This window comes from Notolepis coatsorum, assembly GCF_963971535.1.
Source record: "Notolepis coatsorum genome assembly, chromosome: 8".
Lineage (NCBI taxonomy): Eukaryota > Metazoa > Chordata > Actinopteri > Aulopiformes > Paralepididae > Notolepis > Notolepis coatsorum.
Genome location: NC_140172.1, coordinates 26,411,992 through 26,484,080, shown reverse-complemented (window position 1 = coordinate 26,484,080; position 72,089 = coordinate 26,411,992). Strand labels below are relative to the sequence as shown.

The 72,089-nt window shown below is 44.2% G+C and overlaps 1 protein-coding gene across 2 annotated transcripts; it reads left to right on the top strand.

Moving 5' to 3' along the window:
* Nucleotides 1-16,457: 16,457 nt before the first annotated feature.
* myo19 (myosin XIX) lies at nucleotides 16,458-71,813 on the top strand. 2 transcript variants are annotated; one of them, XM_084320215.1, is made up of 24 exons: nucleotides 16,458-16,692; nucleotides 22,109-22,256; nucleotides 24,029-24,177; nucleotides 24,334-24,447; nucleotides 27,779-27,911; nucleotides 31,030-31,099; nucleotides 32,227-32,329; nucleotides 32,539-32,635; nucleotides 33,601-33,674; nucleotides 33,821-33,911; nucleotides 35,980-36,145; nucleotides 36,568-36,641; nucleotides 37,624-37,745; nucleotides 40,897-41,010; nucleotides 43,077-43,253; nucleotides 44,921-45,061; nucleotides 48,812-48,919; nucleotides 51,728-51,798; nucleotides 52,327-52,406; nucleotides 54,376-54,524; nucleotides 56,790-56,919; nucleotides 68,358-68,443; nucleotides 70,059-70,391; nucleotides 71,327-71,813. In XM_084320215.1, exons 1-24 carry the CDS (start codon nucleotides 16,645-16,647, stop codon nucleotides 71,447-71,449), a joined length of 2,901 nt encoding a protein of 966 aa, XP_084176341.1. In that variant the 5' UTR covers nucleotides 16,458-16,644; the 3' UTR covers nucleotides 71,450-71,813. The 2 variants fall into 2 exon arrangements, with proteins under 2 accessions (XP_084176341.1, XP_084176340.1); XM_084320214.1 differs by having other exon boundaries at nucleotides 33,598-33,674.
* The last annotated feature ends 276 nt before the right edge of the window (nucleotides 71,814-72,089 follow it).

Sequence of the window (72,089 nt, the reverse complement as noted above, 5' to 3'; positions counted from 1 at the left end):
GCATTGAAACGGCAGTCCCAAGAGGACCACCCTGGCCTTGCGGCTGGAACAGAGACTGGACAGGGGTTGGGGTCGAAGATGGAGTGGCCAATACTGCCACGGAGACGGGGGACCGACAACAGGTATGGACATAAACATGAGAAATTGTCTCAGCCCTCAAGTGCCCCATGCCCAGATCTTCCCCGGCACCAGAGCCAAGATGAGAGGCGGGGCCCAGAGACGGGAAGTCAGACCGCCAGCGCCGAGATGGAGGAAGGGGGGCAGATCTACAAGCAAAGGAGAGCATTTATAGAAGCGTTCGAACGACATGAGGCGGTTCATCGAGACTTGATGAAGACACAGCGGGCGAATGGTCAAGCCGCACACGAGACGCAGAGACTGGAGCAAGAACTGGCTAAAAAGAATGAACTGCTGAGTGGTACAGTTTGTGAGGTCATGCTTCGGGCGTCAGAACTAGGCCGCCGTGATCAAGGAGTGCCCTGTGCTCCGTTGCCCGGACAGGGAACTGGGCCGCGACAGGGTAAACAGAACCGCAGGAGGGGTGAGTTTCCGGGCAACTCCCCACACCAGGCTCAAAGGACAGCGGCTGAGAGGAACAGGTATGTGTCTTTCTCCTCCAGGCAACAGGACATACAACCCGGGGGCCGGAGAGGGGTGGACCTGGCAGGAGCTGTGGGATGCCAGCCGAGAGACTGCTGGAGTTGGGGTGAACTGGGACCGCCTGGATGGCCGGCATCGGCTGAGTGCTGGTAATGTGGAGAGATCGGCCATCTCGCTCGATCATGTGGCAAAGGGTGGCGGGCTCAGCGAGAGTCCATCAGATGGCGAGAGTCCAACAGACAGCAAGAGTCCATCAGAAAACGGACCTGCTGGACATGCGGAATGTTGGGACATTCTCAGAAGGAGTGTAAAGAGGTTGTGTCTGCAAAGGTCATAGGTTGAATAAGAGCGAAGCGGGAATGCACAAACAAAGCTGAAAGTGCTCGAGAAAATAGAGTTATTAATAAATAAAAATGGAAAATGCGACTGATTAGAATAAAAATAGAAACGAAGATACATAGATAGGTTAAAAGGTTTGATTAGGTGTGCAAGTTACTAAAACGGTTTGGAAGACTAACAAGGGTTAGTTGGGGCTGTAGAGGGAGGAAGTAACTAGGAAATTGCATGGGCTAATCGTACTAACAAAAATGATGGTTTTAAACAGGAACAATGGAACATTTATAATATTGGACAGAGTTAATAACAAAGGACTATTTATAGTAGTGAATATACTTACTTGATCCAAGGGTGGTCAAGGAGACTTAAAAAAAAAATTATTATTTCATTTCTTTATTTTATTTCTTTTTGGATTTTTAATTTTTCTTTCTTAGTTTTTACGGGGGTAATTATGCCTCTAGATGATAGTTTAATTCTGTTGGATGGGTGTGTTGCATGGAGTCACTCACAATTTTTGTTTGTTTGTTTGAAATTTTCTTTGTTTTTGTTTGACACTCGATTTTTAGGTACTGGCTGGCTGGGAGGGATCTCTCGCCGGTCAGGGATAGCAGGTGGTGGTGACACAGCGGGACTGGTAGGAATGTCTGATATAATGGGCTGGAAACTAAGAGTGGACGAGAGCTGGTTCATGATTTGTTTTCCGCTCATTGAGAGTCCAGATGTAGAATCTGGGGGGTTGTGTCACGTTTTGGGGTATGGTAAGAGTTGGGGAAACGTGTTTATCTGTCTGTAGGTAAGCTCTGTAGGTTTTGGTCGCCATTGGCCAAATAGTTTTCATGTAGGGTGCAGACATGTGGAATTGATAATTGGCTTATGGGAGACTCTGCACCGGCTTGTTGAAGGCTGGCGGAGTGTGTGGGATGTGTGTTTAAAGGGACTGTGGTTTGTTGCCATGCACATAGGTTCTGTTGGTGATTGGCCTCGTCTAGAGCTGGCTGTCCAGACCGAGGAGGCTGTCTGGAAACAAGGTATTGATAGTGTAATAAAATGGTTATTGCACTTTCAAGGGTGGAAGTAGTAGTTGTGTTGAACTTGAGATATTTGATCTAGTAAAATAGTACAGCACAAAAATAAATGAGACAAAGGTGATTTGATTGAATATTAACCTAAGAAGCCGTGAAATATATAGATAACTAATTTGGAGAAAAAATGTATTGTCAAATGCAGAACAGTAAAGATGTATCTGTGCGAAAATGAGACCTTCCAATCCATTGTGTGTTTGTAAATAACAATCCAAAATGCAAAAAGGACAGAGGGAAAATCGTTTCCTTCTGTGGAAAATCGTAGCAGTACCAATAACTGCCCACAACAAAGAAGAGGCTGTGGTTAGCACAAAATACAACAAGAAGAAACGGTCAAAACGAGTTAGCAGTAAAGACCTCAGGAGGTTTGAACAGGGATAACTGACAGGGATGAAAGCGAAGAATAATTGAGGCCTCAGTGGTCTTTTCAAGGAGAAGAGATGATTTATGTTTGCTTGTTTGAATTTCCCTCGATGTTTAGAGTGTTAATCTTTTGGGTGTGATGTAGTAATCTTTTCTTGCAGAGTCAATTACACAAAATAGACACATTTGGTTAATTACATGGATAATGTATAGTCATAATTAGAAAAGCTGATAAATGGTACGATGTTCTTTTTGTATAAAGAAACGGACCTAGACTGGATGTCATAGTAATAACTGATATTGTGTGTGACTAGGAAAGAAGCCAACGGAAAGAGTGAATGATGATTTTGTAACTGTATAGACGGAAATGGGTTTGGTAGTTCGATTTGTGTAAATTTTGGATTTTTTGAATTTTTAGAAAATATTAACAAAAATGGTAATTATGGTTTTAACATGTTTAATTTAGAACATATTGGTGCTATATAGTGGGTTATGAAACCCACTAAGGGTGGAATGTCGTATATTATCTAGATCAAACATGTAAAAATATCAATGAAAAATTTACAAAATGATATGGAAATACTGGTGGTAAACAGTAAATTAATTGAATCAAAATGCACGGTCCAGTACTACAGAATGAATTTAAGATCAGTTTCTCCAAGAAAGTAAGCCACAGCTGTTAGCAGTATACCCTCGCTCGTCAAAATAGGTTTTACAAGTAAGGGCAGGAGTCAGCCTGTAGAGAATAGACCCTTTGATGGTTAGCTGACAATCTCCCCTCACCCAACCAAGTAGATTGACTTAAGGTCATAAACTGACCCCTCAAGACTATATTGAGGTAAGCAGGAAGGAGTTTTGTTTATTTTAGTGTAAGAGACCAACCGGCCACTGTGAGAAAACCCCCCCCTGTCAAAACCTTCTGCCAGGAAGAGATAGTATCTTTGAAGAACAGAAACCTTGGTGAGATTAAATTTTTTGCGTATTTCTTTATCACTACAAAAACCCTGTTTGTTAAAAACATCCCCTAATGAGTGTATGCCTTGCTCTTCCCATATAGGGAATCTTATAGGTCGTTTTCCAATTAAGAGTGCATTGTTATTGAATAAGGGAGTATGATTGTGCCATTTTTGTGGGTTAGGATTTTTTTTTGTGATTCACGCCATATCCGGATCGCATGAGTAATTATGGGTCCAAATTTTCGTTCACAGTACTTGATTGGTAGTTTAGTGTATGCTATGTCCTTCAGTCTATGTGGGGCTACTATGTTTTCTTCTAATTTTCTCCAGGATACTAATGCTTGGGGGTCAAACCATGTTGTCAATGGACTTAATGTGTACGCCTTAAAATATAGGAACAAATCTGGAAATGCCATGCCACCATCTGCTTTATTTCTCTGTGCGGTGGGTCTTTTTATACGTGGTGGTTTGTTATTCCAAATAAATTTGTATGTGGAGGAGTGTAATCTTTTCCAGTAACCCTCTGGAGGGGGTAACGGTAGCATTGAACTGAAGAAGTTGATTCTAGGTAGTACATCCATCTTAACTATTGATATCCGTGCTTGTACTGTGTTTTTAAGTTTTGCCCATCTATCAAGGTCGTCTTTGATTTTGTTTTGGATTTTTGTGTAGTTGTGCTTCACCGTTTGTCTTATGGTGGGGAATATTTCCACTCCCAAGCATCTGAAATGTTTTACCATCGGTATCTCTCCTGGGCAGTGATGCCACAGATTACTTGTAAAAGTAATCCGATTACTGATTACTGATTACTCCTTTAAAAAGTAATCCAAGTTACTTTACTGATTACTTGATTATCAGAGTAACTTAGTTACTTTGAAAGTAACTAGGTTACGAAGTCGTCGTCGTTCCCCCAACAGTTTTTTTTAAACGCTTTATTGAAAGTGCATAAATTGTTTTTAACTTGTTTCTCTGCACATAACGTAAATTGTTAAACTAGTGCTTCAGCTTCTGTACCATCAAGTATGGTAAAGCAACAGTCTATGATGCTCACAGCATTAGAGCAGCCAGCCAGTGGTTTTACAAAACCAGTGTATCCATTCACATTTAACAAATGCAGGCTGAACTATTCAATTATATCAACTGTAACTATTAAATTGTTTTTATAAATGTCTCTCTATAAACATACAATCAGTCTCTCTTTAACATGTAAATTAACTGTAAATCTGGCAAATAAGAGCTTTTGCTCTGCCACCATCAAATATACATTAATCAATAGGGAAAGAAACAATCTCTCTCTTTTGCTGTTTGGCTGGCCTCCGAGTCCTCCTGTACCTAGTCGAAGCGTCGGCTAGTGTTGTGATTCCAGATGCTTTCAATGCAATTGGATGTGCTGTTTTTAGCGGTAGACAGTATTTTGACTGAGGCTACGTTTAGACGAGCGTTTTGGGGTGGAAGTCTGAACAGAAACCGCAAAAGTCTTCTTGCGGTTTCACTTCGTTTAGACAAGCGTTTTGGGGTGGAATTCTCAGACGAATGCAGACGAGGCTGTAACAACGGAGCCCTGCTGTCACACGATTGGCGCATATGTCACATGACGTGCTGTGAAGACCCGCCCTACTCTGCCTCTGATTCGCAGACTGTGGATGGGGAATGTGATTGGGCCAAAGCAGAGTCACTCACAGACAGAAAGTCCAGTCACGCCGCGGGACACATTCTTGTGTAACCCTTTCACTGCCACACCACGTCACTCCCAAATAAGAAAAACAGCTCAAAATGTATTTTTGACTGTCGAAAACGAAATAAAATACTGCATTCCGCCTGCATTATGAATTTATGATGAGATAGTAACGAAATAGTAACGCACAGCCACTTGGACAAGTAACTGCAATCAGATTACTGGCTTTTAAAGATTAACGCGTTAGATTACTATTTTCGGGGAAAAGTAATCAGATTACAATAACGCGTTACTTAGTAACGCGTTACCGGCATCACTGCTCCTGGGAGGGTTGTATCTTTTTTTGCAGGGGTGTTAAGTGGAAGGAAAGCCGACTTCGGCCAATTTATCTTAAATCCCGATAAATCACCAAAGTCCTCAATCAACTTGAGCAGATGAGGCAATGTGGTGTTGGGGTTTTGCATGAACAATATTACATCGTCCGCATATAAACTAATTTTTTGTTGTGTGCCCTTGATTACGATTGGATCTATGGATTGGGATTGTCTTATATATTGTGCTAAAGGCTCTAATGATAGATTGAACAGTCCGGGACTAAGAGGGCAACCCTGTCTGGCAGAGCGTGATACCGGAAAGATTTTGGAGATGATTGTGCCTGTTGTAATCATGGCCGATGGGTCTTTGTATAATACTTTAATCATATCTATGAATCCTTTTCCTAACCCCATCCTTTCTAGTACTGCCCATAGATACGACCATTCCAGCCTGTCAAAGGCTTTCATACCATCCAGGGACAGCATCGCCTTAATCTCACCAAGTCCACATGGCTTTTTTACAAACAGTTAGAGCTATGTTTGAAGTCTCACGGTGTTCCATTAGACAGACCAATTGAACACCACAGATACCACAAATTCTTCTACGAAAGAGAGACATCGAGAGGTTTTGTTTCAGAATTTTATCATCAATTACTAACGTCCTCGTATGAAACCCTCCAACTAGACTCTGTCTGGAGGAGGGATATACCAGACCTGGAAAATGACTTTGATTGGCAAGGAGCCTGGGCAAATGTCCGACTTACATCAAGGAACCCGGATCATCAACAAATCAATCTTAACTATATTCACAGGACATACTTGACTCCTATAAGACTGTGCCGAATGGGGCTTAAACAAGACTCCAAATGCTCCCAATGTACAAATGGGGACGAAGGGACATTTATGCACATGTATTGGGACTGCTCACCAGTTAAGGCATTCTGGAAAGATGTGACCCAACAAATATCAAAACTAGTATCTTGGAATATACCTGTACACCCCTCGGTATTACTATTGAATGATGTTTTTGAGTTTGCAGTGAATCCACAGCTAAAGAGATTGGTTTTATCGGGTATCACAGTAGCTAAAAAGCTGATCGCATCACGCTGGTTTCAACCGGAAAAAATGTGCCGTAAAGTTTGGTTTCTTACATATCTCGATGTCATTTACCAAGAAATATCTACAGCAAGAATTCTGGGTCTCAATGAATCCAAAATGTCAATGTGGTTAGAAGTGGTGGAGAGAATAAAAGCTAGCTTATAATGGTAGTGTCTGGTTAGGTGCGAGGGATAGTGGAGGTACTTCTCAAGGTGGGGTCCGGGAGGGGGGGGGTTCGAGCTGGAGCATATGTGTGTAGGTTTTTTAGATAACAGGTATTAGGGGTATATCTCATATAAGACAACTAACTAAAATGTGATCTCATTGGATGTGCCCTGACAATTAATGCTTGTATATCTTATCGTGTGTTGTCATGTTTGTTTATATGTTTGTTTAAAAAATAATAAAAAAATAAAATACGAAGAACAGAAACCAACAGGGTTTAGAGCCAGGAACACATATCTTAGCATCATAAACTGAAAATACAGTTGAGGTCAGAGTGCTGTTGACTTAGCTGGACCAAATGGGCCCTTCAGGAAGTGCTGGAGGTAAGCAGCTGGGCAGAGAGAGATTAGGCTTAATACTATAAAAAGTTAAACAATAAAGTATTATAGATATCGATTAAAGGTTAGACTAAAAGCAAGTGGACGTTATTAACAAACAGTTTAGTACCAAAAATGACACATATTGGTCACTGGAAAAGCTAAATGCAGTTCTATACATTATAGAATAAATACTAGAGTATTTGACCAACAGTAAACTGTTAAACAAAATCATATTAGCAAATTGGCTATGTAAACAGAAACAGTAAGAGCTATGGATGCAAAAACAAGTAAACTCAACAAGCTACTTAATTAGTTTCTATGTGAAAATGAGTACTCCCTTTTCTTGACTCTGACTGTATCACAGAAACAGTAATGTGTCTGCAACTCTGGTAAGTCATAAAATGAAAGTAAGTAATACTGAATATAGTTATGTCACATGTCCTGATGAAATGGCTGCATCCTTTTGACAGGTATGATAAGTGGCTGTGTGGTGCTCATTCTGCGGTCTGTGGGTAAGAGTTTCTAATCAATCAATTCGATTTAATCCGTATCGCCATGAGACGGCCAAAAACCTAGTCTCTACCACCACCTTACATGGAGTTGACTGATCAACTGTAAGATGACGTGACAGACAGCAGAAAAGAGCGTTAGCCAATAGGAAACGCCCGAGCCCTCGAGAACGTGACATCACGTCTCAGGGGCTCGAAAGGGGGGGAAGGGTTTTTTCCTCTTTTTAAGCAGGGATGCAGAACGGAGAAAGAAAAACGCTCAGACGAAACCGAGACAGAAGGAGACCTGGAGCTGGAGACTGGAGAACTGGAGCGCTGGAGACTGGAGAAACGGAGACTCGAGAGCCGAGCCGGACACGTACAGAGCTATGGACACAGACGATGATAGACGATCGCCTCACAGCAGGGGAGCCAGACTCCACCGAGCCTAGACGAAATCAAGCGCTCCCAAACCGCCGAGGATCCGAAACCAAGGTTGCCTTGGCAACTAGCCACCACTAAGAGAGTGCCTCGTGTTGTCTGGACAACTCGAGACCAACACCACCACCGGAGAAACGAGTCTGACGGCATCCGCCGATCAGAACGGGACCAACTGCCCCACCACCAAAGAAATGATTAGATAGAAGAAGCAGATCCTGTACTTGTTTGATGCATAGCTGTGTTTTATTAAGAATGGAAATAAACACACCAGTTTGTTTTGATTCAGACCACCTCGTCTGCGTTTTTCCTTAATAGAACCGAACACCTGAAATACAAACAATGCAGAGAGAAGGGTAAAGACTATACGATCACAGAACTTAGATAAATGGAGATAAGACACTTCAGAAGAAAAAAAACTCTGAGTTGTCTTTGACTGTTCCTCGTCGTACAAAGGCCGATCTCAATACAGAACTTCTCCAAGGTCTAGAAGTGGCAAGCACTTTGGACACAGACTCCTGCATCAACGCCATACGGCGATTTTTATGTCGGAGAGGATCGGTATTGCCCATTCAAACAGATCGTGGTACCAACTTTGAGTGCTCAGAAAGAACTGGAAGCTGCTTTGATTCAGCTAAATCACCAAATAATTCAGGATGCACTCCTGACCAGTCAAGACAAAGGTGGTTCAAGACAAGAAAAAACTTCAATGTCAATGATGTAGTCGTCATAGTAGACGAAACTGCACCAAGGAAAATGGCACCTAGCCCATGTGGTCAAGACCTTGCCGGACTCTAAAGGACATGTTCGGAGTGTGTTAGTTTGAACCAAGACAAACACACTCCAAAGGCCCATCGATAAGCTCTGCTTGCTGCTGGAAGCCGAAGATTGAGCTGAAAATGTTAAACGACGACTGACCAATACCGGCGGTGGTCAGTCAGGCACGCGTGATTTGGGTGGTAGTAAAATCACTGCATGGCTACGGTGTGTAGGAACCCACCCTATCGGGCAGTGTGGGGACCACACGCCTTGCATGTCCAGCTGCAGAACCGATCCTCAGCAGTCCATGCCGGGGAGATGTTCAGTGGGTGGGGGAGCTTATGTCACCCAGTGTGATGTCAGCTTCCCCCGTATCAAACCGGCCCTTTCTGTCGGGGTCCCCCCTTGGGTGCGATTGCCTCGTTGGTAGTGTCAGGGTGCGATATCCCGGCTCCGCGAGACGCCCTGCTTGCGCGGTTGGCGAGTCCAGGGTTGGCAACGCACAGCGGGTGGGACCGGGCCGCCTATCTACGGTTCCTGGCAGACCAGCGCCAAGTGGCGGCTGGTGCGCTTGGGATTATCATCACATATGGCTACAACAGTGCCATATGTCGAGGTGGATGGAGAGAACGCTGAGGCGGGGACTTGTGTTGCAGTTTGCACAACCCCACCCTCCGTTTTCAGGTTTGGTACAGACCCTATTGTCAGGGTCAACAGCAGTGACAGCTCTGGCCGACGAGATCCAATCTCTGTTGGCGAAGCAAACCATCGTCGTGGTCCCAAAGGAGGACACGATGCGTGGCGTTTCCTCCCGGTATTCTCTGGTGCCCGAGATATCGGGGGGGGGGTTTGCTGTGGACTGGAAGTAGAGTTCTCCTCTTCCCAGTCAACGGGTGGAGTACTTGGGCATTTTCTAAGCTCAAGGTCTATATGGGCATCCCTCTCAGAGCGGCGGCGAGTGGATGGTTCTCGGCGCGCTCGGGAGGTTCCGTCCTAGGACGGTTATGGTGCTGTCCGTGATGCGCCTGCTGCTGTGGTCCCTCTTGGCCTCCTCTTCATGAGGATGATACAGAGGTGATTTTTTCCAGTATGGAAATGGACCAGGTGAGAGACATGTGGAAGCGGCTGAAGGTTCCCATGTCAGTACTGGGGGACCTCGTCCTCTGGGGAGGGCCCTCACCAGCGGGGTCCCTGTGGGCAGCAGGCTGTCACACGTCACGGTCAGGTGATCACAAGGCCGACAGTCTCGGCGGCCGAGGGATCGGCTACATTAGATGGGCACGCCCTAAAAAACCGTTGCCATCTAGCTGTGTCTAGCACGCTCTCCGGTTACTCCCCCCCCACTACACTACGGGACTCAGGGCTCTGATTTGTCCCCTTTGGCTGCGGGCCGCGTTCTTCCAGTGAAGCGCAAGCGGCCCCACATTTCGCTTCTCATGGAGACAGGGGCTGACACCCAGTTGCTAGCTAGGCCTGGGTCTGTCTATGAGAATGCTGTGCTGTCGCTCGCCACGAAATCTGGAGACGCTGGGCTCGCCTGTTCGAGCCCAGCGCTCCACATTTGCTTTCAGTTTAGCTGGTCGTCCGTACTAATACACATTGGCCGTATTAGGGGGTGGGAAACTGATGGGTGGGGATCGGGCGTTGTGGACAGCGACTCCTACAGGTCGGTTGGTGCGCCTGCGCAGTAAAATCAGGAAGTGTCGGGGGCAGCGTGAGCCTCCCACGCGTTACTCCTCGCCACTGAGAGATCGAGCTGCGCAGGTGAAAAGATGCGACTGCTGTTACCTCAAGTACCGGAGGGGACTTGTGCTATGTATGACTTAGTCCACATTGCAGCCGGCTTGTGGGAGGCAAGAAACAGCGTTCGTGACAGGGGAGGGTTGAATTGGATGATACGAAATTGGGATGGGAGAAAATACAGAAAAATGGGAGAAAAAGTGGATAAAAAAAAAAGAGAATGCTGTGCTGTCAAGCGGCTCCCACACCACAGGTCCTGCGTCTGTGTTTGGTGAGCCTGGTGTTGTGTCTGTCGATGGAGCAGGGTTCCCTGTATCTAAAATTTTTTGTCAGATGGGGAACTCTAGGCCCAGGAGGTCGCAGCGTGGTTTCCCGCAGCCCCGCCCTTGCCAGGCCGGGTTTTACGTTAGTGCCTCCCCCGACCGGAAGACCGGCGGTGGTCAGTCAGGCACGCGTGATTTGGGTGGTAGTAATATCACGACAGGGCTACGGTGTGTAGGGACTCACCCTATCGGGCAGCGTGGGGACCACACACCTTGCATGTCCAGCTGCAGAGCAGGCTGTCCTCAGCAGTCTATGCCGGGAAGATGCTCAGCGGGGGAGCCTATGTCACCAGGGGTGATGGCCGCTCTCCCCGTATCAGGCCGGCCCTTTCTGTCGGGGTCCCCCCTTGGGTGCGATTGCCTCGTTGGTAGAGTCAGGGTGCGATATCCCGGCTCCGCGAGACACCCTGCTTGCGCGGTTGGCGAGTCCAGGGTTGGCAACACACAGCGGGAGGGACCGGGCCTCCTATCTATGGTTCCTGGCGGACCAGCGCCATTTGGCTGCGGGTGCGCTTTGGGATTATCATCACGTATGGTTACAGGAGTGCCATATGTCGAGGTGGATGGAGAGAACGCTGAGGGACGCTGGGTTTTGCTGTGAACTGGGAGAAGAGTACTCCTCTTCCCAGTCAACAGGTGGAGTACTTGGGCTTGGTTCTAAGCCAAGGCCCATGAGGGCAACCCTCTCAGAGCAGCGGCGGGAGGATATTCTCGGCGTGCTCAGGAGGTTCCGTCCTGGCAGGAAGGTTACGGTGCTGTCCGTGATGCGCCTGCTCGGTATGATGGCATCTGCTCACTCTGTGGTCCCTCTTGGCTTCCTCTTCATGAGGAGGATACAGAGGTGGTTTTCCAGGATGAAAATAGACCCGGTGAGAGACAAGTGGAAGCGGCTGAAGGTTCCCGTGTCAGTACTGGGGGATGTCAACCACTGGGGGAGGCCTGGGGCCCTCACCAGCGGGGTCCCCATGGGCAGCAGGCTATCACACATCACGGTCTTCACCGACGCCTCCCTCACGGGATGGGGGGGACATGTCGGGCCCACGAAGTAGGGGGCAGATGGCAGTACCATGCTGCCCGGTCTGCTCTACATATCAATGTGTTGGAATTGAAGGCAGTCCTTCTGGTCCTCAAGCGGCTTGGCCACCTTGTGGTGGACAAGCATGTTTTGATCAGGACGGACAACACGACGTCAGCGTCGTATATCAACAGACAGGGTGGAGTACGCTCCCCCGTCTGCACCGGGCGGCGGTCGAGCTCTGGCTATGGGCGTCTCTCAATCTGCACAGCCTGAGGGCTCTCCACATCCCCGGCAGGGAGAATGTGGATGCAGATGTGATGTCGCGGGGCGGTCCTCACCCCGACGAGTGGGGACTACGTCCAGACATAGTCAGACAGGTCTGGGACCGATTCGGGGAGGCCGTGGTGGACCTGTTTGCGAGCAGACAGTCCCACCAGTGCCCCTTGTGGTTCTCGGTCAGTCGGAAGGACAACTCCTCCCTGGGGGTGGATGCCTTCTCGATGTATCCGTGGCCACCCGGGATTCTGTACGCGTTCCCCCCATACACCTGATAGCTCAGCTGTTGGAGCGGGTACGTCGGGAGCGCAGGACTTCGATCCTGGTCGCGCCGGACCGGGCCACGGCTGTGTGGTTCCCGGCCCTGATTCAACTCTTGGTGGCCCCGGCGTGGCCTGTTCCGAGGTCATCGCGGGCCCTCTCACAGGCACACGGGACGCTGTTTCTGCGTCCTGTTCTGGGGCAGCCATTGATGGTTTGGCTGCTGAAAGGGTGAATCTGGAGGAGATGTGTCTGAACCCTACTGTGGTTAACACCATCCGGAACGCGCGCGCTCCGTCCACTACCGCGGTTTACGCTGGTAAGTGGCGTATTTTTCAGGAGTGGTGTGAGGTTGGGGGCCTTGTGTCTTGCCCCCAGTGTCTTGCCCCCTAGACTCGGTTCTTTCCTTCCTCCAGTCTATCCTGGATAGGCTGTCGGCCTCGACGGTGAGGGTATAAGCTGCGGCTATATCCTCTTGTCACGTGGGCTTTGAGGGCAGTACGCTGTTCAGCCACCCTCTAGTGAAACGTTTCCTGCTTGGCACTCTGCGTCTCAAGCCTGTGGAGCGTTCTCTGTCTCCGAGTTGGGACCTCCAACTGGTCCTGGGTCAGTTGTCGGAGGCCCCGTTTGAGCCTCTTGAGCAGGCACCGTTGGATCGGCTGTCTTTTAAGACTGCGTTCCTTTTGGCCATCACCTCCGCTAAGCGCGTGGGTGAGCTGTGTGCTCTCTCGTGCGGCCTGAGTGCCTGTCTATTCGGGGCGACTCTGAGGCCTAATCCGGTCTTCGTGCCGAAGAATATCCGGAGCTCTTTTCGCTCCAGGGATATTGTGATTCAGGCGTTTCATCCTCCTCCTCACGCTAGTGGGTTGGAGTCGAGCCTTCACCTGTTGTCCTGTCTGTGCACTGGGAGTTTACCTTAGTCGCACGCAGGATCTGAGGGCTTCCGATCAACTGTTTGTTTGTTACGGTGGCCCTCGCGCGGGTGAGGCGCCTGTCACATCGGTTGTGCGAGGGCATTGCCCTTTGCTACACGTTGGCTGGACAGGTTCCCCCCGGGGGCGTCAGGGCGCACTCCACTCGTGGTGTGGCGGCCTCTGCTGCCCTGTTAGGGGGGGCCTCAGTGGAGGACATCTGTGCTGCGGCCTCCTGGTCCTCCCTGAGTCCTTTCGTTAGGTTTTACCTCATGGACATGACTGGGGGTTCTGTCTCCCAGGCGGTCCTGAGGTTCGGAACCTCTCCTGCATCCCGCCATCAGGTGGGCTAGCAGGGGTGTGTGGGTGTGGACTGCAGGGTGCTGTCTCACACGTGGTCCCGCTTGCACTGTGCGTTCGGGGGTGCCTGGTTCCCCTTTTTTCGCACTTTGGTGGAGTTGACTGCCTCCCCCCCTTCGTTAGGACGGGCGGGTGGAAGGGACTCCCCTCCTCCCTGGCTGGGGCTTACGGGCCCTCAGGGGGTGCATTTGTCGGGGCCACGCATCCGCTCTGCCCTTTATCTCAGTAGGCAGAGCGAGACGCGAAGCCAGATGATATATAATGTAAGGTTATCCTATAACCCTAGTTATATGAATACTGGCTGAGCGTCTCGCTCTTTAGTGCCCTGAGGTCCCTTGGATGTTTTCCGCTTATGGAAATCGAACTGGGAAGGGTGAGGCGTGACCACTTCCGGCGTAATATAGAGGATGCATGGGAGTGGCATGGTCACGTGCAAGTGGGTGCATTTGTTTAGTTTCCCAGAGCACACTAGGTGCTGGAGATAATGATATATCTCAATAGGCAGAGCGAGACGCTCAGCCAGTATTCATTTTTTTTTATCCACTTTTTCTCCCATTTTCTATATTTTTCTCCCATCCCAATTTCGTATCATCCAATTCAACCCTCCCCTGTCACGAACGCTGTTTCTTGCCTCCCACAAGCCGGCTGCAATGTGGACTAAGTCATACATAGCACAAGTCCCCTCCGGTACTTGAGGTAACAGCAGTCGCATCTTTTCACCTGCGCAGCTCGATCTCTCAGTGGCAAGGAGTACCGCGTGGGAGGCTCACGCTGCCCCCGACACTTCCTGATTCTACTGCGCAGGCGCACCAACCGACCTGTAGGAGTCGCTGTCCACAACGCCCGATCCCCACCCATCAGTTTCCCACCCCCTAATATGGCCAATGTGTATTAGTACGGACAACCAGCTAAACTGAAAGCAAATGTGGAGCGCTGGGCTCGAACAGGCAAGCCCAGCGTCTCCAGATTTCGTGGCGAGCGCCTTGCCCACTACGCCACGTAGCTGCCCCACTCAGCCAGTATTATAACTAGGTGTAGCAGGGTGGATTATCCCTGCTTTGTGGGAACGGTTGCTGGCAGTCACAAGGTAGCTGGACGCAGTAGAGCTCCGTCTGACTGCACCCTCGTCTTTGGGCCTGGAGCGTCAAACTGTGGCTTTAATTATATGGTAGTGATAATACCTCTCTAAGGCTTTACTTATAATACAACAGGTCTGTACCCTCCCCACAGGGGAAGGGTTAATTAGATGGGAAAATATTATTAAAGAACAAACACGTTATCACACTCAAAGAAAATGAAAAAGGTGGGCCCACTTTACCAAACAAAAGTCCTATACTAATGCCGGCATGTAATGTTTATGGGGTACCCCTATGAACTATAGTTAGCAACATTAGCTTCGCCCGTAGGCCGCATCACACTGTGTACTGTGCAATAGGATCCTGAGCACCGAAGCTCTAATGTACTCAACCAAGATGGCGGCCTCGCCGCACCACCACTGTCCGGGTGGTGAGATGGCGTTGAACGCTCTCGTCACGGGCGCTAGCAAGCGGTGTGGGGCAGAGGGAGCAGTAGCGGGCTGAGAGCGCGTGCTGGGTGATGGCGACCTCTGCTGGACGGGACGAACTCCCGTGCTGGGCTGACGACCGCCGGTGCAGAGCAGATGCAGAACGCCGGCGAAGACAGGCTGCTGACGGCCGGTGCTGGGTTGACGCGCGACAATAATCTGGCCCTACCTTAACTGAAGCTACTCTGTGGGTCCCAGACAGCCCTCCTGCTAGCCGCAACATACGATGACGCAGGGTGCCTCTAACCACCGGTCCTCTTCAAGCCACGCTGGCTGGGCACAACGGGGCTCTGTCAAGACACGACCGACCAGGTCCAAGTCCAATGTCGAAGAGGTTGGCCCTCCTCACTTCCGTTCCAGTTGACTTGCTTCCCTCTCTGCCTCTCTCGTACGCTCCGCCTGCCACCGCCGCCCCCTGCTGGTACGCCAACTAGCCCCACAGGAAGCACTGGGTGGATAGAATATGATTCAGTTTACTGTTTATAATCCATATTCCAGCCGGTGAGAGAAGGAGAAACCCGCGTCATTGTTCGAGGGAATATCAATGGAAACTAGTTAATATGTCTTTGTGCACCAAGGGGAGATAAAAGGCAAGTCAGCACTTCTGAATAATAGTCACATATTCAGGGTGCTACATAGGGTTATAGGATAACCTTACGTTCTACTTATTCCGAAACAGTTCTACTCATTCTGAAACACAGTTCTACTCATTCCGAAACAGTTCTACTCATTCTGAAACAGTTCTACTCATTCTGAAACACAGTTCTACTCATTCCGAAACAGTTCTACTCATTCTGAAACTGACACAGTTCTACTCATTCTGACACAGTTCTACTCATTCTGAAACTGACACAGTTCTACTCATTCTGACACAGTTCTACTCATTCTGAAACAATTTTACTCATTCTGACACAGTTCTACTCATTCCGAAACAGTTCTACTCATTCTGAAACACAGATCTACTAATTCTGAAGACTCCAGTCCAGTTTGGGGACTAGAGCCGCAGGTAAACATTTAAATATGTTACGATGAATTGAAAATGGGGGACCCTGATGTAAACAAGACAAAAGTCTTTCTCTGGTCTGCATCCCCTTAACAATTGTGTGTATTGAGCAGCTGTACTGTATTGTACACATTCTGCAATCTGTTAATAACATTTTCAATCAATCAATCAATCAATCAATCAATCAATCAATCAATCAATCAATCAATCAATATCCAGGCAACCGAATAGGTTCTATGGGCCTGATGGGCGTGGCCTGTGACGCACCAGGAAGAGGGCGGATCTACTACAGTTGTTCTTCAACAGGAGGGCGGGCGGGCGGGCGATTTTGTCCTTGTGGAATTTTATGACAGCAAGGGGGAAAAAATACCATGTCAAATGGCGGCGTTAGAAATAGAATATAGACTAGTATAGGACATATATAAAAAAATAAAAATAAACTAACCTTCTTTTCATTAGTTTCAGTTCTGTTGACTGGTGTGTAAAGAACACATTCTGGACAACAATATCACTTTGTCAAGACTTGGAAAACCCATGAATTCTGAGGAGAGCCGACGACATGGACACATTGGAAGAAGAAAGGTAACGTTAGGGGACTAACTAACTAACAATCTAAGGTTACAATGGAAAGTAGCGTCGATTGTACAATAAATACAGATGCAAGCACTTTAGATATGAACTTACAGTAACAACGTGTAACGTTGTAACAGTGTTATTCATTGTCCGCTGTCAACACGTTGGCTAACTTTGGGTAACGTTCGCTTTATATCATAACTGACGTTATTCTATCCGGTAGCTAACATTAGTTGCTGTAGCTACTACTAGTATCTCACATGTGAGAAACATGATCATGGGAGTTCTAGATGGGAGTTCAGACAACATTTCCACCCGAAAGGGTTAAAGCCGGGGAAAGTTAAATCAATAATATTTCTGAACATAAACTACTCTCTCCCAAAGCCAGAAGAACAATCTTGTGACGCCATCAGGTATACAGTCTGGGGCTGATCCACTGACCATGAATGGGAGACTGATTTTGTGGACACAGAATTTTTATAAAATTATATCCAAATGAGCTTTATTCTTTAGTAAGTTAGTGTTCTCAGTAGTAGTGGTGGGTGGTGGTAGGCCTAAAATTATTTTCCCTTTTACTTAACTGGTTAAGTGAGTGGTCTGCCATGCATGCGCTTCATCATCAAACAACAATGCTTGCTAATGCATAATGTTGGCCAACTATGAAAATACAGTGCGCCTGCATGATAACTGTAATTTACTCATCATTAGTAGCAAGCAACACTAAAAAATATTGTTCTATCTTCTGACATGACAATGGAGACAAGTAAAACACTATAATGATGAATTGAAAATGGGGGACCCTGATGTAAACAAGACGAAAGTCTTTCTCTGGTCTGCATCCCCTTAACAATTGTATGTATTGAGCTGTACTGTACTGTACCCAGTCTGCAATCTGTTAATAAACTTTTCAATCAATCAATCAATCAATCAATAAGCCAACAGCGATGGGACTTATCATCAACACTAAACAGCGATGGGAATTTACCATACTCGTATCACCACGCACAGCACAAATGCCCACTAGCTGTGGGGTTTACATTGATATACTCGTCATCAATCATCAACACTACTCAGACAATGGCAATAAAAAGCGTGCATACTATTTTGTAAACAGCCCACAAAACAGCCATGGACCCATTTGTCTCTTTCTACTTCATAAGGTTATTTGCAGGGTCTTTCTTGGGAAGGATTTTATGTCCTTTGATAATCCATGACCAGCCAGTCCTTTGATAATCATCAGCCTGTTGATTCTTCTGACTTTGGCCTGCAAAGGTCAACCAGTTTCCCACTGTGTTGCCTACTTGATGTGCACTCGGAAGCACCTTTCTTTCGAACTAATTCTTCTTCTTTGATTTAATTGGGAACGGAAGTTCCCTCATCACGCTCACTGCCTTCCATTTCAGAAAGTATTAGTTTGTTTAATGTCAAGGTTTACATTGCACTACTCGCATGTTTTTTTTGTCAAAAATCTACCGTGGCATGGATTTCTACCGGTATACCGGTTCAACTGTTATACAGCCCACCCCTATACTAGTATACTAGTTCTCAGTTCTGAAACAGAAATGTACCCCCATTATATTCGGATCATTTTCCTGGGTGTTCTCAGTGACACATTTACTATATTTCCCAAGTCATTGTCTGTGGAGAAGCTTCAGACTTGATACCTGATGACGTCATACGTTTGAATGTTAGTTTGGGGTTTTTGGAGAGAGTTGTTTATCTTCTTAGACCATAGAAATAATTAATTCTGAAAATGGGCATAGTTCCCCTTTTAAAGGAGAAAGCCACCCATTTTAAGAATTCACATACTCTTCCTGTTCCCCAGGACAGTTCAGTCGGTATTTGTGAACACACAACATCACCAATTGGAGAGAGTGGTGGGTGTGTTTACAAATACTGCCTGACCTGTCCTGGGGCACAGGAAGAACATAGTCGTGAAATCTTAAAATTGGTGACCTTGATTGATTGATTGAAATTTGAAAATGTTATTAACAGATTGCAGAATGGGTACAGTACAGCTCAATAATTGTTAAGGGGATGCAGACCAGAGAAATACTTTCGTCTTGTTTACATCAGGGTCCCCCATTTTCAATTCATAACATTTATGACATACACAACATACAGATAGACAGTACTACTGTTACATCCAGACATTTATGACATACAAGATATACAAATATACAGTACTGTTTATTTACAATCTCAATTTCTAAAAGAGAATATACACATTCCCCTTTAACTCTGTGACAAGTATTCAAATCGTATAACATGAGTTGTGGAAGGAAATCAAATAAAAAAAACAGCATTTTCCTGGTTGCAAACAGGTGAATGTAATCAAATTGCAAGTAATTAGTAATTACCATTATATGATGATGACAGTGACCGATGCCAAACATCATAAGATTAAGAATACTATTATATGGACAGGAACTCAACAGCTGGACCATGTTTCAATCCACACTCCCTTCTCGATAATACCGGCATTAATCATTTATGTGCGTCATTATTATATGAGCGATGTTGTGCCAACTTGTGCCATGTGCTGGATTATAATGTGTACACTGGCTTTGCAAGTTTAAACCTTACAGTCCTCAGGCTGCTGCTGTGTTTTGTCTTACTGTAGCTCCAGGCTCGGTGATCTTGGCAGGACAACACAAGCTTGTAACCTCTAGTCGTTTGTAGGGGTGTAAAGGTACACATGTCCGTACCAAACCGCTTCAGTGTGTACCGTACCGTACCGAACGGCTGTGTACCGAACGAATACAACGGTATGTTAACCAGTGGTGCGTTATTGAAATCATCTGGGGTGACACGCACCACGTGCACGCGCGCTCCCGGCGAATGCGCATTTAATGTCCCCTCGCTTGGGCACAGACTAAAGACAGTGCCTAATTGCCTCTACGAATGGAATGTAACACGTCTTCACAACAAGGTTAGGTGTGAATGTGTCTGAGAACGTATTTAACACACCTGACGACAGGGCGCTATTGATATGCAAATAGCGAGTGAGCTTGCACACCGTGCTACCCCGTCCCATGAACAACGCATGCTTGATGTTAACCACTAACGACCGCCCACCGGGGGCTGTTTTCTTTTCACAATCTAATATAATTATTATTATTTAAAAAAAATTACAAGTCGATTATTCATTTAAATATAGAATATTTGTTGACAGCCCCCTACAAGTACAATTAGTTGTCTGCACACTACATCACCCCTGAGTGGAACATGGAAAGCCAAACTTTCCCCCCACTGTACCGAAAACCCGTACCGAACCTTGACTTCAAAACGAGGTACATACCGTACCGTGGTTTTTGTGTCCCGTTACCCCTAGTAGTTTGTATAATTTCCTGAATTTCCCCAAGGGGATCAATAAAGGAATATCTTAGCTTATCTTATCATCCTTGAGGTCAACATCGCTGCACAGAAGATGTAGTAAATGGAACCAAATTGCTTTACAACTTAGGCCTCACGTTCACTCATTCACTCGCACATCATTCACACATTGGACCTGTCTCAAAACCCTGCCCTCTTTTCTTGATCCTCCAATCACAGCTGTCGCTTACCTCTGACTTCCTCGTACAAACAAAGTTTGTACGAGGAAGTCAGAGGTAAGCGACAGCTGTGATTGGAGGATCAAGAAAAGGGGCAGGGTTTGAGATAGGTCTGGCCGGAGGCAACCATGCAAGGTGCCAACCTGCTCATCAGGAGCAGGTGTGGTTAACCCTTTCACTACCACACTACAGGTTAACCTTTCACTACCACACTACAGACGGTTAACCGTCTGTAGTGTGATAGTGAAAGGGTTAACCTTCTGTATTGTCTCAGTGAAAGGGTTAACCCTTTGGTAGTGTGGTAGTGAAAGGGTTAAGCTCTAGCTCCTGAGCCACAGTAGTGTGTAGACCCCTGGAATCTGGCATCAAGTAGCCTAAATGTACCACCATGCTTCTCTGGGCACTGTGGGGGCCGGCAGTGTTGATGAGAACGAGTCCCATCAAGAATCAAGAGGTTTATTTGTCACATACATACCAGGGCGGGCATACAGTGAAATGCGGGCGGTCATGCCCGCATCGATTGTGCAATAATACAATAATAAAATAAACATAGAAAAAAAAAAGATATATTAGGTAAGACACAGGATGTGCATGATAAAAAAAAAAAGGCATGCTAAGTTCCTGAGAAACTGGTTCCTATGTATTGTACACTACTATACAATTTACAAAATTTAACTCCGTCATTTTTATACTTAATGTATCTAAACTATTCATTCCCATTCATTCAGCACACCAGTGGTGGACCACAGCAAGAACATCACCACACCAAATAGATTAAAGGGGAACTATCTTATAAATGGCCTTTTTGAGTGTTTAGCATTGTTTCCTAGCTATGTGAACTTATATTAATATGATCTATGTCTCAAAATTCTCATATTGGCGCATTCTTCCAATTCTCCTCTCACAATATTCACCCTCACTGAACTGAGTCATTTGAAAATGTGCCTATATGTGATGTCAGAGAGACACCGCTGCATGTTAATGTTCAGGCGGGGCCGGCCCGGCGCAGTGGTTTAGGAGCCCAGGCTCAAAACAGCTCGAGATCTTGAGGTAGAAAAATGCTGTTTTTGAGGACTTGATTAGAAATACAAAACAATGAATAAAAAAAATATATATATTACAGAGGTGTTCCATAGACTCACAGGAATTGTGTAAAAGTGCCCAAATAGTGAAAGAAATAGTAAAATAGTTCCCCTTTAAATAGGAATTTAACTAAACATTATTCAATTGAATTTCCCAGGCCAGTGCTTAAAAGTAGTGCTTTAATCATTAATTGTATCCAAATATAACAACCTGCACCGGAACTGAGAGCCACAGCATTGATGGACATGGAACAAACAAAGACTAAATTCTAATCAAAAACATAAAAGTATTTAGCCACTAGATTTAAAAAGAAATACACAGATTTATAGATTAAATCAGTTAATCAAAATAATGAATTTAGATACCACTCCCTCCCTACACCTCTGCACACTGCACCATGTGTAGCCAGTGTGAACAGCTGTGCCTGATGAGACAACCTACATGCAGCAGGTCCAGCACCTGCTGGAGAGATGGTACTGGAGATGGTGATGGTGATGGTACTGGAGATGGTACTGGAGATGGTGATGGTACTGGAGAGATGTTATTAGAGATGGTAGTGGTACTAGACCACCTCTGTCTCCCTCACCAGCATACACACAAAAACACACACACCTGCATGGGCCTGCACACTCTTTCTCTCTCTCTCTCTCTCTCTCCTTTGCAAATATTGCAGTGTTTGAAATAGAATTTGTGTATATTCTTGCAATCTGTTGGGGGTTAGAGCGGAGGGGTAGGTCACCGTCACACAGGCGAGGCTGGTTGATTCACCTGTTGCTCTCCTGTTGTAGGTGAAAGGAGTCAGAAGGGATGTCCCGCCTCCTTGCATTTCCCTGGATGACTCACTGGAGGGAGAACTCAAGGCCTTCCTCATAGACGAAAGCCAGCTACACAACTATGATGACCTCACCAAAGTCAACCCTGTGACCCCAACAACAGGTCACACACACACACACACACACACACACACACACACACACACACACACACACACACACACACACACACACACACACACACACACACACACACACACACACACACACACACACACACACACACGAGCAAGGCAATAACAATATTTTTTTCTTTCACCTTTCCTTCTTATTAGCTGCGACCAGCAGCTCTATAGATCGCTCTGTCGGTCGGTTGGTTGGTCCACAAAATTCCTCACCCTCTAAGCGGCCACAGATTTCGCCCTAGGAGGCTGAACATTTGCATGGAGGTCAAGTGAAGGTGTGTGTGTGTTCATGCCAATTGCCTAAAAGAGGGAGTGGCGATGGGAGTCAGTGACCTAGAACAAAAAGGCACATGACTTCTAAATAGCTTCACATACTGTAACATGGCCAAACTTGTTTTCCATAGGGTCACATTCAAGATGCAAGATTCAAGAGGTTTATTTGTCACATACATACCAGGGCATACAGTGAAATGCGGGTGGTCATGCCCGCCTCGATTGTGCAATAATACAATAATAAAATAGACATAAAAAAATAAAACAGGTAATGAGAAGACATAAAGCTGTGCATGATAAAAATAGATATTCTGAAGAAAGTTGAATCTAATCTAATTTGTGAATGCTCTCGGATCATTTGCGGCGTTTGCTCTGGGAAGCTGTTTATTGATGAAATAAAAGTGCAATTAATGGTAGTAAATATCTTGCCGTATAGACCTGTTCGCTGTATACAAACATACTGTGTTCGAGCCAATCAGCAATACCAACTGAGTCATGTGACTAAGTTGCCCCTACCTGCGTGAGCTGCTGCCCTAAAAAAGTATGACGGGGCTCTATGGAGAAACCATGGCACTCCCCTGACTAAAAGTAGTTTCAAACGAAAACGGCTGGATGTCATTTTGCCAAATCGGCATGGCTGTGAGTGTGAGTCTTTCACCTTTTACATATCATATAAATAAATCGCTAGCATGGCTAACAAATGCAAATATATTGTAGTCTGCTCCGTTGTTCTGACCAGGATTACGTTCCTTTTGCCCCCTTGATGCGCACGCACACTGAGTCAGATGTGGACAGCGAACAAGTCTATTATACCTAGGTATTGCATAAAATACAGGGTTAGGGTTACTTGTTTCCAGACAACAAAAACATCCTGTGTTTCTCCCAACACCACTGTGCTGAAGATGCATAATGGGCTGCTGTCAAATTAGCTAACATCTGAGGCTGGTGTTAACAGTGTGAAAACAGACCACGGTTTGACAATCACATTAAGCAACAGATCAGGCTTGAAGGTGCAGGCCTGTTGAGAAAGAGAGGGGTCCAGACACAAGCCCCCCTCCCTCTCTCTTATGACTCATCCCCATCCCATGACTCATCAGTTTACCCTTACCTCATCCAACCCACGTCCCCGCCACCTGCATGTACCTCTGCTTTTGTTGCTGCACTGTCATGCCCATGTGGGAACATGTGGTAACACCATTATACACACACAATCTAATCTAACTGTTCAAACTGACTTCAAACCCATAGGCGTTGCATTTGAGCATGTACCTTTTATTTTCCAAGGACTTCTATCTATGTAAATTAATGCCTGCCACACTCTCCCCATGCAACACCTTACCCCTCTCAGCCTGTAGCCACAAACAAAGGGGGATGTTGAAATATATTGGTTTTGAGTATCGAGGTATCACCTAACTTGACCATGTCCTGTTTTATTTTGCCTATCGCTAATGAATCTATCTTGTTTTTTCGTTGGCAGTGCTGAAATGCCTGCAGGCCAGGTACAGGGCGAAGGTGTTTTACACCCATGCAGGTTGCACTCTGGTGGCGCTCAACCCCTTCCAGCCCATCCCAGGCCTCTACTCTCTGGATGTCATGAAGGAGTATCACTGTGCTCCTCAACCTCAGGTGCCTTTTTTTTTTACTTGCCAATGCAAGTAACCTACCCACGACCCTACTTTGGATCGCGACCCGTAGTTTGAGAACCGCTGATCTAGACTGTGATCTAATGATAATCAAGAAGTAGTGGCTTTACATGGAACTTGTCTTTAAAATTGTCCACAGGAGTTCAAACCCCATATCTTTATAGTGGCTGAGGAAGCCTACAGGAATGTCCAGGGCCAGGTGGAGCCGGTGAACCAGTCCCTGGTGGTCAGTGGGGAGAGTGGTGCAGGAAAGGTAAATAAACAATTGCATTATGTAAGGCTGAGACCACTTATCGATTTATCGATAACTGAGTGAAATCGACAAGTGGCGTCACGTATAATTTTTTTGCATGTGTAAAAAAAAAGAAAAAAAAAGTTTAAAATACTGTTTTCTAAATATATATTTAAAAAACATTATTTTTTTGGATCCACTTTTTCTCCTTATTTTTTCAATTTTTCTCCCATCCCAATTTCGTATCGGCAATTCTCCCCTTCAATTTTCCCCTCCCCTGTCTTGAACGTTGCTAGACTATGCCTCCCACTGGTCGGCTGTAGTGAGGATAGAAGCCTTGCATCACGTGTCCCCTCCGGTACACGAGGAGGCAGCCTGTCGCATCTTTTCACCAGACAGCGCGGACTCTCAGTGGCGAGGAGTAACGCGTGGGAGGTTCATGCTGCCCCCGATACTTCCTGTCTCTGCTGTACAGGCGTCACCCCAACCGACCTGTAGGAGTCGCTGTCTACAACGTCCAATCCCCACCCATCGACTTTCCACCCGCTACCTCTGCCAATTGAGATAGTATGACGACTGGCCCAAGCCGCAGGCAACGCTGACTCTGGGAGTCGAGACCGGAGTCTCTTGCATTGGTGACGAGCGCAATCTCCGCTATGCCACCCAGCCGCGCCTATATTTTTTTTATTTAACATTAGTTTGTGTGTGTGTGTGTGTGTGTGTGTGTGTGTGTGTGTGTGTGTGTGTGTGTGTGTGTGTCAGTGTCACGTGCACTCACTGTCGTTTTTGCGATGCTGTAGTTGGCCCACGACAGCGAGTCGTGCTGAGTGCTGAGCGTGCTGCCAGTAGCGACCAGGAAGATGCCGTAATAATAATAATAATAATGAAAAGAATACAAAAAAGATCTATTTAGATATTTAGCGATAATTTTGTCCCGATTTATCGATTCTTCTGAATGGTATATTGTGACGTCTCAGCCTTAGTATTATGCTTCAGCAAATGGATAAACCTGAGATTATACAGGGTTTCAGGCTGAACTTCTTGATTTGTTGCACTTGTGCTAATGGCAAAATCCAGTACATTTAGTGAATCCTAAAAGATTTACTAAAGCCATATCTTGTGTTGTCTAAAGCTACGAAGGAATGTAAGCGAAGTCTATTTTGGAACAGAAGCACTTTTTATTTTAAATGTTTAAATTGTTTTATTCTATTTATTTTTGGGCTTTCTGTATTTTTCACCTATCCCAATTTAGTCGTTATGCCAATTCCCTTCCTGGTCGTTCCGTGCATTGCCCCACTGTCGGCCTGGGGAGGGTGTAGAACTACCACATGCCTCCTCCGATACATGTGGAGTCGCCAGCCGCTTCTTTTCACCTGACAGCGAGGAGTTTCACTGGGGGAACGTAACACGTGCGGAGGTTCATGCCATTTCCCCCAGATCCCCTCCCTGCTGAACAGGCGCCCCGACCGACCAGTAGGAGTCGCAGTTTACAACGACCAGGACACATACCCCACCGGCTTCCCTCCCGCTAACACTGCCAATTGTGTTAGTAGGGACCACTGACCAAGCCGGAGGTACCGCTGACGCAGGGGCGTAACTATGGGGGGGGGGACACATGGGACATGTCCCCGGCATGGTTTCAGAATGCAGTTATTGTCCCCCCCACGTTTTTACTGTCCAAAACAATGTTCCACGGACACGCGAGTAGCCAGATGGGGGTCGCATTCTTGGCCTGCACGGGCCAAGTACCCACTCGTTACTCGTCTTTGCATAATAATAGCTCGGTCGTCAGCCGAGGTGTGTGTGTTCAAATACGTCATCACATACACTGTTGGTGACAGGTATAGACCACGGGTTGTTATGGTTACGTCATTCACAAAGGGGTCACATGGTGTCGTAGTAGTAGTAGTAAAGTCAGCTGTTCACCGGCGAGTTTGAGGTTCGGTAATGAGGGGGTGAAACGGGGAAGTCATACTTTGCTGACCGCACGCTACACAATACTAAATCAAGCTGTGATTTGCTTTTAATTACGTTACTATATCAACTGCTTTTAACCGCAATAAAGTAACCAAACGCAGTATCCTGGAGCAGTGATTTCTTGACAATCGGCGCGTCACTCTGGCAGGTCGAATTATTTCCCCGATTTAGTCTCTCGGTGACTACATACATGTTTGGATAGTCGCCATACATACACGGTATAAACGGAGATAACAGACAAGACAGTGGACACACACACCACATTCTCTCTCTCTCTCTCTCTCTCTCTCTCTCTCTCTCTCTCTCTCTCTCTCTATCTCTCTCCAACAAACACACACACACACACATACACTTTACAGCCTGTGCTTGGGCACACAGGGTATGATCTAATTCCTGTTTAACTTTAAATATCCCGTTTTAAAGAGCAAATACTAGGTTTTCCCGGGATAAAAGTGAACCAAGTGCAGCCTAAATAATTCACCCCAAATAACCATCGCCCCTCCGCCTCCCAGCCCGCAGGCGTCTTGATTCCAGAACATTCTCATAGTAGCAAAGACGCGCAGAAAGGATCTCCTCGGAATCTTTCCATTTATTGATCGCCCAGAATAAACTTACCAGGATCCAACTGCAGCACAACACTCCCTCACAAGCTCTGGTGAAGCACCATATAATAAATGTTCTTTCACCTTAAACCTTTCAAATTTGTTTATTATTTGTCACAACAAAATACAGAATACTTTATGATGAAATACTTGTTTCTGTATGCCCAGTGTGTATGAGAACAGTGGTCGTTTACATGCAGAAATGGCGCAACCGCCTGGGAAAATGCGGTATTGCACACCTGTTATTATAAAAAAAAATACGAGGCATGGTAGGTAGTGCCCCCCCCCCTCCTATCCACCCCCCCTGCAGACGTCACTGACCAAGCCCCCAGATCTGTCCCCCGCACCACTATCAACAGAGTTACGCCACTGCGCTGACGGCTGGATTCGATCCCAGAGTCTCTGCGGTGGTAGGCAAGTGCTTAGTCCACTGCGCTACCCAGCCGCGCCTCACTTCAGATTTTTTGCACAAACTGGATGCCAAGAAGATGCCGTTAGTTGTATCTGCACTCAAAACCGCTCCGGTTGACTGAGCTGAGACTGTACTATATCAAAAGCAGATCGCAACCTCTCAAGAGCCTGACCGAGTATGTATCTACAATAATAAATTACGGTATCATCTGCATAAAAACAAACATTTGCATTTGGTACAGGAATGATAAGGGGGTGAACCCGTCATATTGTGAGTATGTTGAAACAAAGCGGGTCTGATCGAAGATTGTGTTGTGTATCCGTTTTCCTTTGGGCGGTTTTTTAATCATCTTCTTTTGCAGACATGGACATCGCGTTGTTTGATGAAATACTACGCCACCGTGGCAGCCTCCTCTTCGGTGGTGAAGAGTCAGAACACTGTGGAGAGGATAGAGAGGAGGGTGCTGGACTCCAACCCCATCATGGAGGCCTTTGGTGAGACATCCTTTCTAGTGGTTTCCACAGGACCTTTTCCACAGGTTTTCGAATGTCTGGAAAAGCATGGAAGATAAGTTTAATCATTTGCAGGTCATTTGCAGAAAGTTTGGGAATTGACCATATTCATGCACCGCCCATTTTACTCTTATGTCATGCTCAGGTTGGGTTCCTTTCCACCCTGTTCCCACATTGTGGCTCATAGAACGTTTGGGAAAGTGTAGAAAAAAATAACTAAATGTTGTTCAGTCCGGTTACACATTTTATGTACATGTAGACACACTCTCGCATGACATGTTGTGTTATTTGTTGTCAAGAATAACCAGCTATAAACAACATTAGCAGGGGTGTAAAAAGTACCCAGAAATTATACTTAAGTTAAAGTATGGGTACTGTCTCAAAATCTTACTCAAGTAAAAGTCAGAGTATCTGGCTAAAAACACTTGAGTAAAAGTAAAAAAAAATCTACTTTTAAATGTACTTAAGTACTAAAAAGTAAAAACCTTTTTTCTGACTGTCTATTCTTCTGATAGCAGGTGTTTAATCAAAGATCCCCGCTTTCTAGTCTTGCTCAAGGACCAATCAGCATGGGTATGGGCGGGTACATTTTCCATTGATGGGGATATGATTGGCTGTTTTAAAATAAAGTGCGGCAGCAGGATTAATAACATTAACGTTAGTTTGGCCAGAGAAACAAATATACTAATTAAAATGGTTGGACCTGCGAGATTTGTACCTTGTACTTTGTAGGTCTGCATTTTAAATGTAAGGAGTAAAAAGTATGTATTTTTTTCTCTAAAATGTAATTGAGTAAAAGTACAAGTATACAAACCTAATAATACTTGAGTAAAGTACAAAACAGTACTTAAGTATTTTAACAAAGTACAATTACTCAAGTACTTTACACCCCTGAACCCATGGTCCAATGGTCCCATGGTCCCATGGTCGAGCGGACAGTGTGCGGAGCGGACTCTGCGAGGTCCGCACGGACACTTTGAGCTTTCATAGTTGAGCGTACCTCTGAGGACCAATTTCCTACATGTCTCGCGCCAGTTTACACAATTTTTCCCATGCTCTTCAACCACTGTCATGTCGTCATCATCCGATGTCAAAATAAAGAGTCTACCGGTATGTTATCTCCATTTCCAATATTTCAAAATAAAACTGGCAGTTTTACACACTTCATTTAGAAAAGCCATTCAAACATCTCAAGTTTCTTCAGATGATGAAAAAATACATCATGGTCCAAATGTATATGAATTGGAATGGGTGACGATTAGCGATGGTAAAACAAAATTTAGCGTCATCTACCTGCCAACGTTTTACCGGACCAATCCTACCCATTTAATCATGATGAGACCGATGACAGTTGTTTACAGTCAAAGGTTTGCTTGTACACGGTTGCAATTCCCCCTCCTCGCAGTCCTCGGCCAGTCGTCCACGGAGCGTTAAAATACGTACACACAGGCATTGGCTATAGGCTTCTAAAACAATTTAATAGGCTAAACTTCGTTTTAACTTCTTTAATTCACATTTCTTTATTTCATTCATCATTTTTCCCGACATAATGCTACCTGCCTCGACAAAATCCGTGACTCGGTTGCGATACAGATGAATTATCTTCTCAGAATAGTATATAAGTGGCTATGATCCTGCCCTACTCTCACTTGGCACAGAGCGAGTGTTCAGAGTAAAATGCAGATCGGCGTCACATTAAATCAGTGCTTCTCAAACTTTTTCTGTCAGGCCCCCCTTTGGTGGACCAAAATATTTTGCCCCCCCTCGCCCCAACAAAATAGTCATGAAATGGGCCATGTTTAAATTTATTGAAATAACACCAATATCGTGACCTTTCAACTTGGCCCTATATTTTGTTTTCAGAGCTGTCATGGATGAAAAGCCAGCTTCACACAGATACTGTATGTGGTGCTGAATGGTATCAACACCTTAACTGCTGCATCATGAGATACTTGGTGGGCCATGAGATGAGATACTTGGTGCTCAGCACCACACTCTGAAACTAGCTCTCTAGGTGGTATCAGATGAGATTTCAAAGAATTCTTCCAAGAGTTTGGATGGAGATGTGTCAGGAAGCTTTGTCTCAATGTTGTCTGTAAAGTTTTTTTTTATCCAGAGTAACTTGGTGATCCTTTTCTGTGTTTTATTAAATAATGATTTTCAGATTTTGAGAAATGGTATTTTCATGGAGAACAGTGCAGCTGCAACAGATAGCACTTTAGTGATAATTTTCTGTAATCAATTTTTTTTTTTTTTTTTCTTCTTCTTTTTTTTTTTTTAATAAATCTCAAGGCCCCCCCTGTCATGCCTGCGCGCCCCCCACTTTGAGAAACACTGCATTAAATGCAGGTCGATGTCAACCAAAACGCAGAGCAGCCTTTTATGTGACACCAAGTGAGCGGCGCAAACGTCCGCGCATTAGAAAATTGGAGCTTCGCACTTGGAGTCCGCTTTGAGTCCGCGCGGACCTTTGCGGAGTCCGCTCCGTGTACGGTCCGCTCGACTATGGGAGCACCTTTAGTGACTACGTGTCTTTGGGCTCCATACTAGCCACCAGTTGCGTTATTGCATTGATTGGTTGTAATATAAGATATTTTGAAAAATACATTATATGTCAAATTTGGTATCTTTTGGTAATGCTATGTAAATCTTAAAAAAAAACGTTTTATTTTATTAAAATGCCAAAAAAGAGCACTTGCCATGGTTGCTGACTTGGTTGCTAATGTTACCTGTTGCTAACATTAAACTAGCATTTTTTTTTCTTTTTACAAAAAAGGCGTTGAGAGGCTATGAAAGGCCACAGATCTTGGAAGAGGCAATTGGCCTATCTCAAACCTCACCATCTTCCGATTACAAGATAGGTCAATAGTGACAGACTTTTCCCATTGACAAGATGGTTGGTCTTAACACTCCAAATATGGTCAGTTTCAAATGTGTCACTCAGATGGTCTATGGAGTGATCAGACAGACCTCTAAACCCCTATGTAGGCAATGCCTGTACACTACAGAATGTTACTAAATCAGACCTCTAAACCCTTATGTAGGCAATGCCTGTACACTACAGAATGTTACTAAATCAGACCTCTAAACCCTTATGTAGGCAATGCCTGTACACTACGGAACAACAACAGCAGCCGCTTTGGGAAATACATCCAACTCCAGCTAGACAGGTAATGTCCCTCTGCACCTCCATTATGTTGTTATTATTTAGTTGTTAACACTATTATGTTACAGGCCATCCATCGCTTCATTATAGGATACGATGATGATCGGCGGCTAAGTGGCGCAGTGGGCAAGGCGCTCGCCACTAATGCAGGAGATGCTGGGTTCGAGCCCAGCTCTCGGCGTTGCTACCGGCTTGGCTGGTCGTTCATACTAACACAATTGGCAGTATTAGGGGGTGGGAAAGCTGGTGGGTGGTGATCGGACGTTGTGGACAGCGACTCCTATAGGTCGGTTGGTGCGCCTGCGCAGCAGAATCAGGAAGTGACGGGGGCAGCGTGAGCCTCCCACGTGCTACTCCTCGCCACTGAGAGATTGCGGTGTGCAGGTGAAAAGATGCGGCGGCTGCCTCCTCGTGTACCGGAGGGGACACGTGATGCAAGGCTTCGTCCACATTGCAGCCGACCAGTGGGAGGCATGGTCTAACAACGTTCGAGACAGGGGAGGGTAGAATTGGATAACACGAAATTGGGATGGGAGAAAAATAGAAAAATGGGGAGAAAAAGTAGATAAAAAAAATAAAAAGGATACGATGATGATCCATCTATTCAGCTGTTCAAATACATTTTCCTATTTTTGTTTTTGTATTCTATTTATTTTTGGGCTTTCTGTATTTTTCCCCCATCCCAATTTAGTCGTTATGCCAATTCCCTTCCTGGTCGTTGCGCGCATTGCCCCACTGTCGGCCTGGGGAGGGTGTAGAACTACCACATGCCTCCTCCGATACATGTGGAGTCGCCAGCCGCTTCTTTTCACCTGACAGTGAGGAGTTTCACTGGGGGAACGTAACACGTGCAGAGGTTCACGCTATTTCCCCCAGATCCCCTCCCTGCTGAACAGGGACCGACCAGTAGGAGTCACAATTTACAACGACCAGGACACACACCCCACCGGCTTCCCACCCGCTAACAGTGACAATTGTGTTAGTAGGGACGACTGACCAAGCCGGAGGTACCGCTGACAGCTGTATTCGATCCCAGTGAACTCCGAGTCTCTGCGGTGGTAGGCGAGTGCTTAGTCCACTGCGCTACCCAGCCGCACCCAAATACATTTGTTTTTTGTGTGTTTTTCTTAGGTCTCAGCTGTTAGTAGGGGCGTCAGTGCAAACATATTTGCTGGAGAAAACCAGGGTGGCCTGCCAACCACTTAACGAGAGGAACTTCCACATATTTTACCAGGCAAGTTAAAGTATCCTAAACCTCAAATATTGGCTAAGTTTGAGCATGGCAATCATTGGTCAAGATGATCAATTGGTATTGTTTGCTTGTATAACATGGTTATGTCAATATTAGCCCATCATAATCTATTAATGGCCACAGGGCATGTCTTTGCAGCTTAATTGATCCACTCGATAGGCAGATGTTGATAGATTGTTGGTGTTTTTCAGATGATGAAAGGAGCCTCAGATGAACAGAGGAAGGAGTGGAGGATGCCACATCACCAAAGCTTCGCCTGGCTTCCCAATGCCGACAAGACATTGGAAGGTTAGGCAAAACATTCATGTTGCAGCAAAAAAGCCACGAGGGGCTAAACATAGGAGTATAAACACTGTGACGCGCATTGTAAAATAATTCAGTTCTACAATCCACGTCCAAAATATGCATTTAAACAATTTATTCTTCCACTACACCAACCACACGTAAAAACATAAACTGGTACCAGTTCCGGATTATAGATTGTGTGCGTGTCTTGTGGTGTGCATGTCTTGTTGCAGTGTGCATGTCTTGTTGCAGTGTGTGTGTCTTGTTGCAGTGTGTGTGTCTTGTTGCAGTGTGTGTGTCTTGTTGCAGTGTGTGTGTCTTGTTGAGGTGTGCGTCTTGTTGCAGTGTGTGTGTCTTGTTGAGGTGTGTGTCTTGTTGCAGTGTGTGTGTCTTGTTGAGGTGTGTGTCTTGTTGCAGTGTGTGTGTCTTTTTGAGGTGTGCGTCTTGTTGCAGTGTGTGTGTCTTGTTGAGGTGTGCGTCTTGTTGTGGTGTGTGTGTCTTGTTGTGGTGCGTGTCTTGTTTTGGTGTGTGTCTTGTTGTGGTGTGTGTGTGTCTTGTTGTGGTGTGTGTGTGTCTTGTTGTCGTGTGTGTGTCTTGTTGTGGTGTGTGTGTCTTGTTGTCGTGTGCGTGTCTCGTTGTCGTGTGCGTCTTGTTGTCGTGTGCGTGTCTTGTTGTCGTGTGCATGTCTTGTTGTCGTGTGCGTGTCTTGTTGTGGTCAATGGAAGATATACGCTCCCCAAGCTCACTCCCTCTCTCTGTCAATGTCAGCACAGGTGAATGAAATCACATATGAATACTACCATTACCACCATGCCCCGGTGAACACGCCCAACCCCTAAACAATACAACACCATAAACCATAGAGAATACTAATATGATTCATTTTTGTCATGAAAATTATCTGTTATTTTCTTTGTTTTTGTTTTTTTATAACTAAGACATTTTTTCTCTCAAATGTTTTGCAGAAGATTGCTTTAACGAGACTCTAGAGGCAATGGTCCACCTGGGTGTCAACACAGAAAGGCAGGGACAGATATTTAGGGTAGGTTGTATTTATGATCAAATTCCAACCTCCTTTTATATTCTTATTGTCTCTCCACGTCAAAATAAACTATTCATCATTCATCAACGTCAATCAATTCTCACTGTGTCTAAATGTACACACCTCCCTCGTGTGATCTGTTGCAGATACTAGCAGGGATTTTGCATTTGGGGAACGTAAACTTCTGCTCGTCAGTGGATGAATTACAACCATGTGACCTCGAGGAGCAATCCAAAGGTAGCTATTACATATTTACACATCACTGTATTTTGTAAAGGTACATATAGACCTGTTCGCTGTTTACAAACATACCGTGTTCGAGCCAATCAGCAATACCAACTGAGTCACGTGACCTGCGTGAGCTGCTGCGCTAAAAGAAGTATAACGGGGCTCTATGGAGAAACACTGACACTCCCCTGACTAAAAGTTGTTCCAAATGAAAACGGCTGGATGTCATTTAGCCAAATCAGCATGGCTGTGTATGTGAGTCTTTCACCTTTCACATATCTAGCTTTGGCATGGATTGATTGTTTAGATTGCTAGCTAACAAATGCAAATATATCGTAGTATGCCCCGTTGTTCTTTTTATTTTTTTATCCACTTTTTCTCCACTTTTTCAATTTTTTCTCCCATCCCAATTCCGTTGTGCCAATTCTCCCCTCCCCTGTCTTGAACGTTGCTCGCATATGCCCCCTACTGGCCGGTTGTATGGAGGATAGAAGCCTTGCATCACGTGTCCCCTCCGATACACGAGGAGGCAGCCTGTCGCATCTTTTCACCTGCCAGCGCGGACTCTCATTGGCGAGGTGTAACGTGTGGGAGGCTCACACTACCCCCGCCATTTCCTGTCTCTGCTGTGCAGGCGTCCCCAACCGACCTGTAGGAGTCGCTGTCCACAACGTCCAGATTACCACCCATCGACTTCCACCCGCTAACTCTGCCAATTGAGTTAGTATGACGGCTGGCCCAAGCCGGAGGCAACTCCGACAGCCGGAGTCGAACCCGGTGTCTCTTGCATTGGTGACGAGCGCAATGTCCACTGCGCCACCCAGCCGCCTATGCCCTGTTGTTCTGACCAGAATTACGTTCCTTTCTGCCCCCATGATGCCTGCGCACACTGAGACTGACGTATACAGCAAACAGGTCTATTTACTCATAATGTCATTTGCATACCAGTTTTTCCAGACTCAAGTGTGTCGTATCAGTTTTAATCAAATGACATGTTAATAGCTGTGTAATAGATTAGTGATGCATGAAGTCATTGACCATATTCACACTGTGGCCATTTTGCTCATATAATGTCATTCCCAGTAACCCAACCTGAGCATGACGTACGAGCATGGTGGTCTTGGCCATACAAAAAATCTGAGGTTTTATCATAATAACGTTCCTTTTATTTATGGTACGACGTAGATAAGACACAATCCCACTAGTTAAATGCTGGTATTTTCAGTCTGCGGTTGGAAGGTTTGTATACTGTACAAGGTAGTAGAAAAGACTCACGCACATCCAAAGTGTAGTCACGGGTGCTTGACTCAAAAATAGATCTGTAAAGTTGTGAAAAGAAGTCAGCACACCGTCTGCAGTGTTCCCAAGTATACTGTACAAGCCACGTAGTAGACAGGAAGCCAGACATCATTTGGAAGTCCTTTTCTATTGTCAAAATCTATCTTTCTAAATGGTAGAAATAGCTGTTAAATATTAGAGTCGACCGTGGCCAGTGGACTTGAAAGTAATTCTTCCTTTGGTAGACTTCTTGCAGGCTATCCAACTGTTTGCAGGGTTCGCACAAGGTCCTTGAAGTGCTTGATTTTTTAAATAAATTAATTCAAGGCCTGGAATTCCTTGAAAACAGCAAAAAAAATTACAAGGTGCTCAAAAAGTCATTGAAATTCAAATCAACCATTCGCATTGAACGTTTTGTTCATCCATGATAGACATTTTCAGAATCAAGAAATTGAATTATCTTTTTGTAAAGTGTAACTAATTGTCGGAAATTGGTTTTTAAGCCATACATATTGGATCAGATAATTTTTTCTATAAAGAAACTGCATTTCAAAGTTAATTGTATACTTTTAAATGCCCTTTTTAAATAAAAAACAACCATAAAAAAGGTTGAGAACCAAAATATTGCTTGGAAAAGTACTTGAAAGGGCTTGAATTTCATTTTGCAACGTCTGTGGGAACCCTGTGTGTGACCACTCTTTGTTTGGTAGACTTCCTGCAGGCCAACTGTGTGCAGGGTTCGCACAAGGTCATTGAGGTGCTTAATCTTTTTTTAATAAATGAACTCTTGGTTTGGTAGACTTCCTGCAGGGTGCTGCGGAGCTGCTGGGTGTCCCCGTGGAGGAGCTCCTGATGAGTGTGAGAGTGAGGCTGCTGCAGGCGGGCAAGCAGAGTGTCCTCAAGCCCTGCCCCCGCGCAGAGTGCAGCGTCAGGAGAGACTGTCTGGCTAAGGTCATCTATGCCCAGTGAGTACGGTATGAATGACTGACAATTACATCATGAAACATACATCGGTTAACATTGGCCATTTGTAACTTTTTTATATATTTTTTCATATATGTAAATGACAACAAAAAAAATCAATAATTGAGTTTGACTTTTTTGTTTGTTCTTTATTTTTTAAATATTTATTTCTATATACATATATTATTTGAATGGCTTAAGGCTATATATGTACTTGATGTTTGTTTGTTATGTTGCATATTTGAAATAAACTTCAATCAAAGTACATGAAAAGGTATGTTACAGCAATAATAACTATTATTATTATATCATACCTTTACATGTACTGTAATTACCTTGTCATATCTCTTCACTCTTTTAAACAATGGTTGTCTTTCGTTTAAAGTACTTAAACTGAAATATTTTTCTAAACCTTTATTTTCAGATTGTTTGAATGGCTGGTTACATTCATCAACAACAGCATATGTGCAGACAACTCCACGTGGTGCAATTTCATAGGTGCCGAAATGATCTCCTTTGTCTATGTACTGTATTGTTAGATTCTGATCAGTCTGCCAGTATCACGTCTTCTTGTGTTATCACCTCTCCATCACTCCCTCTGCGTTGTGTACTTTTAATGATCCCGACGTCTCATATACTGGCTGTACAATCCTTATCTCTCCCTGTTAGTGCAATCCGCATACCATAATAATTCTCCACCTCCCTAAGAATCCGACACTTTGACACAGCGTAATACCTTACAAGGAGAAGCGTTGTTTATTTTCATAAACAGAGACCTCATAATCAGATGGGAACCAATTCGTATTGTCCTTGTAAGATCTATTCTAAAGATCTTTCTGTGTGTTCAGTCTATCGTCCTTCTGCTATTCAGTCCAAAAGTGGTCAGGCCTGGTCGTTAGCCAAGACCATCCTCGTGTTAGCCGAAGCTAATGATGATGTGGAATCCTTCCTCCCCCCCCCCCCCCCTCTCCGTGATGAGAGGAGAGTCTCTATTCAGTGTGATCTCAGTCCTAGTCGGATTGTAGTCTGCCCTTACCCGGAACCACTGTCACCTTTATAGGATCTTCGTCCTAGCAACGACGGCCCACCCCCTTCTGGTTGTCATGTGCCGCTGCCATGACAACAGCTTTAACCTTTACACACATCAAAACGTTTCATTACTGTAAAAACCTCCATCGCCCTGCTCCTGTGTCTCCTGCCTTGCCGTTATCTTTGTTGATGTACTGGGGAATTCAAAACATTCTGCTGCTCAGTGTGGTACTCACACTAACACCCTGCTCGCTCTGAACCACCGTCTCCTGCTCCCACCACCGCCAGCATGCACTTCGACCTCTCTGACCCGGCCCCTTTTAGATGTGGTCATCTCCCCCAATCTATACATCACATACATTGAAAAACCACAGATTTCCATCAGTATGTTACACATACGCATCTACTGTGTGTCTCTGTTAGCAGTACAGTCTTCTCTGTGATCCCCCAGGTCTTCTGGACGTGTACGGGTTCGAGTGCTTTCAGACGAACAACCTGGAGCAGCTGTGCATCAACTACGCCAATGAGAAACTCCAGCAGCACTTTGTTGCCCACTATCTACGAGCTCAGCAGGTAACGTTGGTCCAAAACGGAGCCTCGGATGCTCTTATAGTGATCTCCTTGTCGTCCCTAGGGTCGTGGAATGGTTGGTTGGTTGGTTGGTTGGTTGGTGCTTCGGTCTTGGGTCTGTGTGAGGCTGCATACGGAGGGGGTTGCGGATATCTGTAGACTCTAGAGCAGCGTTTCTCAAACTACGGGTCGCGACCCAAAGTGGGGTCGCGCATTGGCAAGTAATTTTTTTTTTATATATATATACAGTACATTTCTTTTTTATGTTCTGGCAACATATTTTGGCTAAATATGCCTTGTTTTATAAATGTGTATTTATAACAGTGCTGTAATTCAACTTTCTGATAAATATGCATGATCAAGTTCAACATGTGCTTTTATTTTGATATTCCTTAATTCCATGTTGAAATTATGCAATTACAATAATTAATTAATTAATTACAATTATGGGGTCGCCAAAACATTTCTGAAATAAAATGGGGTTGTGGTATAAAAGAGAACCCCTGCTCTAGAGACTAGTCACTTCCTGAAAATTGGTCTCACAATAAATTGGTGATTGCCAGAGGTTGTCAGAAGAGGTTGTTCTTCTCAAATAATAATAATAAGAGCCCAAGGAATATAGACAGGGTTCTTACAAGGGTTTTTACAAAAGAAAGTCAAGGCCTGGAATTCCTTGAAAACAGCAATCTTTTTAACAATGTGCTTAAAAGGTGGTGAGAGCAGGCAATTGCACCTCCTCATCTATCACCCTCAACATAGGGGCCCCCTAGGGCTGTGTTCTGAGTCCCCTCCTCTACTCGCTGTACACACACGACTGTGTGGCACAGTGGAACAACAACATAATCATCAAATTTGCTGACGACACAGTAGTGGTGGGCCTGATCTCTGCAAACGATGAGAGGGCCTACCTGGAAGAGGTAAAGAATCTGTCGCGGTGGTGTCAGGAGAACTGCCTCTCCCTGAACGTCAGCAAAACAAAAGAGATGATTGTGCACTTTAGGAGGTTGGGGGTCAGGTTGGACACTTTAGACACTTAACACACTTTATATTTATTGGTAAATATATACAATTTGCACTACAACTCATACCTCATCACACCTTACTGTAAATTGTACCTCATCCCATTTCTGCATTGTACTGTATATTGTATTGTAACTCAGTTACTTTTCTACTCTGCATTGTATATTGTATATATGTACATTGAACACTTTTGTCTACGTACTTGACTTCTTTTTTATACTTATTATACTTATCTATTTTTATCTAGCACAATCTCTGGAGCAAAACAGAAAGAAGCATTTTATATAAAAGTACTCTGTATTTTTGTATGACAACTAAAAAGAAACTTGAAACTTGAAAAAGTCCTTGAAATTTAAATCAATCATTCGCATTGAATCTTTTGTTCATCCATGATCAAATTGTTCTGAATCAAGAAATTGTTATTTATTTGTGTTCTGTTTTAATCAAATCTGACGAGTCGATGTCTTGCACGCTCCAACTGCTTTTCCTCATTTCTTCGCGTGTGTGATGCTCTAGCTTGCTCTAGCTGGCAAGCAGGCCAAGAAGATGCTTAAAAAACCAGCATTTAAAAGTGAATTGTATCCTTCGAGTGACATCCTTGAAAATGAAAAATAGTGCTTGGAAAAGTACATAAGTCCTTGAATTTCATTTTGCAATGTCTGTGGGAACCTATATAGATGTAAAAAAGAAAAGAAGAAAAAGAGAAGAAAGCCCTGCATGTTGCCACATTCTCTCTATGATGCTAATAATTAAGCATTACATCACACGACGGAGTGTGTTATAGGAATTAGATCACGCCTATGGGTGGTTTCACTTCCACGTTCGGTTTGCGCGATCTGATTGGCCACTGACGTTTCTTTCAGCACCAATCGCGTTACTCCTAACAATCGCGCCAGCAGGCTGTTACCCTAACCCTAACCTTAACCAACTAACCCTAACCCTAACCTTAACCTTAACCTTAACCAACTAACCCTAACCCTAACCTTAACCAACTAACCCTAACCCTAACCTTAACCCTAACCTTAACCAACTTTGAAAGAGAGCGACTTCGAAAGAGTCGCCAAGCTTAACCAGTTTGTTAGGAGTAACGCGATTGGCGCTGAAAAAAACGTCAGTGGCCAATCAGATCGCGCAAACCGAACGCGGAAGTGAAACTCCGTTGGGGAAAATATACAGGCGTCCGGGAGGACATCCAGTGAAATCGCTTCGTGCGACAGTGTCCTTTTGCAGAGGGAGGTTGCTACAAAGCATGCCATCTAACTACAAACTTCATATAAAATTACTCTGCTATAGAGCCACACTCCGTTATGCACAAGTTTACAGACATACATGACATACAGATAGACAGTACTGCTACATCTATACATTTATGACATACCAGATTTACAAATACAGTACTGTTTTTGTAGGGTGATTATGGTTTATTTACATTGAGGTTCTGGGGTCACGTGGAGTGTTATACGAAATACCCCCCCATCACCTCAGAACCCCCCCCCCCCGCCATTTATATTTTGTTTTACAATGGGTCATGACAAACCAATTACATAATCCAACATTGTGTAAACAACTAACATATTCCAGGTGAGTGTATCTTTTTTGAAAGAGTCGTTATGACGAAATGAATACATCCATTCATAAAGATTATTGTCCGCCATCTTGGTTTCATTCGGAAAAGACGAACGGCGGATTCATTCGAAAAAAAAGTAATTAGGTTGTGGGCGGGTTCTGGGGTCACGTGGAGTGTGTTATACGTAAATAACAACCGGCAACTTCACTGTTTCAGCCAATCAGAATCAAGACATTTGCATGCCATTGTATAATTATAATTACTGTATAAGGATGAAAAAAGCACAAGACATTCAGGGAGGTGACCATCAAGACTGTAAGGCCTATGGAGCCATCTTCCAGAGTGTTTATTATTATTTATTTCTTTATCACCCTGAAGCACTTCTTATTAAAATAGAAATAGTATTAATATATAGAATAATATAAAAAGTATTCTAGATAAATATTGATTAATGAAATGATTTGTTCGTCAACAGTTGCCAACATTCTTGCCTTTGCTTTGATGTGATGTCTCGTGTTTCTGGTTCATTTTAGTGAATGATATATATCTCATATCTGTCTGTCGCAGGAAGAATATGTGTTGGAGGGGTTGGAGTGGTCCTTCGTCAAATACCAGGACAACCAGGGATGTCTGGATCTGATCGAGGGCAGTCCGACCAGCATCTTCTCTCTTCTCAACGAGGTCTCTTAACACTTTCACTACCACACTACCAAAGGGTTAACCCTTTCACTGCCACACTACAGAAGGATAACCCTTTCACTGCCACATGACAAAGGATTAACCCTTTCACTACCACACTACAGAAGGTTAACCCTTTCACTACCACACTACAGACTGTTAACCGTGGTAGTGAAAGGGTTAATGACTGATGCATGAATGAGTCTTTTACACTACATTGTACATTTCTAGGCATTTAGCAAATGCTCTTATCCAGAGCGATTTACAACAAGTGCATTAGATTGGATCAAGTAAAAATTCTTATTATATGACCAATATAAAAAGGTAGCCAAGACAGGAGCACTGAGGGCAAGGTGACAGCGCCTGTCCAGCCAAGTCTTCTTTTATGTCTTTTTTTTTATGTTTCTATATTGAATAACAATAGACTTTGAGGGCTATTTATGTTGCTTAAACATTTTGTATACATGTGTTTTTTCCTCCAAATTGTTCAATAACTATGGAAAATGGCTTAGTAGAATGTCTAACCCTTTACCCTCATTAACAATGCAAGGTCTATGAATATGCAAATTGGAACATGCACTCATTGATATTTACCAGGGATTTCAAGTCGGCAGGTTATATTCTTTCTCAAGACATGTCAATACCTACTCATACCGACCTCTGTATAGTAAAAGTCACAAACAGCCAGGGGTGTAAAAAGTACCCAGAAATTGGTAAGTGAAAGTATGGGTACCATCTCAAAATCTGACTCAAGTAAAAGTCAAAGTATCCGGCTAAAAACACACTTGAGTAAAAGTCAAAAAGTCCTACTTTTAAATGTACTTAAATACTAAAAAGTAAAAGTAATTTTTTTTTGAAAGGGATAGACCAGGGGTCTCAAACTCATTCCATCGTGGGCCAAGTTTTCATTTTAACTATACATTGCACCAGGTGAGTTAGTTGAAGAGGTGAGCCAATTAGTGACATCATCAGCTGGTGTTTAGGCAAGGCTGGAATAAAACCAAGCATACACTCTGCCCACAATGGAATGTGTTCTGCGATAGACAATGCTGAAATGAAAGAACAGAGGACACTTTTTTAGCATTAAAATTATTTAATGCACTTCTCCATTGAAGGTAAACTAACATGGACGGCATTCACATCACAGCATGAATAATATCACAATATTAAAAACAGAATGGTGTATCCTGAATAATATCACAATATTAACCACAGCATACTGGATTATCCTGAATAATATCACAATATTAAAGGCAGAATACTGGAGTACCCTGAATAATATCACAATATTAAAGACAGAATACTGGAGTACCCTGAATAATATCACAATATTAAAGTCAGAATACTGGAGCACCCTGAATAATATCACAATATTAACCACAGCATAATGCGGATCTGACTGTCTATTCTTCTGACAGCAGGTGTTTAATCAAAGTTCCCCGCTTTCTAGTGTTGCACAAGGACCAATCAGCATGGGTATGGGCGGGTTCATTTTCCATTGATGGGGATTTGATTGGCTGTTTACCTGCGGTCGCAGGATTAATAACGTTAACTTTAGTTCGGCCAGATAAACAATTAAAATATACTAATTAAAATGGTTGGACATGTGAGATTTGTACTTTGTACTTTGTAGGTCTGTATTTTAAATGTAAGGAGTAAAAAGTATGTTTTTTTTTCTGAAATGTAATGGAGTAAAAGTACAAAGTATACAAACCTAATAATACTCGAGTAAAGTACAAATCCTCCAAAACAGTACTTAAGTATTGTAACGAAGTACAATTACTCAAGTACTTTACACCCCACAGCAATCTGTATAGTTAAAGTCACAAATAACAATCTGTATAGTCAAAGTCATGCCTCCCAGAATTAACCATAAATAACAATCTGTATAGTCAGTCATACCTCCCAGAATTAACCATAAATAACAATCTGTATAGTCAAAGTCATGCCTCCAAGAGGAGTTAACCATAAAGGAAATGTATTTTTGAGTGGAGGGGATCTATAAATTAATTCATCCAATCTATTTATGTATTGATGTAACATGAGTCTGTGTATTTTTGTCTGTCCAGGAGTGTCGTCTGAACCGAGCTTCCGACGCCAAGCAGTTCAGGGTCCGTCTGGAGAAGGAGCTGTCTTCCAGTGCCAACGTGAGCTGGGATAAGTTCAGCAAGCAGCCACACTTCACTGTGGCCCACTATGCAGGCAATGTCAGCTACCAGATCCAAGGCATGATGGAGAAAAATAAGGTATTTGATCTGTATTTTATTTAAAAAAAAATTATCTCGAACATTTTCAACCATAAACACACAAATTTGTAATAACTAAAAATAACTAAAAATTTATTTAAAAAACAAAATAAAATACAATATATCTTCCTAGACATGGAAGCAATAATCAACATAGCTCAAGACAAATGGTTTTGTTCGAGAAGGGACAGAAAGAAGGAAAGCTTATCTGGTCCTGCCCCTTCCTTACAATATCATATTAATATGTAATAAATTATCTATCAATATAAAAAATATATACACCTATTACAGCAAAAGATAAATAAATAATTACAAAAATACTAGTTCACGTTATTTTCAAGCTCCTCTAACTTATACTTGTCCAAGAATTCCTGTTTATATCAGCATTTAAACATTTCAATAGTATTACGGTACTTGTTGTTATGGAAGAAAAAGTCAAAATGCTGTAATAATCACTAGGGGTGGGAATTACCAGAGATACGATATTATCACAATACTAGAGTCACGATATTGTAATGTCACAATATTGCAATATATTTAGGGCTGACCTTCGATTTTATTTTTGGAATTCAAAGCTTTGGGGCCGAGATTCGATTTTAATTCGAAGCTTCAGAAAAAAAAGTTTTTTTTTCTTTTTTTTTATATTTTATTTGTTATGTTGTGGGACTTGTACAGCACTTTGTTCAACGTTGTCAGTGCTGTAAAGTTTAAACCTTTTTAAATCTTAGACAAACTAAACTTCTTTTACATAATCGAATTTTATTTTCATATTCGAATCCCATGTCCATCGAACGAAGCTTCGAAGTATTTAAGACAGCCCTAGATATATTGCGATTTATTACCTTTTTTCAAATGCTAATTATGTCCCCAACGGAAAACTTTAACATCTGCAATAAAAATATATATACATCATCTGTTTTATCTAATAATAATTCAGTCTGTTCGCCTCATTCCAATCATTATTATTGCAGTAAAATGGGATTTTAATTAAAACATTTGTTGTCGATACTTAGCATCACTGTATCGAAAATACAATATTGCAATAATAAAGTGCTGTAGCGATTCCCCCCCCCCCCCCCTAATAATCAGGGTTTCTGCACAGTTCTGCAAATGATGGAAGATAAATGTTAACCATTTCAGTTCTAGAGAAAAACACAAAGAAACATGAGAGATGAGTCTATGTCACCATGAGTAACATTGTCAGGGTTCGTACAAGGTCATTGAAGTGCTTAAAGTGCTTGATTAAAAAAAAAAAAGTCGAGGCCTGGAATTCCTTGAAAACAGAAAAAGTATTGTTCATCCATGATAAAACATTTCTGAATCAAGACATTTTATTTTCTTATTTAAAGTGTAACTAATTGTTGGAAATTGGTTTCAAGCCATAAATATTGGATCTGATTTTCTTCTATAAAAACAGCATTTAAAAGTTAAGTGTATCCTTTTAAATGCCCTTTTAAAATGAAAAATAGTGCTTAGGAAAGTACTTGAAAGTCCTTGAATTTCATTTTGCAATGTCTGTGGGAACCCTGTGTTAGCCTATAGTCGAAATTGTGGGGGGAAATAAAGTGAGAAACCTAATTATTACAAAATAACCTTTTGTAAATAATCTTAAAAAAGAATTGCCCCAAAAGCGCTATGACACTGAGCACTATCTCTCCATGCTTCAGGACCCTGTGCCTCCAGAACTCCTCCACCTCCTTCAGAAGTCTGACAACCCTCTGCTTCTCCAGCTCTTTGCTGAGGAAGAGACGGAGAACCCAACAACCAGGGGTCTCAGTAAGGTGGTCACGGTGGTCTCCAAGTTCAAGGTGAGCGTCGGCTGAAGCATCATTACCGTGATTATGGTCACTTGAAAGGGCTTAAACTTTTTTTCATCCGCTGACCACAGCGGCCAGTAGATTCATAAATGCACCAGATACTTTCATTGTTTTGTTGTCAGCAAAACTGAATGTTAGAATAGACAATAGTGTGGTTTGTTACCTGCCAAAGAGTGGTGTTAACACTTTGAGTGCCAGCAGGGGGCGCCATAATTAGCGCTTGAATGCCAGCCTTTTTGGGCTGATTTTCCGATATTTCATGATTTTCGTGGAGCTATTTCTATATTCTATATTATGGCTATGTGTCTAATACGCCCGTCGCTTATCAATGACTTCATTGCAGTCAACATGTACGAAACGGATTGTTTTTTAATCGGTACATTTCCGTTTTATACGGTTTTGAAAAACTGACGTTTTTGAAAATTTCCAGAAAATAAAAAAGATTCTGTGATAATCGCCCTTTAGTGGAATACACAAAACATGTTGTCATTTTTCGGCCTATTTATTAATCGTTTTCAAATAAACGCTAGATTATCGATAGTATATGTGTACTTATGCACGCTAGAGAAGCGGGCTGAAAAATCGATTATCTATTTCCTGGTCAGCACACACACACACACACACACATACACACATAGGGGACACGTTGAGATATATGTGAAAAAAACTCTGATTACCCCAAGACTGGTAAAATAGATTCCTTACCTCACATCAGATGTTCTGCAAAAAGATTATTCCAATTCCTGATCGCCATTCCAAATATCGATCGCGTTTATTGATCCAACGCTGGGTACTCGAAACACATAATCCACGCTGTTCTGAGGGTCGGCGATGACTGCAGTAGGCTCGGGTTACATGCCTGAGAAGTAAAATGTGGATTCCGGATTTTTCTTTTCTCATCCATTTTCATTGAGTCCAATCCAATGCGTGCATTACCATCCGGGAGACGATAGGGGGCGGTATTTTCCCTGTTCGAGCTCAGAGACAGTCCCAATGGTAACGTGAGGCTAGATTGATGAAAAATGAATGGAAATCGCTAATAAAAGAAATAACGATAACATAACGAGATTTCTCGTCCTTGGCAGTCAACGCATGGCTTGAACTAACGAGATTTCTCGTGGCTGGCACTCAAAGTGTTAATACGGCATATTCCACTGTGCTCCTAACAAATACTGTAAGCAAAGTAGACCCAGGTACTATTATTCTATTCTTTGTCCAGTAGTCCTACTACTTTTCAGAAGGACTGTAGAATTGGCCTGTTTGCAATTTTCAATATTGAGAGCCAGGGAAAAATAGCCTGAATGCCAAATGAAACAGCAAGTCCACTGGTCAATTGGTATCGAATTTTTTTTGTAAAACACACACATGCATTAGACACAAAGCATTCTCTCATACTGTAGCTTGAACTGGCCTTACACAAAGTGCCATGCCTGTGAGACCCCACTAGGGGCAGAATAGCTAAGTGTGAGTGAATTAATGACATTGGACCTCATGATCGAACATGTTCGTAAGTATCTATCCTTACCTCCATCTCGAAAGTCATGGAATAAATTGTATACGAACAGGTCGAAAAATACCTCGCGGAAGAAAATCGAATCTACGAATTCCAATCTGGCTTCAGAACATCTCACTCCACTGACACATGCCTTCTCTATTTAAACGACCACATCAAACAAGAGGTGGACGCGGGCAAATACTGCGGCATGGTCATGCTGGACCTACAAAAGGCCTTCGACACTGTCAATCACACCATTCTGATTGACAAGCTAAAAGCAATTGGTTTTCATAGTCTATCAGTGAGCTGGATGCAATCCTACCTGGAGGGGAGAGAGCAGATTGATTGATTGATTGATTGATTGAAAACTTTATTAACAGATTGCAGAATGGGTACAATACAGTACAGCTCAATACACACAATTGTTAAGGGGATGCAGACCAGAGAAAGACTTTCGTCTTGTTTACATCAGGGTCCCCCATTTTCAATTCATCAGGACATATATGACATACATGACATACAGATAGTCAGTACTGCTACATCTATACATTTATGACATACCAGATTTGCAAATACAGTACTGTTTGTGATACAGAAGGAGTCAGGAAAAGGGAGTATATACATTTGACGTAGAAACTGTACATTGGAGGAAAAGGGAGTATATACATTTGACGTAGAAACTGTACATTGGAGGAGGTTGGGTGGGGGGGGTTGGGTACACTGGGATATTGACAACCATACTGGGTAATCTACATTGGAGGTGGTTGGGGGGGGGGGGGCACACTGTATATACAAGCAAAACTGTACATTGAGGGGGGGGGGGGGGGGGGGGAGACACTGTACAAACAAACAAAATTGTACATTGGACTATTGACAAGACCATACTAGGTAAATGACTGTACATTGGAGGGGGTTGGGTTAGGATATTTACAGGGGCCAGTGTTGAATTGCAGTCTCCCGTAGGTGTCCCTTGAGAGAGGTTTTGAAAGTGGGTAGTGATCCACATTCCTTTACAGCTTTGGGTAGGGCGTTCCACATTGATGTGGCATAATTGCGAAACGTGTTTAGTCCCTTATTTGAGCCGAATCTGGGTTTAACATGATTTGTGGTGGAGGTAAACGGTACCCTATCCCCCCCCCCCTCACAGTAAGCTGTGGTGTTCCACAAGGAAGCATACTAGGTCCGCTACTGTTCCTAATTTATGCAAATGACATGTCGTCAGCTTGTGACTGCAACTTGTTCCTGTTTGCGGACGACTCAGCCCTGCTGGTCTCTGACAAGAACAAGTTACAGGTTGAAAAAACCCTCAGCTCAGAACTAGGCAAAATCTGCATATGGCTCGCTGATAACAAACTATCATTATTTACACATGGGCAAAACAGAGTCCATTCTCTTCGGTTCAAATAACAAACTCGGCAAGACCGACGGCTTCTCAGTTACAGTGGGTGACAATATTGTCACAAGGAAAGAAGATATTACCTACCTGGGTTCCATCCTAGAGGCAAATCTTTCCTGTGACAAAATGGCATCCAATGTAATAAAAAAAGTCAACCAACGAACTCGATTCTTGTACCGGATCTCCTCACTGGTAAACAAGAATACCCTGAAGACTCTGGCAGGAGCACTCATTCAAGGGTACTACGACTATGCTTGCACCTCATGGTACCAAAGCACCTCAAAGGTGCTAAAAACAAAATTACAAACATCTCAAAACAAACTGGTCAGACTACTGCTTGACCTTACTCCTAGAACCCACCTCACCCCTGCCCACTTTGACAACCTAGGATGGCTTAGAGTAGACGACAGAGTACAGCAACTTGCAATGGGCCTGGTCTACAAGATACACTACACGACCAAGGTACCCATGTACATGTCAAAATACTTCCCAAAGGTCAGTGAATACCACGATCACAACACCAGAGGGAGCTCCACAAATCATGTTAAACCCAGATTCGGCTCAAACAAGGGACTAAACACGTTTCACAATTATGCCACATATACCCACTTTCAAAAACACTCTCAAAAAACACCTACGGGAGACTGCAATTCGAAACTGGCCCCTGTAAATGTCCTAACAACCCCCTCCAATGTACAGTAAATTACCAAGTATGGTCTTGTTTGTACAGTTTTGTTTGTACAGTTGTACAGTGTCCCCCACCCACCCCTCATACCCAACCCCCCCCCCCCCCCCCCAAAATCCTGATGAATGTTCTCCATGTTCTGATGATGTTCACGTCTGTCTGTAGAACTCTCTGGAGAGCCTGATGAATGTTCTCCACGCCACGACTCCTCACTACACTCGCTGTATCAAGCCCAACCCAGACTGCAGGCCGCTGACCTTCAAGAAGGAGGAGGTAACACTCTCTGGCTTGGTATCAGACAAACAAACAAACACACACACACACACACACACACACACACACACACACACACACACACACACACACACACACACACACACACACACACACACACACACACACACACACACATAGGGATGGGAATTGATAAGATTTTATCGATACGATTCCATTATCGATTCTGCTTATCGATCCGATTCTTTATAGATTCCCTTATCGATCCCTGCTAAATTTATAATTTAAATAAATAAATTGGAAATGCAACAGAACTAAGCTGGTTAGAATAACAACATGCAACTTGACATTTCTGATTGTCATTTATTGTTGAGCCCCCATGTCAGAAAAATACAAAAACAGTATAAAAGAAATAACTATACACTTAAATAAAATAATGTATTTGAGATTCTCCTAAACTAATTTATTTATTTATTTATTTTTTTAATTTTTTTATTCTTTTTTTTTTATCCACTTTTTCTCCCATTTTTCTATTTTTCTCCCATCCCAATTTCGTATCGTCCAATTCAACCCTCCCCTATCTCGAACGCTGTTTCATGCCTCCCACAAGCCGGCTGCAATGTGGACGTGTAAGCCATACATAGCACGAGTCCCCTCCGATACTCGAGGTAGCAGCCGTCGCATCTTTTCACCTGCGCAGCGCGATCTTTCAGCGTCAGGGGTCTGCGCTTTGGAGGGACGCCGCCCCCATTGCTTCTTGATTCTACTGCGCAGGCGCACCAACCGACCTGTAGGAGTCGCTGTCCACAACGTCCGATCCCCACCCATCCGTTTTCCCTCCCCCTAATACTGCCAATTGTATTGGTACGGACAACCAGCCAAACTGAAAACAATGTGGAGAGCTGGGCTCGAACCCAGCATCTCCAGCATTGGTGGTGAGTGCCTTGCCCACTGCACCACCTAGCCGCCAGAATTTTTTTATTCTTAAACTAATTTAATCTATTGAATAACGACCTGTTGAATGCAACTACAGTTCAATATCTTTTATTTTTTTATTATAATTTTTTTTAGCATTTTTACAGCTTTTACTGGTCACGCAGGACCGACAGGAGAGGGCGAACGGGAGGAGATGTGGCGAAGACATGCAACAAATATCGCCGGGAGCGGGGAGCGAACCCGGGACGGCCGCGTAGGTGCGCAAGGCACTATGGTATATGCGCCACGAGGGCGCCCCACAGTTCAATATCTTAAACAAATTTAATCTATTGAACTGTAGTTGCATTGAACAGGTCGTTATTCCTGACTCCTCTGTCATCTGTTCTTTCAGAAGACCAGCGCGCACACACACACACACACACACACACACACACACACACACACACACACACACACACACACACACACACACACAGACGGTTCCCTCACCGGAGTCCCCGCTCGCCCCCACCCTAACTGAGCCCAGTCAGCTGTTATCTCTCTCTGTGGTGTGATTGGTGTGTCTGTATCAGCTTGGTTAGCTAACGTTAGCTCCACGGCTAATCTTAGGTTACCTTGAATTAAATCAATGACTAGGTTCTAAAACATTGGAGTAGTTTTCACTGCACATAGAAACAGCCAAACAGCGGGAGCATTCCGGGAGCATATGACCAAAACCCAGGCAATTTCGAGCCCTTAAGGAATCAAATAGTCTGCTCTATGGCTGCATGCTAACGCTAACGTTATGCTCAACTGTAGGAAAAAAAAACCTGGCAGCGATAAGAGGAATCGATAGTCACGGAGGCATACGATTAGGAATCGGACAATTAGGAACCGGCTCCCAACGGGAACCGGTTTTCGATTCCCATCCCTGCACGCACGCACGCACACACACACACACACACACACGCACATGCACACACACACACACACGCACACACACACACACACACATCCTCACTTGCACTCTCTCACACACAAACACACTACAAAAAAGTTAAAAAAAAAAAAAACATAACTGTATATTATTCTATATAGTACTCATTACCTCATTCTTAAAGCTTAGCATTGTATTATATTCTTATTACTTTTAGTAATGTACTGTCTATTTTATTCTATTTTTGCACAATCAAGGCGGGCATGGCCACCTTCATTTCACTACATGTCTTGTGTATGTATTTGACGAATAAATCTCTTCAATCTTGAAATTTTAGTATAAACTAAACATGGGGATTTGGGGGAATTTCTTTATTTAATTAAAATTTTCACGACAACATGGATGCATGTACTCTGCCAGCATGTTTAATATCCATAATACTAAAGGTTTGACTAAGATTTTTATGAAACTTTATTGTAAAAATTATTTTTTAATATATATTTTTTAAACTCATAAAATAAATTGGGTCGCACCTAAATCGGCAGGGTCGGTCGGCAACCGGAACCAAACAATTTTTTCTTTTAGGCCTTGGTAGACTGTGTCACCATAGTCTAGTATGGGAAAGTATTAGACTGAGGATTACTCACACCCAAAAAAATAGGGTGATTTGATATGCCCATAATATCAATCTTTGTGGAATTATGAAAATGAAAGAAAGTGTATATATTAAAAAGGTAATTTCACTTTCATCATTTCACTGAACTGCATGTAATACTTCTCGGAATATGTGACATCATAATGACATTACACATCCCAACTCTGTAACTCAGTAACTCACAAACCAAATTAATTTGTACAAGATGATATAAAATATGAGATTATGGGCTTTTGCTTTTAGATGATGCAACAAAAAGTGGCCACATGCTTTTTTGCTTGTTTATTTTTAGAATAAAAAGTATTCTAACAATGACCCTTTTCATCTGGTCATCTGTCAGGTTATTGTGCAGCTGGAGGCCTGTGGGATTGTGGAGACCATTCATATAAGTGCAGCGGGCTTCCCCATACGGTAATACATCTGTCCTAACTGTAATATAGTAATATTACAATCTTTCTTAAATGGGTATCTGGAAGAGGAGGTGTGTTGATTGGGTAATTGGGTAATAAATTGGGTAATAAATAAAAAAAATAGAAGAAATTATGTCTCATATGTATTTTAATATATATTATATATTACATATTTATAGGTATATAAATGTATTTATATATAAATGTATTGGCTTGTATAGAGATACAGCGTTAACAATGAATTAAATTATAATTTGTGATGGTTAAAAAGGGGTAGGAATTTTAAGAAGTGTATACTTCCTACTCCTTTTTTGAACAGGGTAAACTAGGATTTGTTTATCTGTTTCTCTTTTTGTTGTCTTTTTTTATTATCTTTTGTATATGTCAAATGAACAGATATATTTTTGTTTTTATACTTGTTCGAAAATAAAAATCATTCATTCATTCATATAGTCTTTATTTATTTATATTTGTATGTGTTTTTTGTGTTTTTTTTTTTTACCCTTGCCATTTCTTTTGTGCTATGTAGAATTCCTTTCGAAGGCTTCCTACAGCGTTACAGACTGATTTCTAAATCGTCCGTGTTCATGTCGGGGACACACAACAATGGTAAGTGTTATGTCAATAGTGTGTTGTGTCTCAAATGCATTTGAGTTCAATTTACCTATTTCAAGCCTGCCCTCTTTTCTTGATCCTCCAATCACAAAATGTTGCTTCAGAGGGTGGGGTTTGAGCTCTCCTATTAGATCTAATCCTGAATTCCTCTTCTCTGCTAGCTCTCCTATTAGATCTAATCCTGAATTCCTCTTCTCTGCTAGCTCTCCTATTAGATTTGATCCTGAATTCCTCTTCTCTGCTAGCTCTCCTATTAGATCTAATCCTGAATTCCTCTTCTCTGCTAGCTCTCCTATTAGATTTGATCCTGAATTCCTCTTCTCTGCTAGCTCTCCTATTAGATCTGATCCTGAATTTCTCTTCTCTGCTAGCTCTCCTATTAGATCTGATCCTGAATTCCTCTTCTCTGCTAGCTCTCCTATTAGATTTGATCCTGAATTCCTCTTCTCTGCTAGCTCTCCTATTAGATTTTATCCTGAATTCCTCTTCTCTGCTAGCTCTCCTATTAGATTTGATCCTGAATTCCTCTTCTCTGCTAGCTGTCCTATTAGATCTGATCCTGAATTCCTCTTCTCTGCTTGCTCTCCTATTAGATCTGATCCTGACTGCCTCTTCTCTGCTAGCTCTCCTATTAGATTTGATCCTGAATTCCTCTTCGCTGCTAGCTCTCCTATTAGATTTGATCCTGACTTTCTCTTCTCTGCTAGCTCTCCTATTAGATCTGATCCTGAATTCCTCTTCTCTGCTAGCTCTCCTATTAGATTTGATCCTGACTGCCTTTTCTCTGCTAGCTCTCCTATTAGATTTGATCCTGAATTTCTCTTCTCTGCTAGCTCTCCTATTAGATCTGATCCTGAATTCCTCTTCTCTGCTAGCTCTCCTATTCGATTTGATCCTGAATTCCTCTTCTCTGCTAGCTCTCCTATTAGATTTGATCCTGAATTCCTCTTCTCTGCTAGCTCTCCTATTAGATTTTATCCTGACTTTCTCTTCTCTGCTAGCTCTCCTATTCGATTTGATCCTGAATTCCTCTTCTCTGCTAGCTCTCCTATTAGATTTGATCCTGAATTCCTCTTCTCTGCTAGCTCTCCTATTAGATTTTATCCTGACTTTCTCTTCTCTGCTAGCTCTCCTATTAGATTTGATCCTGAATTCCTCTTCTCTGCTAGCTCTCCTATTAGATTTAATCCTGACTTTCTCTTATCTGCTAGCTCTCCTATTAGATTTGATCCTGACTTTCTCTTCTCTGCTAGCTCTCCTATTAGATTTGATCCTGACTTTCTCTTCTCTGCTAGCTCTCCTATTAGATTTGATCCTGACTTTCTCTTCTCTGCTAGCTCTCCTATTAGATTTGATCCTGACTTTCTCTTCTCTGCTAGCTTTCCTGTGTGATCTGATCTTCAACCCTCCTCTCCTCTTGAGACCTTCCAATCTGGGGCAGATTGAAAGGTCTCAAGTAACAAACATTCCAACTTCTCTAGAACTTTCCAGGTAAATGCTTGCTTTCCACCAGAAACTGCTTTGCATGTTTTTTTTTTAACAATTATTGTCATATTTCTACACATTTGTTGTATGCTTGAGCTTTGATATTTGGCATGATCTGTTTTGGGGCTGCTTCTTGTGATAATGTTCTGGGAACCTGGGTATGAAATCTGAACACCGCTGAATGCTTTTTGCACACTCTCTTTACCCTCTCTACCCTCAGCCCTGATTTACTTGCATGTTATCAATTGTTTTGTTTAATCACATTCACCTTCATATTTACAGCAATCATGATACTAAATGCCCTGTGGTAGCAGTGTACTGGCTCTGTAGCTTAGCCCTCAGTATGCTTATGTTTACTATCTACCTCATGTAAATGTGTCCTGTAAAACCCTTGAATTCATAAAACAGGTGGCATTCCCCTTTTTTAAGATGATCGCCTGTCTTAATTCCCGATTCCCCTTCTTATTCTGTCTGTCAGATGTGGAGTCCAACAGTAAGGCTGTGGATGATGTTCTCAGAACGGTGTTACAGAGCCAGTCTCATGACACCTCAGGCCAACTGGACAGTGAGATACGCAACACACTGGTGCACTGTGGAAGGACTAAAGTCTTTCTGACACAGGCCATGGTCAGTGGCACACACACACACACACACACACACACACACACACACACACACACACACACACACACACACACACACACAGACGCACTTTCAACAATACAAAAAATGTCCACTGTCCACATATTGTTGGCAACTTTGTTCTGTTCACTTGGTTGTGTCAAGTGTGGTTTCCACCCATACTTGTGCTTTATCCATTGCTTATTCTTTAGTTTGAAGTATCATAGGTCCTGATTTAAAGGGGACATGTCTTGCTATTCCTTTCACTATTTATTTATTTATGCTATTAACTTTACACAATTCCTGTGAGTCTATGGAACACATCTGTAAAACATTTTTCAAAAAAATTCATTGTTTTGTATTTCTAATCAAGTACTCTAAAGCAGCATTTTTCCACTTCAAGATTTCAAGCTGTTTTGGGCTGGGCTCCGCCCATAAGTGCTTTGAGTGACAGTCACCCACAGTCTGCACTGGCAGACAGAGAGAGAGAGATTGAGGGGGATACAAATGAATTTTGCCGTGGGGGGGCATAATCCCACGGGACAATGCATTGGTAACTTGTTTCAAATGACAATATATACCCCTGTGAATATTATTGCACGGATCGGAATACGGGCGTGCGCAATGATTTTTTTTTTTTTTTTTTTTTTATATCTTTCTTCCCCTCCTTTTTCCCGATTTTTCTCCCATCCCACCCTTCCTGGTTGTTGCGTACTTTCCCCTACTGTTGGTCCGGGAGACCGGAGACTGTCACATGCTTTCCTCCGACGCATGTGCAGCCTGGGGCAGGCCAACCTGGCCGCGCAGGTTCTCACCGGGGAGAGTGTAGCGTGTGGGAGGCCACACTATCTCTCCTCAGATCCAACCCTCGCTGAGCAGGCGCCCCGACCGAACTGTAGGGGTCGCTGTCCACAACGCCCAGGACCCACCCTTCAGCTTCCCACCCCCTGATACAGCCAATTGTATCAGCGTGAGAGGACAGCCAAGCTGATAGCAACGCCGGGAGCTGGATTCGAACAGGCGAATCCTAGTGTCTCCCGGTGTTGGTGACGAACGTAATCTCTGTGCGCCACCTGCCCCCCCGCGCAATGATATTTTGATATGCGAGTGCTCCCGACTGCGGGGGAGAAGCTCCTGCCTCGCGTGTGAGTGTGTGTGTAAATGCTCCATGTCCCTCTCCCTCTCTCTCCCTCTCTATCTCTCTCCCTCTCTATCTCTCTCTCTCCCTCTCTCGCTCGCTCTGTCGGCACCCGCGCACGTCAACCCGTTTGAGGAAGTGTCAGTATTTCCACTCGCTCTGCTCTTGAGCGAATGGTTGCGCTACAGGGGGCGTTACTGCAGATCAGCTCCTTGCTACGTAGGATAGCGAGTCAAATCAGAAGGGTTTAGTTCACTGGGGGAGGATATTGTCTCAACTGAATTGGAGCAATCTGCCAAAATGAGAATTAGAGACACAGACCCCATTGATACAAACCCCCATTGCTAGAAAACAATGCTAAACACTGGAAAAGGCTATTCATAAGACAGGGGACCTTTAACCAGGCGGCAACCGGCAATGGCTCAGGGGGTAGAGCGGTTGTCTTGGTAATCTTCTCGGTTCGATCCCAGCTCCTCCTGGCAGCTCGTCAAAGTGCCCTTGAGCAATACACTGAACCTGAATGAATGAATGAAAACTTTATTTAACAGATTGCAGAATGGGTACAATACAATCCCCTTAACAATTGTTAAGGGGATGCAGACCTGAGAAAGACGTTTGTCTTGTTTACATCAGGGTCCCCCATGCTGTTCCCTAGCTGCTGTTCCCCCGGGCGCTTAAGATAGGCCAACAGGGTTCGCACAAGGTCCTTGAAGTGCTTAAAGTGCAAAAAATAAAGTCAAGGCCTGGAATTCCTTGCAAACAACCCATATCATCCATGATAAAAGAATTCTGAATCAAGAAATATAATTTTTTTTATCTAAAGTGTAACTAATTGTCGGAAATTGGTTTTAAGCCATAAATATTGGATCCGATTTTCTTTTCAACAAAAAACTGCATTTAAAAGTGAATTGTATCCTTTTAAATGCCCTTTTAAAATTGTGCTTAGAAAAGTACTTGAAAGTCCTTGAATTTCATTTTGCAATGTCTGGGAACCCTGATCAAATGCAGAGAAATTATGTCCCCTTGGGGACAATAAAGTACTAATTATATTAAGCAGGTCTGCCTGCTGCCAATCCAGTTTGAATGAGCTGTGGTCTTAATCCCCTTTGATCCGATGTGTTCTGTCCCCACAGCTGGAATTATTGGAGGAGCGGAGAAAGAGAATTAGATCCCAGAGAGCCTTCACCGTCCAGTGCGGCTGGCGCAGGTACCAGAATCGCAGACGTCATGCCCAGATGCAGGCCGCCACCCTGATCCAAGCAGGTAACTACCACAGGACATTTCGTATCATATTCTAACCCATAGGCGGCGGGTGAGCCAAACATTAGGGGAGGCTATGTAGCACGGAGTGTGCAACATGTTTCCTTTTTTGCTTTCACACGCTGCGTGCACCTGCAAACGGTGCTGTCCATGGTTCTGAATTCATACAATACAGCGAGCCCCACTCATTTCATATATAGTGCAAATTAAGTGTTCAAATTAAGGCATCCAAATTATGATTAACCATTGTCTTACCTTAACACTTTAGTGCTTGAATGCCCACCATCCACTTCAATGTTAGCGTTAATATGGGCGGCTACGTGGTGCAGTGGGCAAGGCGCTCACCACGAATACTGGAGACGCTGGGTTCGCCTGTTCGAGCCCAGCGCTCCACATTACTTTCAGTTTAGCTGGTCGTCCGTACTAATACACATTGGCAGTATTAGGGAGTGGGAAACTGATGGGTGGGCATCGGGCGTTGTGGACAGCGGTTGGTGCGCCTGCACAGTAGAATCAGGAAGCGATGGGGGCGGTGCCCCTCCAAAGCGCAGACCCCTGACGCTGAAAGATCGCGCCGCGCAGGTGAAAAGATGCGACTGCTGTTACCTTGAGTATCGGAGGGGACTCGTGCTATGTATGACTTAGTCCACATTGCAGCCGGCTTGTGGGAGGCAAGAAACAGCGTTCGAGACAGGGGAGGGTTGAATTGGATGATACGAAATTGGGATGGGAGAAAAATTGAAAATGGGAGAAAAAGTGGATACAATTTTTTTTTAGCGTTAATATTGCCTAATCTATGTTTTAAATTATGGCTATGTGTCTAATCTGCCCGTCGCTTATCAATGACTCATTTTCCAGTCAACATTGTCGAAGCGGATTGTTTTTTTATCGGTTCATTTCCGTTTTATAGCATTTTGAAAAGCCCTCGTTTTCAAGGAAAAAAGAAAGATTCCGTGATAAACGCCCTGTACTGGAATATTCTAGAACGTTGTCATTTTTCGGCCTATTTATTAATCGTTTTCAAATAAACGCTAGATTATCGATAGTATATGTGTACGTATGCACGCTGGTGCCGCAAGCTGAAAATCGATTATCTTAGTTCCTGATTGCTCGCACAGCCAAACAGCCATATCACACATAGGGGAAAAGCTTATATCTCCGTGAAAACAGGTCTGATTATCCTAAGACTGGTAAAATAGATTCCTTACCTGAGATGAGATGGTATCCAAAAAGATTATTCCAATTCCTGATTGCCATTCCAAAAATCGATCCTTTTATTGATCCAATGCAACGTACTGTAAACACATATTCCACGCATTCCTGAGGCTCCACAATGACTGGGATCATCTCCGGTTACATGCGTGAGAAGTAAAATGTGGATTCCGGAGTTTTTTTTTCTCATCCATTTTCATTGAGTCCATTCCAAAAGGGTGCATTACCATCTGGGAGACGATAGGGGGCGCTTTTTTCACATCTGATCGCCTGATGGGGATGGTTGTTACAGGCTGGGCTACAGCTCCGCCTGGTGGGCGTGCTGGGCCGGTGCCTGTATGGTATATTACGTGTCTCACTTCCTGGGGAAGTTGTGGTTTGTTTACTTGTGCTTTCCAATACACGGCATTAAGAACCAGCGCGACTCGACTCTTTCATTGTACAGCTACACTTGCAAACATGGTGTCAGAAGTGGAACTAGGAGGACCCAAAGAGGATTTATATACGGCCCAAAACAGCTGTTTGCAATAACAGCGGACGTTTATGTGTTGTTTGGGTGAGAGTTTGTGGCGACAATGGCATCCAGCATTCCGCCTCCGGAGCCAATGAAAATGACGGGAGACATTCACGGCAACTGGGTGAGCTTTCAAGCAGAGTTCGAGGACTATCTGCTCGCGACCGGGCTCAGCGAGAAAGCAAAGCCAGTACAGGCGGCGGCGCTCAGACGGTTAATGGGGAATGACTGTCGTCATATTTATAAACACAACCTGGGACTCACCGTGGAGCAACAAAAAGATGTGGGGGCTATTCTGACAGCACTGCAGCAATACTTCACACCAGCTAAGAACGTGATATTCGAGAGGTACGTTTTTGGCAACTTGAAACAGGAGGATGGAGAGCTGTTTGATGCTTTTGTTACAAGACTGAGAGAAAAGGCTGCCTCTTGTGAATATGGAGCTATTAAAGATGAACTCATAAGAGACAGGCTTGTCCTAGGGATAACTGATGAGGGCGCTAGACGTCTCTTATTAAGAGAAAAGGACCTTAAATTGGATCAGGCCATCATTATTTGTCGGGCAGCTGAGGTCATGGACAGTAGGTTAAAGACCATGTCTCTGGGCAGCGGCAGCTCCGGGCCTGGGGACAGCGTTAACGCCACACAAGGGCAGCGATATGGACGGAGGCCTGCCAGCAGGCCATCCGAGGCCAACACATCGGCACAGCCACAGAACATGAGAGACACTGGTGAATGCAAGTACTGTGGCACACGGCACAAACGTGGGCGTGACCAGTGCCCCGCCTTTGGTAAATAATGCCGTTCATGTGGCACGGCTAACCATTTTGCAAAAGTTTGCATGAAAAGAGGCCAGCAGGCTCGCCAGTTAAATGCTGTGGATGACCCATGGCCAGGGGAACTGGAGGACAGCGACCGGGAGGAGAGAGACGTGTACACAGCAGAGAGCGTGGGGGCTGTGAACACTCAAGGGAAAAAGTGGTTTGTCAACCTACCACTGCAAAAAGGCCTCCAAAGGTGCCAGCTCGACTCGGGAGCCACATGCAATGTGATGAGCATCAAGGACAAGTCAAGACTGGCACCTAGAACACCCCTTCAGAAGAGCTTCATCAAACTGAAACTTTACAACAGTGAGTGGATGAGCTCGTTGGGGGTGTACAGCACACAATGCGTCATTAGGGGTAAGACGCACAGACTGGACTTTGAAGTCGTACATACTGGCCAGAGGCCCTTGCTTTCGGGGGAGACATGTGAGAGGCTTGGTCTGATACGCTTCACCATTCCTGAGGAGCTGAATAAAGTGGAGCACTGCAGGAAGGTGTCACTGACCAAAGAGTGGCTCGTCAGCACCTACCATGATGTGTTCACCAGCCCTGTCGAGTCTCTGCCCGGTGATATTCACTTTGAGCTGGACAGCACAGTGGCGCCGGTGCAGTGTGCTCCCAGGAACGTTCCAGTGGCCCTGAAGGCAGCTGTTAAAGCACAGCTGGATAAATATGAAGAAGATGGGCACTTGACCACAGTCACTCGACCCACGGACTGGATTAGCAATCTGGTCATAGTAAAAAGGCCAGACAAATTGAGACTATGTATAGACCCAAAGCCCCTTAACCGAGCTCTGAAACGGTCCCATTACCTGATGCCCACTTTGGATGACGTGCTGTATAAGCTGCCAAAGGCACGTATATTCACGCTGGTGGATGCACGGGATGCATTTTTACAGTGCCGTTTGGACGAAGAGAGCAGCCTGATGACAACGTTCTGGACACCGTGGGGTAGGAAACGTTGGCTAAAGCTCCCTTTCGGTGTGTCAGTGGCTCCAGAGCTGTACCAAAGAAAGCAGCATGAGCTGCTGGCTGGCTTGACAGGGATTGAGCCCATAGCCGATGATATCCTCATAGTTGGCTGTGGGGACACCGAGGATGAGGCCAACCACGACCATGACATGAACCTCATCGCTCTGATGGACAGATGCAGAGAGGTAAAGCTGAGACTGGGCCTGAAAAAGCTGTAGTTTCGACTGAAGGAGGTCCGCTTCCACGGCCACATACTGTCCGCAGAGGGCCCCAAGGTTGACCCTGACAAGGTCAGGGCGGTTCTGGACATGCCAAACCCCACAGACGCAAAAGGGGTCCAGCGATGTGTCGGGTTTGTGAACTACCTGTCGAGATTCATACCACGCTTGTCAGCGGTTTGTGAGCCTCTGTGGAGACTTCTCGACAAAGATGTGATGTGGCACTGGCTGCCCAAACATGAGGCTGCCATGAAGAAAATCAAGGCTCTGATCACGGCAGTGCCAGTCCTAAGGTACTATGATGTCCACAAGCCGGTCACCGTACAGAGCGACTCCAGTCAGACGGGTCTGGGCTGCTGCTTGCTTCAGGGGGGACAGCCTGTCGCATTTGCCTCTTGTGCATTGACCCAAACGGAGCAAAATTATGCACAGATAGAAAAGGAGTGCCTAAGCATCGTATTCGCCTGTCAACGCTTCCACTACTACCTATATGGGAGGGGTGATGTGACTGCAGAGACCGACCACCGCCCGTTGCTGTCCATCTTCACTAAACCTCTCCTCAGTGCGCCAAAGCGCCTTCAGAGCATGCTCCTCACACTGCAGAACTACTGCCTGGCGGTGGTATACAAGCCAGGCCCTGAAATGTACATAAGTGACACACTCAGCAGAGCCACCACCCCACCACAGAGAACAGATACACTGTACGGAAAATGGTCTGCAGCATGCGGCAGGAGCAGTGGGACACGGCCGCCATTCGGCAGGCGGACTATCTGAACGTCAGCAGCCAACGTCTGGCACAGATTCAAACACACACTGAGGAGGATGTGTGTCTGCAAACACTCAAGTCAGTCGTGCTGAAGGGATGGCCAGACCACAAAGAGGAGACCCCTTTAGCCGTCCGGGACTATTGGGCCATCAGAGACGAGATAAGTGCACAGGATGGCGTGCTCTACAGGAGTCAGCGCATCATAATTCCGAAAGCTATGCGTCCGGAAATGCTGAGACGGATCCACTACAACCATGTGGGGGCCGAGGCGTGCTACAGACAGGCTTGTGATACACTGTACTGGCCTGGTATGCAAGGGGAAGTCAAAGATTACGTACAGCAGTGCTCCGTGTGCAATGAGTATGCACACGAACAACAGAAAGAGACTATGATGTCACACCTGCTCCCCACACGGCCCTGGCAGCTGGTAAGCATGGACCTGTACAGCTATGCAGCACAGAACTTTCTTCTCGTGGTGGACCACTTTTAGGACTTCTGGGAGGTCGACTTGCTCCTTGACCTGTCAGCGGACACCACGATCCGACGATGCACGGCACAGTTTGCTCGCCACGGGGTCCCAGACAGGGCCATTTCTGATGGTGGGGGCCAGTTTGCCGGTGGGGAGTTCCGGGCGTTTGCGAGGGAGTGGGGCTTATGTCCTCACCGAGGCACCCGAAGGCTAACGGCAAAGCGGAGTCTGTGGTAAAAATTGTGAAGAGCCTGTGCAGAAAGGCAGACCGGGCCAGAGAGGACCCCTGGAAGGCCATTTTACATTGGAGAAACACACCCACTGAGGGTATGCAGTGCAGCCCTGCACAGCGGCTTATGTCGCGGAGACTGAGAACCCTTCTCCCTGTGGCCGACCAGCTACTGGTACCTCAGGTCGTCACAGGGGTCCCGGACAAGCTGAGAGTGAAACATCAAGCAGCAAAGTTGATGTATGACCGATCGGCGAAGGATTTGCCGGAGCTGAACGTCGGCCGGCCCATACGGATGAAGCCACTCCCGGGTGACAGGACGGGCCGATGGAGGAGAGGCGTGTGCCTGCAGCAGTTGGGACTCCGGTCCTATCTGGTCGACGTGGAGGGGACTGCGTATCGCCGCAACAGGGTTGATCTCCGACCAGCAGAAGCGGCCCCTCCCCAGCCGTCAGTTCACCCAGAATTGGCCCCAGAGCAGCCTGCGAGTGGGGGAAGCACCGAAGAGGTCGTCAGCGGTCCTGAGGAGTCTCCAAAGTCATCAGCCCCGAGGTCGACGTCATCTTCCCCGCAGACTGGTAACACACCAGGCCGTGAGTTACAGGCCCGGGCCTTCTCCCGGAGCGGGAGGCCGATACGGCCTCCGGACAGACTTAACCTCTAGGTCGCACACAAACTGAGACTGTCTCACACGCACACATGCACACACACACATACACACACACACACATACACATAGTCACGCTCGCACCCCAGCACACAAGGACTGTGCACATGCGCATGGACTGTAAGATATATAAAAAAAAAAAGGAAATGGGGAATGTGGGAAAATTGTGATTCTGTGTTTAATTGTGGTTGTTATTGATGAGGTGTTTTGATACTACTTAGGTCTGCACGGATTGATGTTGTTACTTACTAAAGGAAGGGAGATGTTACAGGCTGGGCTACAGCTCCGCCTGGTGGGCGTGCTGGGCCGGTGCCTGTATGGTATATTACGTGTCTCACTTCCTGGGGAAGTTGTGGTTTGTTTACTTGCGCTTTCCAATACACGGCATTAAGAACCAGCGCGACTCGACTCTTTCATTGTACAGCTACACTTGCAAACAATGGTTTCCCAACAGTAGACTCGGTTGATGAAATATGAATTCAGATCGCTAATAAAAAGAAAATCACGCTAATTGTTGTGATGGGCATTCAGGGGGCGGACTGCTAACACGTGTTATGTCGTCCGTGGCATCCAAAGTGTTAATGCAGCAAAATTTGACGTTTCATCTTGGCATCAATGATCTTTTCTGCTTTAAGTTTGTCTGTATGATCACTTTCAATGTGAAGCAGACTCAGAGTTGACTGTCTCTCCTGGCGCATTGTTGTTCTTAGCCAGTTTCGGATGCGCCTCATTGCTGAGAAAGACCTAGCCCCTTTCGTGACTGTGATGCACAGAGTGAATCCACAGTCCCTTATTCCTCCATTGGAAAAATCCCATAATTAACTCTGAAGAACTGGTCCTCCGCGAAACACTCATTGTATCGTAGATAAATTTCAAAGGTACTCACAGTTGCACAAGGGTTTCGGACAGAGAAACGCAATGGTTTGAAAGCTTGGCGTTGCTAATAAACATTTTAAATCATTTTTATAAACTGGTCAACACTGGTCAACAGCTTTATTGTCGGCATTGGGTGCCTGATGTGTATGCGCTGTGATCACAGCTCAGGCGCATCAGGCAGCTAACGCAGTTTATTTTTTTTTATCCACTTTTTCTCCCATTTTCTATTTTTCTCCCATCCCAATTTTGTATCGTCCAATTCAACCCTCCCCTATCTCGAACGCTGTTTGATGCCTCCCACAAGCCGGCTGTAATGTGGACGTGTAAGCCATACATTGCACGAGTCCCCTCCGGTACTCGAGGTAGCAGCCGTCGCATCTTTTCACCTGCACAGCGCGATCTTTCAGCGTCAGGGGTCTGCGCTTTGGAGGGATGCCGCCCCCATCGCTTCCTGATTCTACTGCGCATGTGCACCAACCGACCTGTAGGAGTCGCTGTCCACAACGTCCGATCCCCACCCATCAGTTTCCCACCCCCTAATACTGCCAAATGTATTAGTATGAACGACCAGCCAAGCTGAAAGCAATGTGGAGAGCTCGGCTCGAACCCAGCGTCTCCAGCATTGGAGGTGAGCGCCTTGCCCACTGCACCACCTAAGCTAACGCCGTTTTGAGCAGTGTTGACCAGTGTAGATCATTGGCTAAATGATTATCCTGTTTGAGCCACCGTACCTTCAGGTGCGCGTAAGTATATCGATGTGCTCGGGATCGACTGCTCTGCTTACAAACTGCCTCGGTACTGTAAACTGCCTCTTGCCGTCACGTTATACTTGATGTTAAATAAACCTACGGTTTGGTACAACCCGAGTGTGATCATTGACTCACACATAACGGAGGTACATATTTACAACCAGTTTATAAAAATTATTTAAAATGTTTATTAGCAACGCCGAGCTTTCAAACCAGTGACCCTGATGTAAACAAGACAAACGTCTTTCTCTGGTCTGCATCCCCTTAACAATTGTGTGTATTGAGCCGTACTGTATTGTACCCATTCTGCAATCTGTTAAATAAAGTTTTCATTCATTCATCATTTTCAGAATTCCCAGCATAACATTTGGGTAGCCTACCCTAGCCTTCATTACCCGTCGCCTATGGAACAAGAACATATATCCATTTTGCGTTTGCGTCCGTCCCTGGTGTTGGCTACAAAGAAACTGGCGGGTGAAATCCAGATGTTTACACAAACGAGTGCGGTGTGATTGGTTACTGCATTGGAATGTTAAACGATACCCATTGACACCTTCGCCGGCCGGCCCTTTGTTTGTCACCAGCGGGGCTGCAGCCCAACAGTGCCAACACACACACAATATCGTAGCCTAGGCTGCCTATATATAATGCTGTGTGCGGCTGCCTACATATATTATTTATATATATACATTTTAAAATTCCCAGCATAACATTTGGGTAGGCATAGGCCTACCCTAGCCTTCATTACATGCCGCCTATGTTCTAACCTTTTCATTTGTATGTTGGTTCACACCCCCCTCTGTCAAAGAGACGAGGACAAACTGCAAGGTGTTGTCAACCTTAGCTCAAACATTATCGGCAAAACACAAAGATCCCTAGTACAGTTTAACAGTGCTCAAGAAAGCACATAAGATAATTAGTGACTCCACACATGTCCTTCATGTGTGTTTTGACCTGCTGCCCTCAGGAAAGCGATTTAGGCTGGGGTTACATTAGGGCCGTTTCATTTAGTTTCATTTCGCTTTTCAGAACGCTGCGTATTGGCAGGCAAGTTAGAGTTAAGTTAGACGTCGTTTTGGCTTGTCTACAATATACATGTAGTACAATGCCAAAGCAGTAGGTGGCGATGTAGTTCAAACATGAAGGCCATTTTCAACCAATCAGAAAGGTTGACCGAGTCACTCCACATCCTGCTCAAAATCTCAGAAAGCCACCATCTTTATACCTCGCATGAGCCATTTAGCAGCATAGTATTTATTTTTCAGCAAGAAATAAAGTGCAATAAACAAAAACGGATACATTCACTGTGTGTTCTGCCTCATTTGTTGATGATTTGTTGATGAAACAAAACTAACATCAACACAATTGACCACCAAGAGCGGAGTTTAGTCTCACAAAAATATCGCCGATTTTGTTAGCTTACGTGCTAACGTGATTGGGATATGCCATTATAACAGTATAGCATTGTGGCTAGCAGCGTAGTAACGTTAATGCTAGCAGAATGAATGGATGTAAAACGTTATTTAACAGTTGCAGAATGGGTACAATACAATACGGCTCAATACAAACAATTGTTAAGTGGATGTAGACTGTGGTAGTTTGGACTGCATCCTTATAACAATAACTTGACAACACATGATCTTAGTTTAGACGCAGCTACAGGCAATCTGAGGAGGACGCAGCTGATATCCTGTATAGGTCCAGCCAGGGGAGAATTTGGCGTCAGTGTTTACTACTGCGCATGGGCGTTGGGCAAGAAACGGCTCCGTATCCGGCTCGCGCAAATTACATGGCACCATTGTCGGCGAGTTTCGGCGAGTTTCCAAAACGAAAACACCCTTTCAGCGTTGCCACTAGGAAAAACGTGTTTTCCTGCCAAAACGGCGTTTCTTTTTAACTTGGACATGCAAACGTAATCATTCGAAAATACAACGTTGCTGTTTTACCCCAGTGTAACCATGGCCTTAGACAGCCTGCCTGTAAAACAAACAGAAGGAAGTTTGGTTTTGTTCCAGAGGCCATTCGACTGGTGAATGGCCACAGTACAAGGAATGGTCAGTTCACTAATATGCACCTTTTGACCCCTTGATTTTAACATTTTTGACGAAAGTGCACTTTTTGTACTGACCGAATTTATTCATTAGACTTGACAGATCAACAATATAAGGATCCTGTTCTAACCGTGTCATGTCTCTTGTGCTTTAATAGTGTCATGTATGTCTCTTGTCCCCTGTTTTATCTTGGATGTGTATAAGTGCAGCTGTTTGCCGTATTCATGCCTTAAATTGCCCCTTGTGGGACTAATAAAGTTTTTTTTTAATTGAATTGAATAAATACCCTGCACTGTGTGCTAGGTCAGTTTAATGCGTTACAGTTCAGTGGCCTTGCTCCTACTCGTCTCAGGTTAAAGGGGAATGCCACCCATTTTAAGAATTCCTGTTCTCCCGGCGCCGCAGGATAATTCAGTCAGTATTTGTGAACATGCACCAGAAGGCTTTAAAGGTGTTTCAGACATTCTAGAAATGCTAGAATATAAACCTCATTTGCATGTCAAGCGACATTGTACTATTGTACTTATTTTATGCCTATTCTTAAGTCGGCACGTTTACATTGCACTACTTTTATTGTCTTTTATACCTATTATTATGTCTGCAATTTATGCATTGTTTTTTTTTATTCTGTCAATTTGTGTGCTGATTTCATTTCATGTTCATTTTATACTAATTGCTGTGGTGCACTCTGGACTGCGGTCCATGTGTAAAAAGTACTATATAGATATTAATATTTATTATTGTTATATTGTAGAAATGTATGCATTGAAATGTCTCGACGACATTGAAAATGAGGGTGACCTCAATTGTCTTTTCGAGACATATTATTGTCGTTGATGCTAATAGAGATGTTCTCGGATCAGCTGAACTACTCCATCTGGATCCAGTTCACCCACACAAAATATTTTAATAAACAGGTCACCATGTTCCACAGGCCATAGTGACTGGTTGATTCCAAAGCTTATGATAGGCAAATAATTTATTTGATACAATATACAAAAAGCTCCAAACAATGGCTGATTACTTACGTATGAATTAGGGCTGGGCGATATGGCCAAAAATGATATCGCGATAACGATATCGATAACAATATCATATCACTCAATAAAAAAAATCGAGTATAATTTTTTTTTTTTTTATTATTATTTTTATTAAACAGATGTATGTTTATTTTGCAGCAATTCTTTGTCGTTGCCGCCATCTTTAGTGTTACATCCCCTCACACTCCAGTTCTCAGGCTGCAGCTGGTTTGAAAGCTAAAGTAAACCGGCTTCTCTGCTGGCTGTGGCTCCAGAGGAGTTGAACAGTTCTGGCTCTGCTAGTTTATTTTCTATCTTTTGCCGCTTTTTTGGTGGACAAACCACCGTGACTCGTGACTGGAGACTAGCTCTGCTAGCACACATAGCCTACTGTGTACAGACGGTTTAAAACTGTATTTTAAATTAGAAAGCAAACAAAATAAATGGACAAGAGAAAAATATATCTAAATTTTTTTTCCTCTATATCGATTATTCAAATATATCGCGATAATTATCGTTATCGTTATATCGCCCAGCCCTAGTATGAATGGCTATATTTTACAATGGAATGACTGCATAGATTCTTTTTCCCAGTATGGCTGGCCCTGGCCTGGTGGGAATAGAACCCCCAACCCAAGCACTCTACCCATCGAGCTACACAGGACAACAGTAGACACAGAGTGGATAGATCTACCTGCCACAGCCTAAATGTACCAGCACTCAGCTGAAGCTGGTATTAATATCATACCCGTCCAGATTGGTAGTGCACGTGTTGCATTTATTTTAGAGTGTATTAAATATGTGCTTTTTATTTTTATTTTTTGGAAATGATGGAAGGATGACTGACAGTGTGATTATTTTTTTTCCCCCTACAGTTGTGCGGTCCTGGCTGGTCAGGAGGCGGGTCCAGCACTGGCACATGGCGGCCACAGTTATCCAGAGCACCTACAGGAGGTGGAGGGTGAGCAGTGTAATTAATACATACACCACACCTAGGGGTGTAAAGGTACACGTATCCATACCGAACCGAACCGTTTCAGTGTGTACCGTACCATACAGAACGGCTGTGTAGTGTACCGAATGAATACAATGGTATGTTAACCACTAACGACCGCCCAGCGGGGGCTGTTTTTTTCACAATCTAATATTATTATTATTTATTTTTAATTTTTTTTATTTACAAGTCGATTATTAATTTCAATATAGAATATTCATTGACAGCCCTACAAGTACAATTAGTTACTGCACACTACATCACCCCTGAGTGGAACATGGAAAGCCAAACTTCCCCCCACTGTCCCGAAAACCCGTACCGAACCGTGACTTCAAAACCGAGGTACGTACCGTATCGTGGTTTTTGTGTACCGTTACACCACATATAAAGTACATCACACACCACATATAAAGTACATCACACCACATATAAAGTACATCACACACCACATATAAAGTACATCACACCACATGTAAAGTACATCATCATAACATATAAAGTACATCACACCACATGTAAAGTACATCATCATAACATATAAAGTACATCATCATAACATATAAAGTACATCACACCACATATAAAGTACATCACACCACATGTAAAGTACATCATCATAACATATAAAGTACATCACACCACATAAAGTACATCATCATAACATATAAAGTACATCATCATAACATATAAAGTACATCATCATAACATGTAAAGTACATCACACCACATATAAAGTACATCACACCACATGTAAAGTACATCATCATAACATGTAAAGTACATCACACCACATATAGCAGAAACACAGGGAGAGAGAGAGAGTGGAGCGGTTTAGGGTATTTATTCCAATAGGTACCATGCGTCAAAGTACAACAGTAGAATGTGCAGAATGAGATACAAGGGTGCTCTCCTCGGGAACGTCCGGGCGGGCAGCGTCTCGATAGACAGCCTAGGCCGGCAGCGGGTTATCCTGGGCACAGGGAGAACAAAGGTTAGCACAGGGTCAGCAGTATTTAGGAGAGAGCAGCAAGGTAGGATACGTTCTCGTACCTAGGATGGCTAGATAACACTCCGACGAAGGACGACAGGATCTGTGGGGTGATATAGGGGCTGTTGATGAGCGAATCCCTCACAGCTGCGCTGATTGACGCCAGTCTGACAGCGTGGGAATGCTGCAGCAGGAAGCTGCCCATATATGGACAGGACGGGGGTAGAGGAAGGCCCGGGCCGTGATTGTGACATTCTTGTCCTCTGCGAAAGCATGCAATTGGACCACTGATGGATACATCTTGATATTTGTTTAGTCTAGACAGGTGAAATCCTCTTTCAGTGCCTCTGTGCCCGTTTTCTTAGGCAGTTAGCCTCGCTGGTATGCATGCCATTAGCGTTAGCCACACTTCTAGGCCTCTTTGCTTTTGGAAAGAATGATAAATAAATAAAGTATTATTATAATTTTTTTTTTTTTTTTTTGTGCATTAGACTAAGAGGTTGGCAGTCGACTACTGCTCCTTTCGGTCGATTAGTCGACTATTCGCTTAGTCGTGGTCAGCCTTAAATCAATCTCATGTTTTCTGTTCTCCAGGTGCAAATGGACGCGTTGGCCGAATGGGAGCTGGATGATGCCGAGGACCTCCTTGAGGAGGAGGACCTTCCCCAGTTAACCTCCATCATCAGGGAGAAGGGCTCAGTGCGGGTCTCCAGCATCCCGCAGCCGGTCACCGTGCGAGGCTGGCCCATGGGCCTGGCTCTGGCCTCAGCCCCCTCAATCACCATCTCCATGACCACCAACGCCAGCTTCCAGAAGATGATGATCTCTGTGCTGGCCAGTCTCGACCTGACGGCCAGGAGAGAGCAGTACAAGGTGGAGACCAACCAGTACAAGCAGGGGCTCGCCTCCATTAGAGCTCAACCCAGGGTGAGGACACGTTCACCCCCCTACAACCCTCGTGAAATCTAGAGCCAGACTTAATATATGGCTTTATATTATATTTTCTGAGAGCAGGGTTCACACAAGGTTCTTGAAGTGCTTAAAGTGCTTGATAAAAAAAAATTATAATATAATTTTAAAAAGTCATGGCCTGGGGGGGTCAGGTGGCGTAGCGGAGATTGCGTTCGTCACCAACACCGGAGACGCTGGATTCGCCTGTTCGAATCCAGCTCACAGCTCCGGCGTTGTCACCAGCTTGGCTGGCCGTTCACACTAATACAATTGGCTGTATTAGAGGGTGGGAAAGCTGGCGGGGTGGGTCCGGGTCGTTGTAAACAGCGACTCCTACAGTTCGGTCGGGGCGCCTGCTCAGCGCGGATAGGATCTAAGGGGGTAGTGTGATCCTTCCACACGTTACACCCTCTCAGTGAGAGTCCGCGCTGCCAGGTGAAAAGAAGCGGTTGATTGGCTAGACGTGTGTCGGAGGAAGCACGTGATAGCCTCCACTCTCCCAGACCGACTGTGGGGGGTAAGTGCGCAGCGACCAGGAAGGGGATTGGGAATTGGCATAACGACTAACATTGGGATGGGAGAAAATCGGAGGAAAAAGGAGGGGGGAAAAGATAATAAAAAAAAAATAATGGCCTGGAATTCCTTGAAAACAGCCAATATTTTAACAAGGTGCTCAAAAAGTCATTGAAATTCAAATCAACCATTCGCATTGAAAGTTGGTTTTAAGCCATACAAATTGGATCAGATTTTTTTCTATAAAAAACAGCATTTAAAAGTGAATCCTTTCAAATGCCCTTTTAAAATGAAAAATAGTGCTTAGGAAAGTCCTTGAATTTCATTTTGCAATGTCTGTGGGAACCCTGTGAGAGATATTGTAGATCTTTTCAGATACTTTTTTTTTGTCTTTCTAGGAATCTGTGAAGCTCCACTTTCAGCGATCTCCTCTACTCTACGCTGACATGCATCCAGACGGACAAAACGATTGCGTCACTGGGTTCAATCAGATTCTGTTGGATTGTGATCCGTTATCATAAGACAAGTGTAACTAGCGTGAAGACATGCAAGTACATTTGTTTGCAAGTACCATAGCTGACCATTTCCAAATGTAACATCTTCAATATTTTATAGGCATTCAATATACAGAGTAGTCTCTTCCATATTGACCATATTCACACAGTGGTCATTTTGCTCTTATGTCATGCTCAGGTTGGGATTCCTTTCCACCCTGACCCCGACATAGGTGCGTGAGGGAAGTTTAGTAGCTCTGCTCTTCCACTGTTTTAGATGGAAATGGACTTCAGAGACTTCACTATTTAAGGGAACAGACTTTGGCTTTTGCACTAACATTTGATTTCTGCTGTGTCAACCTTTTTGTTCTGGCTTAAAATTTTATTATAATTATATATATATATATATATATATATATATATATATATATATATATATATATATATATATATATATATATATATATATATATATATATTTTTTTTTTTTAAGGCTGAGACCACTTATCGATTTATCGATAACTGCGGGAAATCGAAAAGTTGCATGTGTAAAAATATATATTTCTTTTAATACTTTATACTATATTAAAATACTAGGTCTTGTGGCATGTTTTAATTAAAACATCCCCATTTCATTTAAATTCAGTTGAATTGCAACTCTGCACTG

Excerpts from the sequence above, each read along its gene's own strand:
- myo19 (XM_084320214.1), top strand. The coding sequence starts at position 16,645 with ATGAATTCTGAGGAGAGCCGACGACATGGACACATTGGAAGAAGAAAG. Across the intron at positions 24,448-27,778 it reads GGGAGAGTGGTGCAGGAAAG|ACATGGACATCGCGTTGTTT; the intron begins GTAAATAAACAA and ends CTTCTTTTGCAG. Across the intron at positions 43,254-44,920 it reads GCATGATGGAGAAAAATAAG|GACCCTGTGCCTCCAGAACT; the intron begins GTATTTGATCTG and ends TCCATGCTTCAG.